This window comes from Miscanthus floridulus, chromosome 6 (genome assembly GCF_019320115.1).
Source record: "Miscanthus floridulus cultivar M001 chromosome 6, ASM1932011v1, whole genome shotgun sequence".
Taxonomy (NCBI): domain Eukaryota; kingdom Viridiplantae; phylum Streptophyta; class Magnoliopsida; order Poales; family Poaceae; genus Miscanthus; species Miscanthus floridulus.
The window spans coordinates 94,915,692-94,987,780 of NC_089585.1; the positions used below are offsets into that span (position 1 = coordinate 94,915,692).

At 44.3% G+C, this 72,089-nt stretch overlaps 1 protein-coding gene across 4 annotated transcripts; it reads left to right on the forward strand.

Annotated features, from left to right (window-relative positions):
- The first annotated feature begins 22,819 nt into the window (after positions 1-22,819).
- Positions 22,820-41,027, forward strand: LOC136456352 (homeobox-DDT domain protein RLT2-like). 4 transcript variants are annotated; one of them, XM_066456184.1, is made up of 18 exons: positions 22,820-23,780; positions 23,885-24,403; positions 27,294-27,370; positions 28,225-28,743; positions 28,830-28,922; positions 28,995-29,159; positions 29,240-29,462; positions 30,705-30,805; positions 31,384-31,470; positions 32,574-32,705; positions 32,833-32,988; positions 33,591-33,800; positions 33,886-34,578; positions 34,658-35,206; positions 37,902-38,522; positions 38,618-38,722; positions 39,351-39,596; positions 39,868-41,027. In XM_066456184.1, the coding sequence occupies exons 1-18, from the start codon at positions 23,567-23,569 to the stop codon at positions 40,702-40,704; spliced, it is 5,547 nt and encodes a 1,848-aa protein (XP_066312281.1). In that variant the 5' UTR covers positions 22,820-23,566; the 3' UTR covers positions 40,705-41,027. The 4 variants fall into 4 exon arrangements, with proteins under 4 accessions (XP_066312281.1, XP_066312282.1, XP_066312283.1 ...); XM_066456186.1 differs by lacking the exon at positions 22,820-23,780 and having other exon boundaries at positions 24,107-24,221; positions 24,319-24,403; XM_066456185.1 differs by lacking the exon at positions 22,820-23,780 and having other exon boundaries at positions 24,000-24,221.
- Positions 41,028-72,089: the final 31,062 nt, after the last annotated feature.

A 72,089-nucleotide genomic window follows, 5' to 3' on the forward strand; every position in this document is an offset into this window, starting at 1 on the left:
TGAAGTTATAATTCTGTACATCTAGATTCATATATAACTTTTATATGTACATCCAGATCCATATGAAAATTTATAATCTTTAATATATACCATGTAAAGAAGAAAAAATCCACCAACTAAATTAGCGAAATTTAAGGGCCGATTTGGTAGGGCTTTTCCTGCTTCAAATTCTTCATATATGTGAAGCGATTCTATGACTGAAATTGATCCACTATGATTTTGGATGAACTGCATATAGTGATTCTATGCGTGAAGTGAATCAGGATAAGCTACTTTTTTTCACCTCCCAGTTGTGGAGGTATAACCCCAGGTACTACCGCGGGCATATCCCTTGGTAGACTGCCGACTAGATTTCGTCAACAGTGACGCGCCAGGTAGGGGTGAAGACTTACGTCCCGGCGAGATCGACTTTCATCTTGCCTGCGATGTCAACACGGAGATTTGCTGCCGAACTAAAGTCGCCGTGCGAAGACCAACAACCTAGATCGTCGCGTGGCCATGCAACAATCGAACCCGACATCTACTCCGATTAAGGTGGGGCGAGCAAGTTTCCATTAACTTGGTGAAGACATCGGACGAGTACAAGAAGGCGCTAGATCCAGGGGAGTCCGTGCACCGCATCGGCTACATCTCGCACTGCCTGGAGCCTCTGTTTGTCGCTGCCGTTCTGTTTTCTGTGGAGTCCGTTTGTAACGTTACGATCTTGCTTAGTGCTTAGATTAAGGCCTAAAAGAAATTAACAAAACAAGTTTTCATGTGTTACAAATTTTAAAACTCACAAGAAAGGATAATTAAATTATAGGTCTCATTTTTATGAGAAGAGAAGCGAACGGGATATTGCGAGTTAGATCAATTAATGTGTAAACATGTTTATGAAATTCTAATAAGAAAAATATGACAAGTTGTTATAGATGTTTGGCATGAAAAACGGTTTCTGTAAAATGAAAATATGACATAGCTTATAAATAGAAAGTGCCCTTTTTGAAGAATTATAGTATGCAAAATACTTAAATAGTGTTTTAATATTTTGTTCCCACGAGTTAGTACGAAGTATGGACTAGGTCATGACATGTTGTCTAGTTGAAATTGACGAAGTTCCGACCTTTTAAAAATTCAATAAAAGGTGTTAATGGTTGTTTAGTTCAAGCGGGACTCTCGTCCTTTCTAAGTCTGTAACAATAATCGACGATGCCATTTCGATATTTAAATTCCAACAAAAATGATTAAGCAATTTTTATATGTTGGAGCACTATTGGTTGCCCCAAGGTGAGCGCATCATCATAGTGCAGATTAGTCGTGTTAGGTGTTGTGATACTCTCGCAAAAATTGCTCGAACTTCACTAAGAACGCGCTGCGAATTATGATCTGGTGCTCGTTCACGAACCAACGTTCAGAGCAACGAACCCAGATTGGCATGCTTCTATCTCCCCTTCTGGTTATCCTCTTCACGTATCGATCGTTTCTTTGGAATGTTGGTACTACGGGCCTAGGGATGGGAGAGTTGATTGAGCCTCAAACATGATCGTTGACAGTTTTTCGTTCGCTTTAAAACTCGTGCGTAGCTCCCTGGCGGACCGTTCGGCCGGGAGTGCGCGGTCACCGCGTTGGCGCGCGCGCGTGGCCACAGGCTAGCGGGAGCTGCCCTCGGTCTGGCCGTGGTGTGGTCGTGCCTTGGCTAGCCCTGGCTGCGGCGCCTGTTGCTGGCCGATGGTCTCGGCACTCCCCTCGGCCGCCGCTGCCACCGGGCCTAGCGTGGCCATAGCTGCTCTCCGCCGAGCGCGAGCTGATGTAAACCGTAATGCCGTCCGTGCGCGCGTATAGGGAGGTGCCTTGTCCATTGCCGTTCGGTCACTACAGCGCTCGCTCTCCACCACTCAATCCACCTACCCCGCCTTACTCTCGGCGTCGTGACACGCCTTGCTGCGTCGCGGGGCCACGCTGCCGCGTGCACATGGCTGAGCAAGTACTATCTAAAGGCTCCTCGCGAGCACTAGGCAGCGCGATCCTTGTCCTCCCTCGGGTGACTGTGCCACATGCCGCCATGCCTTATCAGTCTTGGTCGGGTCGCCTCGGCATGGGCCGCTCTTCGCGCCGTGGTGGTGGCAGTGCACCGCTTTCTCCTTTCCCCTTTCTTATTCATCGGCTCGAGGTTTTCTAGTCTAGTTCCTGGTGTCGACGTGTAGTAGAGGGAGTTAGCTAGGCGCCCCATTCGCACCAGGTCCAGTCGTCGTCTGTCGCGAATTTTGATTTCTTCTCGCCGTCGGTCATGGACGCCGTCGAACCGGTAGATTGGGAGGTGTGTCTAGTAGGAAGGGTGATAGTTAAATTGCTCATGACCCTATGCTTGTCTTGACTCCCTCAACCTGATGCTCACGCTGTTTTGGACAGGGTGCTCATCGTCGGTGTGGTGACGCGCTGGTGCCGTGCTCGGAGCGCCGCCACGTGGTGTGGGCGCATGTGACCAGGGTTTTTCTGACTTTCCCCTTCACAACCGGGTGCTCGGCTGGCTTCGGGGTAAGTCCTTGTTGCTCACTTGCAAGCTCTACCATATCATCAGCGCGTAGTTTTGTCGGAACAGGTTTGCCGCCGACGCGGTTCGCCGCCCACCGCGACAGACCGCGACAGGGCATCGCCGAGTGCCCAACCGACACCCATCGCTACGGGTTTAGTCATAGATGGTGGTCGATCCGTTAGTACCGTCGCAGTAGGTCTAGCGCGTCCGGTGTAACCACTATCGTCGCCGGTGTGCCACGCCACCACATGCGGACGCACCGAGGACCGCTCTGTTGTGAAGGCAAGACATTCTAGAGACTTTAATACAAAACGTGAGTTTGCAGTAATACTGCTCTGTCGCTCTGCCTGATTATCCTAAAAATCGAGTCCTCTTTTACAAAGTGCCATGCGCGGGGGCTTTCCCCCACCTTGGGTCATTTTGGGCCGTCGCGGCGCGCACGCGCCCCGCGCTGGGCCGGCAGGCCAGATGGGTTAAGGTCGGTCCTTTTCTTTTTCCATGTATTTGCTAATTTAGTTTCTAAGCCAAACTTGTAAATTCAATACCAATTTGTGTAGCTAACCAAAAATTGTAAAACTTATTTTGTTAGGTTCCTAAAATTATGATCTATCTTCTAGTGTATTTTATTCACATAGTTTCATAGAATTTTCAAGAGTAATCTAATTAATTCGAGATGCTTAATATTGTTAAAGCATAAACTTGTAGGAATTATTGTGATGAATGGGTAGTAGTGTGGGCTTTAAAATTTTTACAGTAGATTTCTAACATTATTAGGTGCCCACTGTAATTTTTGTAGCTCAATAGGGATTAGTTGTTAAGGTAACTAAATGAGCCCCACTAAGAAAATATATATTTAATCAATCAAATATCAAAATAATTGGGGGTTTGTAGAACGAAAACATTTTCCGGAAACGAGCCTCACTTAACAACGTGGATACATGACTTAGTACGTTAATCATAGAGCTAGCTCGTTATGCTACATGACTTTGGTAGAAGTCGAGTGATTGCCTGACACTCGCGAGAGATAGGAAAGATATTATTGTTATTATTATATTATTGTCACATGGAATATATATGAATGATAATTGAAAAGTGGGCGGAAATGTACTTTAGATCTAGACTTGGTTAGGCATTCGAGTGAGGCTCGGATTGCATTTGTTCCGCCTATGTCGATTAAGGACCGGCCGTTGTATTGGATTCTAGTCAGATCACAGACTTATTATCCTAAGCACATATTTGTTTATGGGAGTAGGGAAGGCTCGTTGCTATCTTGTCGTGAGTTTTGACTCTTTTTAGACCGACTGATTGAAGGCGAGGATGGTGGAGGTCTAAGCACCGCATCAGGTGTGGGGGCTTAGAGTCTAAGTTTGAACGGGGACCTAGACCCCTTGACACGAGAGTGATGGGTTGGTCCTGCTTGTGCCTAGGGTATAAGCGGGGCGTGTGTTTCGGGGTACCTAGCTGGGCACTTTGATTCGCGAATCGCCAGGTAATCCGGTATGACTTCTCTACAATCTAGCACTGTAGTAAGAACTGAAAGATGAAAGATGGTAAATAGTCCTGATTGCTTGCCACCTGATGGAAAGTAGCACAGGTGCTTATCCTAGAATGGTTAGTTAATGAACTAATGATGACTGCTAATAAAATTGAATATAAGGATACACGCTTAGTAATGCTTCCTACAGATGTAATAAACCCACAAGCCAGATAGCATTGCATATCCTTAGAGTCTTTTCTTTCCTCCTGATAAGTAAGTCTTGCAGTGTACAATTGAGTACTCAGAGTTTGTTCTACCCTGTTGTAGGTGACAGGAACATGTGGAGCTGATACTTGTGTATGAAAACCTCATGGTGGGCTCAGCGAGGATTTTCTTAATGTTGCGGACATAGAGTTTATTTGAAACATCCAACCAAAATATTTTACAATAGAAAACTTATAACTTCTTATGATGTATATAATGGATCATCATGTTAATGTTTAACTTATCGTTAAATGGTTTTATTTCCGCTAAAACTCTGATAACATGGTTATATTACGTTGTCTTAAACCATAAATATTATACTCTGAGGTTGCATGGAAAGTGATGTAAAAATGACTTAAGAATGTTGTAAGTTTTATTCTCTCATTTGTGATTCTGATAGAAAAAAATAGATTTCTAGGTTCTCCCTTGGGTTGTGCTCGACAGAACTGTCTGGTGTAGCTCACCTTCGGGGTGCTTAGTGTCTAGGGAAGACAAGAGCCTCTGTAAGTGTGTTATTTTAGGCGGTTCTACAACACTGTTGCTTTCCTATCGCCGAGGAGCCTATTGCCGACTCCGTGAGGCCTGGTAGATTTGGTATGGACAAGTACGGCTAGCTCAAAAATAGCTGATGCTGATACTGATTTGTTATGAGAGAAAAATAATATGATTTCACTTAAACGGTACGGCTGAAGTTAAGTTCAAGCGAACAGGGCATATGTGCCTTTGCATCAGCCAACAAGTAGCGACAAGCAGGCAATGAAGGAATCCGTACACCATGAAAGCTAATCAAATTAGTACGGGCATACTCGTGCACGTGTGTGTATGCCAAATTATTTCTTTGGCCATACTCGGTGCCTTTGGGAGATTCAACTAGATACAAGCACAAGCCAAGGCGTATGAGCTGCCAAGCAAGTCATTCGTGCCGCATCCATCTATTCAGACATCATGACCCGTCGGTGAAAGCTCTAGTTTGGTTTTGGTGAATTAATGAAACCCTAAGTGCTAACCTAGTTTATCAAAAGTGATTATGAGATAGGTAGCACTAGCCCAAGTGGTGGAGCAAATGAATATCATAACATGATGATGGTGATGCCATGGTAATGATCAAGTACTTGAACATAAAAAGAAGAAAGAGAAAAACAAAAGACTCAAGGCAAAGGTATAAATGGTAGGAGCCATTTTGTTTCTGTGATCAAGACACTTAGTGAGTATGATCACATTTCGATTCTAGCCGTACTATTAAGAGGGGTGAAACTCATATCAAAATGTGGTTATCAAAGTGCCACTAGATGCTCTAATTCATTGCATATGCATTTAGGATCTAGTGGAGTGCTAACACCCTTGAAAATGTTTTGTGAAAATATGCTAACACACATATGCACAAATATGATACACTTGGTGGTTGGCATATTTGAGCAAGGGTTAGAAACTTCACCAGCGGAGTGTCTGCCCGTAGAGTGCGGACAGTCCGACGATGCCATCGGTGCCCTATATAGAAAAGGCGGAGGTCACTATAAGTGACCGAACGCTGGTCTCGGTTGGACCGGTGCGTCTGGTCAGTGGCAGTCGAGGGCGCGCTGTTTCGGTCTCATGACCGGACGCTGGCGTGAAAACTAACCGGATGCTCAGGGCCTGTGTCTGGTCAGTCTGACGTATGATGACGTTGAGTGATCGGACGCTGGGTGTATCCCGTCGAGCTCATGATTTCTCGCTTCTGGATGCTTACTGGAAATGACGAGACGCTGAGGTCTAGCGTCTAGTCACTTCGCAGCAGCGCATCCAGTTATCACTTAACTGTTGGGATCGAGCGCTCAGTATTTAAATAGAAGGGACGCGTGGCGTGCATAGCACGACCGGAGCGTTCGGTCGCCCCGTGTTCAGTGTAGTGAGTAGCCCAACGGCTCTATTTCATGGGGGCTTCTATTTAAGCCCCATGGCCGGCTCAAGCTCACTCTCTTGGCCATTTGCATTGACATAGCAACCTTATGAGCTTAGCCAAAGCCCTCCCACTCATCTCCATCATTGATTTATCATCATTGTGAGATTGGGAGAGAATCCAAGTGCATTGCTTGAGTGATTGCATCTAGAGGCACTTGGTGTTCATGTTTTTGCTGCGGGATTCACTTGTTGCTCTTGGTGGTTGCCACCACCTAGATGGCTTGGAGCAGCGGAGGAGGATTGACACAAGTTGGTGATTGTTCGTGGCCATCTCCGGTGATTATGAGGGGATTTGTACCTTTCCCAGTGGAGCGTCGAAAGGTAACTCTAGTGGATTGCTCATGTCATTGAGTTACCTTACTTGTGGGTAGGTTCTTATAGTGTCCAATTGTGTGGACAAGGTTCGTGCAACACCTTTTAGCCTCCGAACCACCAAGTGTTGGTCGACACAACGGGGACGTAGCTTGTTGGCAAACACGTGAACCTCAGGAGAAAATTGGTTGTCTCTTGCCCTTTGGTATTCTCCTAGAGATTGATAAAGTATTCATCTTGTGATTGATTCACTCCTCTACGCGGCGGTATAATCACCTCACTTACTCATTTATACTCCGGTAAACTAGCTATATTAAGCTCTTTAGTGTAGCTAAAATTGAGAGCTTGATTTATGGATTAAGTTCATCTAGTGGAGCTCTTTAGTGTAGCAATTGTGAGAGCTCTTAGTAAGTAGTGACCTAGTGGATTGTGTGCCTAGTGATCATAACAACTAGAATTATTGGATAGGTGGCTTGCAATCTTTGTAGAGCTAGAGCAAGTTTGTATTTCGCTATTTGTTATACTAATCAAATTGCTCTAGTTGATTTATAGATTTTAAATAGGCTATTCACCCCTCCTCTAGCCATATTAGGACCTTTCAGCCGGCCCCTCTACTCCAATCGACGTCAATCAAACTAAGTCACGCTTTAATATTCTTCTAAATATTCTCTAATCTTCATACACCTCCGATGTTTCTCCATATTGTTTTCTTCACGATTATTCTCCAAACAACTTTTGTCCATATATACCATCTTAAACCTGACATACGACTATGTCTAACACAAATCCCTGAACAGTCATGTTTATGCTCGGAGGTCCTAGAGACGGCTCTGCCCTCGGTTTCTCCCTACACGTGCTCGAGCGCCTACCCTCTGTGTTACGGGTGGCTGGCAGCGGCTCCTTAGTGACACCTTGTTTTCCTATATGTACACGGGCTCCGCGCTCTGTGTTATAGTTTACGGGTTAGTCAGGGCTGGGGGCTCAGCTACAAACTAACTGGTCGGATGATTTATATTAAATATAAACATTACTTCAAAATAACACTTAGTGTTTACACCAACTATGAGGAAAATATTCATATTTAAAATATGAACAAACTCCAAAATAAACATAATGTTTATTTACTCCACTCTACTGCCTTCATCGCCGAGTTCATATACTTTATTTTTTACATCATGTACTACCTGTTCTCCATATTTTTATTACAGGAGTCATTGTTCGGTCAATGAGCTATTTTTCACGCTTGGGGACTAGATAACCCAGGAAGGACAAAAAGATCATCGTCCGGGTGGTCGCACCACCTGGCAGTCGGACTTCTCCGCCGATCAACTGGTTGGACCGCTAGGTTCACAGACTTTGTCGCCGACCAGTTGGTCAGACTATTCGGTGCTCACTTCTACTCGGCACTCATTTCACCGCCGACCAGTTGGTTGGGCTGCTTGGTGCTCGATTTTCGCCAACCAGCTGGTCGGATTGTTCGTCGCTTTATCGTCAGCTACGCTAGGGCTCGCCAGCTAAGCTAGGGACTCCTCGGTGTTTGGATTGTTCATCGCTTTATCATCAGCTACGCGGGGCCTCGCCAGCTAACCTAGGAACTCCTCAGCGTTTGAATTCTTTGTGTAAGAGTTGCCAGCTAAGCTGGGGATTTCCTTTGGTGGTCGGATTTTGCTACGTCTCATCGATGTTCTATCAAGTTGCTCCATGCTGTTCGGATCAGGGTGCTGATCTTAGACAGCACGTTCGGGGTCTTGATAAGTACATGGTAGATGACGTTGGCAAGCTTTCATTAAAATTCTTTGACCCTAATACAAGATTTATTTTTTCATCTTCTAGTAGGCTCAAGGACTACAGTGTGTACATTACACCTTGCTGTGCATGTACTAATTTTTTTGTTAATGGTTTTTAGCTAAGTTGGAGACTAGCTATGATCAGTTAACATCTAGAGTCTTCTCCCTTTTACCCTTGGCACTACGTGAATTATTCACATACCACCAGGTTCGGGGACTAAGTGGTGTGGCAGAACAGCCTAATCTAATGCCTCCCGTAAGTACTTGTCTTCCATTAGACACTAAGCACTCCAGGGAGAACACCAAATTACTCGGTTCCATCGGGCACACCCTAGGGAAGAACCTAAAAATCCACATTTTTGCCATCAGGATCACAAATAAGAGGATAAATTTTATATCATTCTTAACCATTTCTTACATCACTTTTAATACAATATCTGAGTATAATATTTATTACTATAACAGCGGAATGTACTCATATTATTAGAGTTATGAACAATTTAATTTAACAACAGAATATAAACATGTGATCAGAATTACAGCAGAAATAAATATCTAATCATGACATGACGAAGTATTGATATATAAACTACGACAGCAGATTATAAAACTTTCGTTTATAAAAATATTTAGCGAGAGTTATAAATAACAACTACGATCGCAACGTAAAGAAATCCTCGTTGAGCCTACCAGGAGGAATCCACACACAAGAGTCGGCTCTAGTATCCACCTATCACCTGCCATAGGGGGAATAAAACCCTGAGTACTCAATTGTACTCAGCAAGACTTACCCAACAGGAGAAAAAAAAGACTCCAAGGATATGCAAGGCTATCTGGCTTGTGGGTTTATTGCATTTACAGGAAGCATTACTAAGCGTGCGTCCTTATATTTGATTTTTATTAATAGCCGTATTGGTTCCTTAGCTAACCATTCTATGTAAGCACCTATGCTACTTTTCAAGCAGGTGGTAAGCAATCAGATTTCCTTTTTCTATCTTCCATCTTTCATCTTTAGTTCTTACTACGGTACTAGGCCATTGACAAACCATACCAGATTTCCCGACGATTCATGAATCAATACCCCCAGCTGGGTACCCCAAAAACACACGCCTCGCTTGTACCCCGGACACAAGCAGGACCAACCCATCACCCTCCTGTCCTAGGATCCTAGGCCCCCATCCAAACTGGGACTCCAAGCCTCCGCCCATGAGTTCCAGACTCAGTACGGTGCAAGGACCTGCTCCACCAAAAAAACCCTGATAGTCGGTCTGGAAAGAGCCGGAACCCACGACAAGAGAGCAGCAGGTCTTCCAAGTGCCCATACATAAGTATGTGCTCGGGATAATAAGTCTGTGACTTGTCTAGAGTCTTATGCAACGACAGATCCTTAATCGACACATACAGGGAAAATAGTGTAACCAAGCTATGCCCCGCGTCCATGGCGACATAACCTCTTACACCCACCAATACCCAAACCATATCCCTGCCAGTGACAGGTAATCACTCAACTTCTACCGGAGTCTAACAGCATATACACGATCCTGTCATACTAGTAAGACTCATAGGATAAAGATATATATATGCAAGTGTGTTTCATTCAACTCCTTAAAACTTAATGCACAAATATAATTTAAACTGCAGAATTGTAGGGGTTATGCACCAGGGCTTGCCTAGGTAAAATATAACCAAAAGTTAGTATTTGCATCATCAGATCATCCACCATCATCTGAATAAAAAGCCCATTGCATCATCTCCTAGAGAGAATACCATCTGCAGATTTCCAATCATCCTTCAATTGATCCGTTGATCCATCATCGTACCTATATGATATGCATTGATGCAAATGCATAGATGTAAATAATCTACGATAGCCAAAATGCTTTGAAATCCGATCATGCCTCACAAGCTAACGAGATAACTCTAATGCTGGTCTACGTATCCATGTTATCGAATAAGGCATTATTTCCCAACAACCGTTTTAGTTATACAAAACCTAAGGTGTTTCTTTATTTCATTCTATCGATTTAATCTTTATTCGGAATAAGCATCATTATCTATTTAGCAAACTAATTATTTTGGGGCTACAAAAATTATAGTGAGTACCTAATATTGCTAGAAGGCTACTGTACAAATTTTAGATTCAACAATATTACCAATTTATCATAAAAATTCCTATAAGTTTATATTTTACAATATTAAGTACCTTAAATTAATTATATAGCTTCCAAGAATATTATCACCCTATGTGAACAAACTATACTAATAGGTAGATCATGATTTTAGAAGACTAACAAAATTGGTTTCATAATTTTTAGATCCATATACTATTTTATATTGATTTTATAAATTTACCTCCAAAACTAAATTAGCTAAATGTTCTCTAGAACAAAAAGGGTCGACAGTGGCAAAGCGGCCCAGCAGTGGCGATAACCACGCGGGCGACCTAGACACACAGACATACGGCCGGCCCCAGCGTGGGGCGAACGGTCAGTGGCCCAACAATGGCCCGACGAATGCGCGGCCTAGGCGCACCGCATGGCCTAGGCCTGCCAAGCGGCGCGGCGAGCCCGGCTGGCTCATGAGCGGCCCACGCGGCCAAGGTAGCCCAGGTGGGTGATCACAGGCCGACCCAACGTAGGCAGGAGGCGCGATACATTTGCAAATTGGTCCCTGAGCTTCTAACAAATCACCTCGTCGTATAATCAGCACTATTCCTATGGGTCACGTATTCGCAGTAAGAACCCTGTATAAATTTTTGTCTTGGATTCTCACCCATCTCACCTTCCTTCCCTTTTCTAGGAGCAGAGCGCATGGAGCAGAGGAGCTAAGAAGCTCCGGCCGGTGGTGGAGTTGCTGCGGTCACGACGGCCGGCACTGGCGGCTCCACGGCACCGGCGAAGTAGCACGGGTTCGCGGGGCACGGGAGGTGAGGCGGTGGCGGTGCAGCACTGGTAGGGCATCTCCAGGTGGTAGGTGGCGCTAGAAGACGCTAGGCTATAACTAGACTTGCCTGGCCATAGCACTGACCGAAGCAGAGGAGGCGCCGTGGGGCAGGGCAGCGGGTCCAACGTGAACCGAGGCTCGGTGGGGTGGCTCGGATGCTACGGCCCAGGCGCACGGAAGGATAGCTGTGCATGGCGCACGGCGGCTGATGCGGACGAGGCGTGGGAAAAGAATAGTGGGGGCGCATCACCAGCTCTGATGACAGGCAGGCCGGCGTGGAAGACGATGGGGCGGCGATAGTGGCTGGCCATGGCAGGCGCTCGCACGAGGCAGCAGTAGCGAGAGGAGCCAGGCGAGAGAGCAGGCGAGGTCATGGAGCTTGCGTGCATAGGGAAACGCCAAGGCGACACGGGCGCCGTGGAGCTACTAAGGCATCGTTGAGGCTTGCGCGCACGGTGGCCGACCGCTGAGGGTGCTCGTCCTAACGGGTGCGGTAAAGAAAAAGAAAGAGCAAAGGAATAGGGCGAGCAGTGGGTCTGTAGAGGCCAACAAGACAAGGCAGGCAGAGGTAGCGAAGGTAGCACGACAAGATTATCAGCTCGATGAGACAACAAAGGTAGAGTGGTCAGGCGTAGCGTGGCCGTCAGTTGCGCGCCTACACGCGCACAGAACGCGAAAAGACATGGCGAGGACAGGGAGAAAGAACCATGTGCTCCAAATAAAAATTCGGACCAGATCACCGGCTTCGCAAGCAAGAGATGAGCAGTCGGTTAACTTGTACAATCAATCACTACTAGTATTGCTGAGTACGTTTGCCCTTTCTTCTAATTCTTTGTTTTAGAGTTATCGTCGTAATGTATACATACCTATATATCTCTCTCTCTAACGGTTTGCTAATTTAGATAATTTGCGACATCTAGGCACAGGAAAATTTCAACACAAGCTCGAATTTAAATTAGGTTCAAAAGCTATATATATATATCGTTCTATTTATTTATGGATTTTATTTTATTTATAAAAGTCGCTTTTCATGCTTAATCTAATAGAACAAATCATTCGCCATTTACTTGCTAGAACCGTTATCGGACATTCCTAAATATCTTTACGTACCGAGCAATTTAACTTGGCGTTGATTCGAGTCCACAACACTAAGTCACACATGATTCTCTTACTATGGCAAGTATGTTTTAAATCAAAAATCCGACAAACTCATTTTGAAAAATTTTCTTAGGCCTAAATCACGGTGCTAAGTAAGCATGTAACACCAGGGGTGTTACAACCAACCCCCCTTAAAAAGAATCTCGTCCCAAGATTCAAAGCAAGAACCACAAGAGGGAAAACATGATTACATTCCGTAGATCAGGGATTACATGAAAGCTTACACGATTTCGAATACTAAACCACACGGGGATCTAGGGATATATGGTTAAGATCAACCTAATACAACTGAGACTTAATCCAGAAGTCGAGATAGATGAGGACAATGGAGAAACAACAAGATAATGATTATCCAAAACATGGCGTAGCACCAACAGATCCAGAAACAGGACTCCCAGAACTCAAACATTGTGAACCCTAAGACCAAACTAACCAAAGGAACTTGAACTTCTTTGACGAACCGGATCCTTTCTTCTCCTTATATTACACCATCACCTCAGACTGATGAATCTAGCTTTACAATGTCGACTAGATTTCGTAGCTCTGCTCCGAATGCGAGGAGACTGGGGATGAAGAAGAAGAGCAAGGACCAAGGGTATCTTATAGAGGCAAACGAAGGTGGGGCACAACACACTAGAAGCGGAGGCAGTGTGGATGGGATACACAGACGATTCATGCTATGAAGATAAGATCAGACATGGTGTGCTTCCTACGCGAGCGACAGAGAGGGAAATAAAGGAGAGGAGAGGGGAGGTCCGCTCGATGAGGCAAGCATGCGGGCGGCCGTATCTCCCAAAAGAAGAAAAGAAGTGAGGGGAAAAAGAGGGGGGTCTGGTACGGGGATGAAGGCATGGGGGTCGAGAGCCGACCAAATGCTAGGAAAAAGCAAAAGCGCATAGTGCACAAGGACGGCGAGTGCGGCATGATGCCATGGCCACGCGAGAACGGAGAGCTAAGGACTCGATACAGACAACGTTCGTAGGGCACGTAGCGAATAACCCGGCATGCAGAGCACGGTCAACTAAACACAGGCTTGAGACATGATGTCCACTCAGACTTTTACAATCACTCCCTACTATCCGAGACTAACTTTCCTTACTACTCTTCTTTTTCTTTTCCTTCCTCGCCCACCATGTGTACCAACCTCTGTATAAACTGAGAGCACGACATACACGCTTCCTCCAAAACCACCTCCTTTTGTTTACTTAGAGAGAACACCATTACATCGACCCATTGTGGATTTCTCGTTTGAACACCTGAATATGTCCAAGGAAAATTATTTTGTAGCAAAAGCGGTATGGCAGTGTAACTTGGTAAAGGTACTTGGTCAACAACCTCGATACCAGTGCATGCCGAGCAGCGCCACCATGTGGCAGCTGTTCCACAGGGAACCCTCGGTTTCTTCGTGGCACCATAAGCTATTAACCAGGCAACTATTATCAACTTACACGCTATGAAGGCGGTGGGGTCATAGACCACAGAATAAGAGGAGTATTGCAAGGGAAAAATTCAAATAACAAGGGTTCCCTTCACAACAAGGGACAAGGAATTCAAATCCAACAGCGGATTTGTTTTAAAGAGATTTAAGTGTTCTACTGAGACATCCACAATTAGTTGATACAGAGTCCAATATTATCCAATCATGACTGGTCCACCGATATCTAGATGGTAACTTCTCTTGTAACCCACTTAATATTGCCCTTGAAAACTTTAAGCACATCTAACGAACTTAAGGTAGATGAATGAAATAAACACAGCGAAATAATTAAAATGCATATTCCAACAGTCTTATATGGGTACATCATACAGGCATACAGGCTCCCATTCATGACACACCATTCACCTCCCCTACGGTGGATGATCTCAACAACTACGGACGACAACAACGACAAGCGTACAATATCGGAGGACAGCGACGAAAAGCACTACTACTACGGGTACAACATCCCAAGGTAACTAATCTACATCTTCTCGTGGCAATGGCTAAGTGAGAGGAATCAAGGGCTCGACTTTTGTCACTTCCGAGGGTGGAGGTGCTGGCGGCACTGCAATACCGGTTCTCCTTCTGTCTGGCGAGTGGATAGGAACCCCTTCCAAGATCGGGGCATTATGCCTTTCAGCAGCCAGCGTCCTCCGCTTGGCCCTGGTGACAAGATAGGCCACCCACAGCTGATGGACATGCCAATCTTTAGCCTCCTTTAGAGCTTCCGATATGGCAGTCTCCCAACTCTCAGCAGCTGTGGCATTGGCATGCGCTTTGGCAAGTTGCACCTAGAGCATCCTGTTGAAGATCTCGGCTTCCTCCGCTCGTAGGAGGTAGATCCTCAGTTCCAAGGCTTGTCGGTCATACTGCTTATCCAGAGCAAGTAGGTACGTGGTCAAGTGCACCATGGTGGGACTATCCTCTTGCGCATCCCGCCCTTGCAATGCCTCTATGCGCGCCCTCAACGCCCGCCGATTCTTGTCAAAAGGTGGAAAGAACCTTATGGGGGGTACAGACAATGGGCTCCTCATAGATCTAGCATAGGTACCGCAAGGTTTTGTGGACCACTACCTGGTAGGTGTCGACGAAGTAAAACCTAGTTGCGGTCACACTCCAAGCTTCAGTAAGGTCGGAGAACTCTTCACTCTTCCCGATGTAGATGGTAATCTCACACCTCTCGGTGCCATGCTCCTCGTACTCACGGCCCTCATACTCGGGACGATCCTTAACTCCGAGCTTTTGCATGGTGGCATGCAGGATTCTGGGAAAACCCTCAATGTTCAGGCAGTAACTACTAACCTAGGCTTCTGCCATTCCTGGTGGTGGTGGTGGTGAGGAAGGCTAAGCAAAAAGCTTGCTAAAAGGAAAAGCTAAGCGAGCTAAAATGCATCGAGTGGTAGTACCAATGGCTAAGTCAGGCTCTGCTTATAAAGGTGGAGCGTTCAGTGGTCCTGACACGGTTCACCAGGGTTCCCACGCGGGATCACTACGAATGAATTGACCAAATCCTGCGCGTTCGAGGTGAGCGACGTGCGATGCCATTACTAACTAGTACGACTGCAGGGCAAGGGTCCGACTAGAGCGCAGAAAAGGGGTACGGGGAGATGTGGGTCACGACCGGCGTGAACCACGGGTGAACGTGGAACATGAAGCCATAGTGTAGACCTAACTTTGGAACAGGAACGAGTCAGTCGTGCATAATACGACACGCGTGACACCTATGGATGGTGTATCTACATGTAATATGAGCGCTATAATGCACAACAGGGTATGCATGGATGCACGTCCTATACGTCCTTCCACTATTGCCACATATAGGGCAACCACTCTCAGATTTTTGGCACATCGTTCTCTTCCTGTAACTAGTCGAACTATCGAACTATGCTCGAGTTAGTGTACCTATAGAAAAATTGATTAAGTCTACCTAAGTCAGCAGAGTGCCACCTATCCTGAATACATAACCATAGTAATAGGGCTACTTATATAACTTCACATACAAATGTCCTAACTTTTGAAAAAAATTGTTGTCAAATTTTAGTTTAGAAAAGGTTTTCGAAGCTTTATTTCCTCATTTGCGCTCTGATACCACCTGTGGCAGAACCGCCAAATCTAATGCCTCTCGAAAGTACTTGTCTTCCATTAGACACTAAGCACTCCGGGGAGAACACCAAATTACTCGGTTCCATCGGACACACCCCAGAGGAGAACCCAAAAATCCACATTTTTGCCATCAGGATCACAAATGAGAGAATAAAGCTTACATCATTCTTAACTATTTCTTACATCACTTTTAATACAACATTAGAGTATAATATTTATTACTATAACAGCGGAATATACTCATATTATCAGAGTTATGAATAATTTAATTTAACAACGGAATATAAACATGTGATCAGAATTACAGCAGAAATAAATATCTAATCATGACATGATGAAGTATTGATATATAAACTACGACAACAGATTATAAAACTTTTATTTATAAAAATATTTAGCGAGAGTTATAAATAACAACTACGACCGTAACATAAAGGAATCCTCGCTAAGCCCACCAGGAGAAATCCACACGCAAGAGTCAGCTCTAGCATCCACCTGTCACCTGCCACAGGGGGAATAAAACCCTGAGTACTCAATTATACTCAACAAGACTTACCCGATAGGAGGAAAGAAAAGACTCCAATGATATGCAAGGCTATCTGGCTTGTGGGTTTATTGCATTTGCAGAAAGCATTACTAAGCGTGCGTCCTTATATTTGATTTTTATTAATAGCCGTATTGGTTCCTTAGCTAACAATTCTATGTAAGCACCTGTGCTACTTTTTAAGCAGGTGGTAAGCAATCAGATTTTCTTTTTTCATCTTTCATCTTTCATCTTCAGTTCTTACTACGGTGCTAGGCTGTAGACAAGCCGTACCAAATTTCCCGACGATTCGTGAATCAATGTCTCTAGCTGGGTACCCCAAAAACACACGCCCCGCTTGTACCCCGGGCACAAGCAGGACCAATCCATCACCATCGTGTCCTGGGGTCCTAGGTCCCTGTCCAAACTAGGACTCCAAGCCCTCGCTCTTGAGTCCCGGACTCAGTGCGGTGCAAGAACCTCCTCCACAAAAAAGAAACCCTGGCAGTCGGTCCAGAAAGAGCCGGAACCCATGAAAAGAGAGCAACAAGTCTTCCAAGCACCCATACATAAATATGTGCTCGGGATAATAAGTCTGTGACTTGTCTAGAGTCTTATGCAACGGTCGGTTCTTAATCGACACAGATAGGGAAAATAGTGTAACCAAGCTATGCCCTGCGTCCACGGCGACACAACCTCTTAACCCACCAATACTCAAACCATATCCCTGCCCGGTCATCATTTTCCTTTCCACCATTTTATATATTTCAAGTGATAATCATATAGTAATATATTTTCTATCTCTTGCGAGTGATAGGCAACCACTCAACTTTTACCGGAGTCCTACAATATAGCAATCTACACGATCCTGTCATACTAGTAAGACTCATAGGATAAAGATATATATATGCAAGTGAATTTCATTCGACTCCTTAAAACTTAATGCACAAATATAATTTAAACTACAGAATTATAGGGGTTATGCACCAGGGCTTGTTTGGGTAAAATATAACCAAAAGTTAGTATTTGCATTGTCAGATCATCCAGCATCATCTGAATAGAAAGCCCATTGCATCATCTCCTGAAAAGAATACCATATGCAGATTCCCAATCATCCTTCAATTAATTTGTTGATCCATCATCGTACCTATATGATATGCATTGATGTAAATGCATAGATATAAATAATCAACGATAGCCAAAACGCTTCGAAATCCGATCACGCCTCACAAGCTAATGAGATAATTCTAACGCTGGTCTACGTATCCATGTTGTCGAATAAGGTGTTTATTTTCCAACAACTGTTTTAGTTATACAAAACCCAATGTGTTTCTTTATTTCATTCTATCGATTTAATCTTTATTCGAAATAGGACATCATTATCTATTTAACAAACTAATTGTTTTGGGGCTACAAAAATTATAGTGAGTATCTAATATTGTTAGGAGCCTACTGTACAAATTTCAGATTCAATAATATTACCAATTTATCATGGAAATTCCTATAAGTTTATATTTTACAATATTAAGTACCTTAAATTAATTATATAGCTTCCAAGAATATTATCACCTTATGTGAACAAACTATACTAATAGATAGATCATGATTTTAGGAGACTAATAAAATTAGTTTTATAATTTTTGGATCCCTATACTATTTTATATTGATTTTATAAATTTACCTCCGAAACTAAATTAGCTAAATGTTCTCTAGAACAAAAAGGGTCGACAGTGGCAAAGCGGCCCAACAGTGGCGATAACCATGTGGGCGGCCCAGGCGCACAGACATCCGGTCGGCCCTAGCGTGGGGCGAACGGTCAGCGGCCCAACAACGGCCCGACGGATGCGTGGCCCAGGCGCACCGCACGGCCTAGGCCTGCCAAGCGGCGCGGCGACCAGTTAAACAGGTTGGATGTTTGATTTAACTGCTCGACTTCCAGTTAAATAGGTAGGACGCCTTCTCCCGTTGATCGGCTACAAGTTGAACTGCTCGGACAAGCTCAAGACGGCGTTGCTCAACGTATACAAGGTGCTCGGGGACTAGCTGTGGGGGTATAACCCCAGATACCCACGGTAAGGGACATGAGCCGTACCATCAAGGACGGGCCAGCCCACGACATCAAAGACTTGCGGCGCACGACACCGTTTGGGTACACCACAAGGCACCTAGAAGATCTGATCGGATACTATAGATATTGTAATCTAAATAGAATACTTACCATATAACCGACTAGGATACTTTTCTCGTAATCCTACCCCTACAGAGTATATAAGGATGGGCAGAGGTCCTCTAGTCGGCACCTATATACAGATCCCGGGCTTAGCCTAGGGTCTCATATCTCATCTCATAATACAATCCACCACAGACACATGACGTGGGATATTACGTCAAGCTGACGGTCTGAATCTATCTAAATTGCTGTCTGTACGTTCCGTGTCACCATCTAGTTTGTATCTCATGCATCTCCACCGATTCATTTACTACCGCGAGCATACCCCTCGATAGGTTGTCGACCAAATTTCGTCGACACCAGCCCGTAATTCATTTCAAAGAATCACTTCACATAATTATCAAAGAATCACTTCTGAATAAAAAACTATTTGGTAGAGCTTCTCCAAGATTTGTCATGGAATCTGCTCGGGGAGCTCTGTTTATCTAGCTCTAAATCTCACTATTCCAATCAGACAGGAATATATATCTATAACTTTTAACAATGGCATACAATGTTTTACAAATGCTGGCAAACTAAAAACGTTTAAAACATTCAAAATAACATGGAGGTGGCCATACATGAGCACATATGAAAAAAGAGCCCGCTAACATTTTTGAGACGAGCCTTGGCTATGAGAGTCCTCAAATCAAACATACTAAGGGCACCCGCAATGGTTAGAGTCTGTTACTAGCTCTAAGTCAACTTCTCTAATAATGCTAACTTTTAGCACATAGCTTTTACACATAGATAACCTCACATGACACTCTCACGTAACATTAAAATATGCGCAAGAGTTTAGCTTTTGATCAAGAGTGAGCTTTTCTCTTCATTCTATTAAAATATGAGAAAAAAAATCTTAGAGCTAGCTTAAGAGTCACCCATTGCGCCATAAGGGCGCGTTTGGATAAACAAATAGTTTTAGTTTCTCCCGAGAATCACAGGAATCAGTGCCAAATGTAGCTAAGGCAAAGTTAATCATTTTTGTTTCTCCTCAAAATGATTCTTTTTCTGCGCTGGCACTCAAAATAGCCATATCATGGTTTTACGGTGATTCTCTTTTGTTTCTTTGCCTCTCTCTCCTATAGTCCTATGCTAGGTAATTGTATTTCTTTCAATTATAATCCTTTTTAGTGCAAAAACTAGAATGAGTTGTATTTAAGTTGTTCTTCACCAAAAAAAACTTAGAAATTTTTAAGCATACTTTTATATCTATACGATTTTTTTAAAAACATATACTATTTCTTTATGAACCAGAGTCCAGCCTACTAGTCAAATGGTCTTACAAAGTGATTTTGATTCGTCATCTAAAATATTTTTCTTTTTTTGAAAAATCTGGATCTAAAGCGTTTCTACAAGAATTTGAATCCCTACTGTCCTAAATCAAATTTTATCTATTGGCTACACTCGACTTAATATAATTAATTCGGTCATCTATGAAATCATCTGTGCTACCCACCATGCACATAGCTCACAATTTTCGTAGCAAGCTGGGCCTCGCTTTTAGCTTTCGGTTTTCTGTTTTTCTAAATGAGTGGAAATATAGAGATGTTTCACAACCGTTTTATGCGAGAGAGGATGTAGGTTTCATTGTTGTTTCAACCAAACAATTTATAGTTTTTTCACGGCACCTAGCTTACAAAATGATCTCCACAACTCGCAGTTCACAATAGTTTTTTAGAGCTTACAGCTGAACCAAATAGATGTTTATAGTATTTTTTTCGTAGCTCACAGCTGAACAAACAGACCTTTAAGACCTCTACAAGATTTTCAAAACCCACTCACAATCGAGTTTCCTTTAGTTTGATTAAAGGTATAGAAAATGTTATTAACACTGATGACTATAAATAGATATACTATGATAATATATTTCGTGATTGATTCAATTATAGTTGGTTGGTACCATTAATATTACTCTGACCGTTTTAAATTATAAGATGTTTTGGTTTTTCTAAATACATTTCTTTTAACTATGTATCTAGACATAATGTATATCTAAGTGCATAACAAAAACTATATATGTATAGCAAAAACATCTTATATTTCAAAATAGAGGCAATATTATTTTTTATATATTTAATTAAAATTGAGATAGATTCAACTTATATAAAGCTAGAATTATATTTTTTTGGATGGAGGAAGTGTATGCAATAAATGAATAACCAAAGCATAATTTAGGACATCATGGCATATCAAATTGCGTCTTATAAACTGAAAGCATTAGTTTGACAAAATTTTCGGTTTGTCTTCAACTATAGCACCGATGACCATCGAGCATGACCATAACCCGGGGTTGGGCTCATGTCGGGCATTCAAGGGCCGAACTTTGTTTGACCACTCCGGTACGGCAGTACCAGCATCATCATCAGCAGTACGAGTAGCAGTTCAGCGACCCGTCCTTCTGAGTTCTGACCTCCTCCACTCGGAGACTGGACAAGAGCGGTCTTAATCCCACTGCTTACGTTTCCAGGCGGGCTCGTTCGCGGCCAGTCACTAACCCGCATTGTTCGTCGCAAAGTTTGATAGCGGGCTTGTGGCCAGCCGCTAAGTTATAAACTTTGCGGATAAATTTTCTGCGAACATAACAGACTACGCTTCAAAACCCGCGAGACCCGCTACACTACAATAAAGGCTACGTGTACACTATCTCTCTGCGCGTACAATATCTACACATATCCTGTAAGAACTTGGAACCTGCAAGCTAAATTTTCATATCCAGTTAATCGAAGATCAAGGATGATACATCTTTGCACTGATCATTTTAATTTTCATATCCTGGCTATATATATATATTGTACATTCTCAAATATAACAACATCAAGAAATACAGGTACAGAAACAAAGACATATCCTGTAACAAAAGTTATTGTTACTAAACAAAGGCCCCGTTCGGCTTACCCTATATCCGGTCTGTTCGGCTTCTTTTTTTAGCCGGAACAGTGTTTTTCTCTCATAATATTTCAGCCAGAATAGTGTTTTTTAGCTAATTTCAGTCAAGATTCAGCAAGCCGAACGGGGCCAAAGACGTAACGTATGGATGCCACTCTGCAACTCTGCATTGACTGAAACATCCAATCACCATGGGTTCATGGCCATTTCAATAACTGAAGCTTTTTTCGGTCACTGCTTAATTTAGTCTGTCTTCATGGTCTTCTGAACTGATGAAAGATACATATACACACAACTCCCTTTCAATCTGCCGATTCTTGACTTGGTGCGTTCTATTGAACAAATGTTCAGTATAAGTTGCAAACAACTTCCGTAGCATGTCTGTGAGTTGTAGCAACAACGATTACCAGAGCTGAACAAGAGTCCTATGCAATGATCTGGAACCTTAATCATCAAACAACCATTCCATCAACTAGACAAGGCCATCATAACCTCCATGGGAGATTGGACGAGTTGAGAGCCGTCATCACATCGACGTAGAGGCGAGAATAGAGCCGAGGACCAAAGGAGGGCGACTCACGACGATGACAGAGAGGTGAGAATAGAGCCTTGCATGTTCTTGCAGATTCTTGCGAAAGGACGGAGGAGGACAACGACGGGTCGACGGCAGCCACGGAGGAGGGTGACAACGGTAGTTGTATGGTTCTTTCAGGGGATGCGACTCTTCACTCTTGCGGGCTTTTGCGAGGCTTCTCGCTCGTCCAACGGGCTTGGAGTGTTGGAAGTCTTTGGGCTACGAAAAAATTATAGCTGGTCCACAATAGCCACGAAGCCAAGTTTTGTGGGACGAGCGGGCGGGTTACATTAACAACCCGCTCCGCCTGCAATTATTCCACTGCTAAATGGGCCCAGAGATTATTATTAACAAAACAGTCTGTCCGTCTGATACACACCTTGAGTCGCAGTTCAGCCACGTGCCCACACAGGTCCCGGTCCCGGCTCCCTGCTTCCCGAACAGGCGGGCTCGCAAAGTCCACGCCGCAGAGGATCCGGCCAAGTTCTAGCGCGCTTCGTCCAATGACACCCCGCCCTCGTACAGGAGGAACAATCCTATGAATGAACACACACGCAGGCAGCAGGACCAAACGTCCAAATCCATCCACCCCAGCACCAAATCCAGGTCCACCCAGCTAGTCAAAAGCACAAAAGCCCACCACCACTCCGCAAAGATCAAACCCCAAGAAATCCGAGCACCAGGCACCAGCTACGCTGCTGCTAATTATTCCATCCCATCCATCTCTCTCCATCGCTCCATCCAAAAATTTTCTTTTAATTTCTTTTCCTCATCGCTTAGCAGCAGCAGCAGCTACCGCACAACACAGAACACACTCCACTCTCCCACGGAGAGAAACGAAACGAAACGAAACAAAACAAAACAAAAGAAATACAAAGGCCTGAGCGAAAAGGGTAGGGGGGAGAGAAAAAAAGGTTTGGTTTTTATTAGCTGCACAGAATGGCAGCAGCGATCCAAACCCAATCCCCAGCGCCGCAGCGCGTGGGTAACAATCCCCAGTTCGAGGAGCAGTCGCTCCGCCCGTTGCTGTTCGCCTGTTCCTGGCCTGCTGCGGCTTCCCCCAATCTCCTCCACATCCCTATCCTTCCCCTTCTTCGTTCGTTGCCTTCGCCTTACCCACCCATCCATCCGCCGGGGGGCGGTGTTCGTGGTGTTCAAGTTATTGTTGGTGTCATTATTCCTTTCCTCCTCCCAGTTCGGCCATATCGGTGTTGGTATTCTTCGCCACGGAGATCCAGCCGCACATCGATTGGCCTTTTTTTTTCTTCCTCGCTCCGCGACGCGGGGTATAATAGCGACTGTGAGGCATTTGGTGACAAAAAAGTTGGGAAGTTTCTGAGCCTTGCTTTGCAGAAGAAGGTGCTCGGATCTAGGTTTCCAGGCCCTCGATCGCCGCCATGGACGCCACCGGCGGGGACGGCGTCGGGAAGGCGGCGCTGGAGGCCCCCGCCGAGGCCACGACCCCGCCTCCGGCGCCAGTGGCGGCCCCGGTCCCGGTTCCGGCTTCTGCGACTGCGGCGGGCGCGGGGACCTCGGGGTCGGGGGAGAAGCCGGTGAAGCGGATGATGAAGACCCCCTACCAGCTTGAGGTTCTGGAGAAGACCTATGCGGGTTCGTGGATTTCGGTGAATTCATTCGAGTATTTTTGTGTTTTTTCCCTGATTTTTGGGTGTTTTTATCGATTGAGCATTTCTGGGGGTTTTGGTTTGCTGCAGTGGAGCAGTATCCGTCGGAAGCTATGCGGCTGGAGCTGTCGGCCAAGATAGGGCTGTCGGACAGGCAGCTGCAAATGTGGTTCTGTCACCGCCGCCTCAAGGACCGCAAGCCGCCATCGAAGCGGCAACGGCGGGAAGAAGAGTCCGCACTAGCACCAGTGATGCCTCCACCGCCAGTGTTACCGGCACCTGTGTCTGTGATGCCACTGGCAAGCAGTGACCTTATGGTGGGTGCTCCTGGGCCGTACGATGAGCCGTTGCACCCAGTTCACTCGCGAAGGGGTGCTGGGCGGTCCTCAGCAGTACCCAGGATTTCCATGCCGGATATTGGGAAGAGGTATTACGAGCCACCACCAATTATGATAACGCCGGCTATCCCGTCGATGCAGCTCACACAATCTGAGCTCCATGTGATTAATTCTGTGGAGTCACAGCTCGGGGAACCATTGAGGGAGGATGGTCCAGCGCTTGGCGTTGAATTTGATCCCCTTCCTCCTGGCGCCTTTGGTGCACCGATTGGTATGCATATTGAAATCTGAAGTCATTGTGTTTTAAGCCAAGGTTTAAGCTAGTGAATGCTCAAGGTGGCCAGTCTGTGGAAATGTTCATGCTTTTCATATGCCCTGGCTGAATGATTATTGATTTTGCAAACGCCTTTTTAAAGAATCTGACTTCTAAAGTCACTAATCTTCTTTGTTCCTTTGCTTATATGGTAAAAGAACCATGTAATTGATTTTAGTCAGTCCTTTTATATTCGAGTAAGTAGATTGATCCAATATGGTTGGAGAGGCGAATTTAATGATACATGTATATGGTACTAGTATATGTTATCAGTATGCTGGAGTAGATAATACGGCGACGGATATGGATGATTGATTGATGAAAAATTTAGATGGGGAGCAAGCGTGAAAATCCCATAGGTCTATTATTCGTAAGAGACCGTCCTTGGATTAAGAGTTAAACTAGTATTCTTTCTATAGATGAGCGTTGAGCCAAATATTATTTCTGAATGTGAGGGATCATCAAGTAAATTTCACACATCATAAGGTCTCATTGAGCACAGCCATGTTTTACTTCCTACTAATAAAACTGAGATCCATAATCTCTATTACAATATGCAACTATTCTATCCCTATTAACATGCATGGCCCATTCTAGCCCTTATTTATATGAGTTACCTTGTACTTATACTATTATATAGAATATTAGAATTCTTTTAATATTATCTGTCCTGTTTAGTAATCGTCTTTGTTGTCCATTAGCTTGGCATTTTCTTCCTGCTGCACACCTGAAGTGCCTAAAAATCTCAATTTCTACATTTCATTTTGGGAAATGCTTCACATATGTCCCATCTGTACACAACTACTACTTCTAATCCCAAATATAAGTCCGTGGACTTGGGCACAAGAGTCAAGGTAAGGCGTACCATGATCCTAGTGCCCACCAATTATTGCTAAAAGTTAAGGTAGCTGGCAAGTTTATTGCATTGTTTAGGGTGCTAAGCATGTGCAGACATAGAAGAATGAAGCAAAAGGCTGCATTGGAATTGTCATGGATAAATTAGGTGCATTTGGAAGAATGCTTAGATGGACTTGAACTTGGTATTCGAGGGAGTAGGTGTTTTAGTCCCTTTGGTTTAGAAGTAAAAAACCACCCAACTGAGTTGAACAATTTGATCTTTTGGTTGAAAAAGAGTTGTACAAATGGTTTGTGTAGACACCAGATAGCAGTTTTTTTCCTTTTCTAGTACACTTCCTTATAGTGCTTAATGATCAGTTCCCTTGTTTCTCTATTCAATTACTTGCTTTTTCTTATGCTGTGTGAATCTTCTGTATTATATTCCCTATCCGCACTTCGTTAGATGTGGCATAGGATGAAATTTGGAGTCTATTTGGGATTTCTTAAGGTCCTGGTTTCTCGCCAAATTTGGAGTTTGTGGGTTAAACTAAATTGGTTTAAGTCTCTGTTTTTAGTCTAAAATAGGAATGAGATGCCTCACCGACCCACCTAAACCCCTCAATCTACTCCAGCTCCAGCTCCAGCTCCAGCTCCACAAACTCGTGGAATTCGTAGAGCTAGGGATACCCAGCTTCACGAATTCTTGGAGCTGGAGCTCTCCCAAAGAGACCCATCAAGTGACAGCATGTATGCTGACTGCCTGGAGTTATGTTCAGCTGGTATTGGGTCTATGGTGAGGCCCAATTTAGTTTTAGGGCAGAGTGGAGCAGTGCAGCAGCTCCATACATTTGCGTCATATATATCAGGAGCGAGGGAGGGATTAGATTGGAGACAGCGGCGCTAGTGCCTCCCTCACTCCCAAGAGGAAGAATCACGCCCCAAATGTCGTCTTGCACATCCAGTTGCGACATTGTAATCTGGTCGGTGGACGGTGGCTGCCACTAACATCTACTGCAAAGTGGCAAGTGGCAACTGAAAATATGACGATTGCTGGGCCTTTTATGTCTAACTGGGCTACCTGGGCTTTAGGTGAGGCCCAATTAGTATTAGGGCATGGGAGAGCGGTGTAAACTTTGCATTAACCACCTTAGAAATAGTGCGCTGTGCCACCTCCTGTGCTGTAGTATTTTCATTGCACATCAGAAGACAAGGAGGGATCTGAAGGGAGGCAGCAAGGCGAGCGCTGCCTCAACTAGATCCGTCTCCCATAGTTCTTCGCCATCCATGTTGGTTCTTACCGAGAGCAAGGGAGGGTACTTACTGGGATGTGAAAGGGACGACATCATGGCAACGGTAGGGCTGCATTAGGGTTTGGCTCAGGCCCTTCTACTTTCTCTCCCCTGCGCTCTAGATCCCATTTCTTTTTCCGTATGGCCTGCCATCAGGTCTGGAAGCAAGCCGCTGAATGAGCTAAGGCTAGTCGACGACTACTTACCACACCCAACTTGACATGGAAGTTTAGTATGCGGCATCAATGTTCTAGGACCATGTTACTGGTAGATAAAACATTGCCATATATCTCTAGATCCAATTGGCGGTATTTGAGTTGATTATGTTTAGGGGGAATTGGCCATATATCTCTAGATCCAATAGACGTGATTTGAGTTGATTATGTTTAGGGGGAATTGGAAAATAGTGCGGATGAACATTTTGTTGCTTTTGTATGGTCCCATGTATCTATAATCCAATCATACTAGATCTCATCTATTGCCCAAAGTTTGATTTGGATGACATCACCTTGAGAAGGATTGGCACTGGAGCACACCCCCTTAACATTTTACAAACAAAATATGAGATGTGCATTTGCTAAATGGCATGTGTCTAAGTCTTGTATAAGTTTCTTTATTTGGTGAATAGAAGTTCTTATATGGGGATTCTATTAATAGCATCTGTGCACTTACCAATACAAGTTCTAATTATTGAAAATCTTTTCCTGTGTATTTTCTGGCAGTTCCAGAGCAACAAAAGCGGCCTGTGCGATCTTATGATACGAAGATATTTTCTAGGCATGATCAAAAGCTCTTAAAGGTATATCTGTAGGAAACTTTAAATGTAAGTTTGTATCTCTTATATGTATCTGTGGTGGATTTGTGCCATTGCATAAACTGGGTTTTTTATTTGGATGTGCTTACCTTTTGAAGTGAAATTGCATCAGTGCTAAAATGATGGTGGTGTGAGGTCTGTTTAATTTATCTCCTATTGATATGTGATGTGATTATGAGTAATTAAGGTTGCTGTGCTGATTCATTAGCCCTAAACTTCGATTGTGCCCTACTCAAATGAGTGTGTTTGCATCATACCTCGTGTAGTGATTGCTAAGTCAGTACGGAATAGGGCATGTATTTCTATCTTTTAAATTGTAAGAATGCCTAGGAAGATTCAAAATCGTAAATCATGTTTTACCAGTTTTATGAACACCCCTTCACTACCATCCCCCAAAGTGGTCAAGACTAAAGACTTGACCATTGAGTAGTATACACTGCAGGTGTGTTGTAGGTAATATGGCGAGGCTACTAAGAATTTGGTTACTTGGTTGCAACAAATATTGGCATGGCATGATTATCATGTAGTACTTGGTGGGCACCTTTTTTTCTGCATTAGTTCTGCACGCTATGCATGGATGGTTATGTTTCCTATGATTGTAGTTACAGAAGAGCTACTTAGCCTTTACAAGTGTTATCCGTTTAGCATATATCCCTATTTTGGTCAGTATTCATGCTACAAACTCTGTTCCCCTAATGATATTTGCATCAATCTGTATTCTTATATTTCTGGTTGAGCCTACTCTCTGTGCCATAGTTACCATATTAAGGGTTCCATGCTCCTCTTTAGTTTCCTAAGTATCACATTTTTAATCTCCTGTTCTTTCTTTTTTCCCCTAGGCTTCAGCATTTTTACCTACCATGGAATCCCCATTTGTTCCAAACTCGTTTACTGGGAAGAGAAAATCAACGGTTGGTAATTCACCCATAGTCCAACCTCATGTTGGATCACGGGCTGTCCATGAGTATCAGTTCCTTCCTGAGCAACCAAGTGATACATATGAGAGGGCAAGCCGATCTCACTACTATGATACTCCAGTGGAAGTTTCAAATTCTAGGATATCTTCTCTCACATCAGGATCACAGCTTCTCCATGGATCTGAGGCGGCTGCGCCTAGTTATGCTTTTCAAGGCCACACATCTGGTTCTAGCCTGTTGCCCCAGTCCAGCAGGTCTCAGGTGTTTCCAGCAGCACCAGCAGATTATGAGACGACCCAGTCTAATAGCAACCTTAATTCAGTTCCTGTTGAAGGCCAGTTTGACATTTCTCAGGTTGCTGCATTTGAAAACCCACTTGTATCATCTGAAAGTAGAGCTTATCATGATGAAGATACTTCTCGAGTGGAAAGAAAACGAAAAGTATGATTTCTTTGAGTTCATATACGCATCTTGCCCTTCAGCTTTATAGTCGTATACATATTAAATTTGTCTGGGATTTTCTTCAGCATAATGAAGAAGCAAAGATTGCAAAGGAAGTTGAAGCTCACGAAAGACGAATTAGAAAGGAGCTTGAGAAACAAGATATCTTGAATAGAAAGGTATTACCGGTTCTATATAATTGTAGATCTGTCTTCCTCGTTAAATTCATTTACAATGTGATGTCTGTGCAGAGAGAGGAGCAAAGGCGCAAGGAAATGGAGAGACTTGACCGTGAGAGAAGAAAAGAAGTGGAGAGATTACTGCGTGAGAGGCAGAGAGAAGAAGAGAGGTTCCAAAGAGAGCAAAGGCGTGAACATGAGCGTATGGAGAAGCTTTTGCAGAAGCAATCTAGACGAGTTAGTTTTCTGGTTCTTAGAATGTTAACTGTAGATGTAGTGTATTAAATAGCTTATTCCTTCTGCCTACACCTGTGCAGGCAGAGAAACAAAGGCAAAAGGAGGAACTCCGAAAAGAGAAAGAAGCAGCAAGGCAAAAGGCGGCCAATGAAAGGGCTACTGCACGCAGAATTGCACGGGAGTATATGGAACTGGTGGAAGATGAGCGTTTGGAACTAATGGAATTAGCTGCACAAAACAAAGGCTTGCCCTCAATGCTGTATCTTGATAGTGACACATTGCAACAGCTTGATTCCTTTCGAGGTATGTTACATGTTCGTCTAGTTTAGTTCCAAACTCCTTAATATAATATATACTCTTTCAGAAGTAATATTTCACTTCTAATGACTTCCTTGGGCAAAATTCCAGTTTCCTGTGTATCCACTAACAGAGTATAACTAAAGGCATAGAAATAGACAGAGACTAACAATTCATTGTATCTAGTCTTTTATGTTACAAGCCTATTGAATTTCTAGGTAAGAATCTGAGCATTGAAGAATGCTTTTATCCCTACTGCTTTAGGGTAACCACATGTGCATTCAAAATAGAGCACTTTTTAACAGGAGGATTTTAGGGCTTGTTTGGATCTCCAGTTATGCCTTGAACGGTTTTCAAAGTAATGATAAGAAATATTTTTTTTCTAAAAAGTAAAAAAATGTTTTTAGGATTTTGGAGTTTTGGAAAATCATTCCAGTACTTTTTTAATCCAGAGAATTCAAAGTATAATACAAAAAATGCACTTTCCCCCTAATATTTCGCTTCACATTATTCTGACTGTTCACAAATTAAATTTCCCTTTCCCACAACTCACTTGAACTTTCTTTTTGGTAAAATGCATCTAATGGTTTTCGCCGCATAGTTGTTTATTTTAGCAATAGTTTTTTTTTTCTCGTGAAAACACTGGAGTTTGCATATCATAATATTAAGAAGGAAAAGGTCAAGACACCCTTACAAATACACCTACTCACACCAACGTTTCTAAAACTACAGGCCTGCCTTGGTTACAGAACAAAACCGACATCAACCTAGGAACAAAGACTCACTTGGATGCTAGGGTAGCCAGGTAGGATATACCTCTGGCCTGGCTAAACTGCAAAACCTCATTTTCTCATTGTCTAGCAACAAAGCTCCAGGCAGATGGCAGGGCTCCATAAAAACACAACGATTTCAATGGTTCCAAAGTGTTCAAACCCTTAAGATGATAATGTAATTCAAACCTTGACGTGCTTATCCATTGGCCTGCCTCAAACCTCATTAATTCCAGCCCACCGGCCCACAGAGGACGTCCCTCCAAGCTGCTGGGAGAGGTTTTGCATGCCAATTTTCTGCAATTGAAAAATGGACTCACTCATTTGACATGTACTGTTATTTAAGGCATTATTATCAAAGGAACAGACATGTGACAATATGATAGCTTGTTTGGTTTTAGGCTTTACTTCTGGCATTGGAAGCCTAACTGCATATTTCAACTTACATGTTTTTTATTTTTTTATTCGCCTTTTCCAGGCATGCTAAGTAAATTTCCTCCTACAACGGTGAGACTGAAGTTGCCATTTTCTATAAAGCCTTTGACTGGATCCGAGGATAATGTTGGAAAGCTTTTGATGGTAATGCTGTATTCATCTTACATTCTTACTCTTTTCTTTTTATTATTTGGACATTTCTTAAGAGATGTTGAGATCCTAAACATATCTTGGTTAGTATTTTTAGCAAAGATTTTAAGGTTGCCTTGATTCATAAATGGCCACACTATATTCATGGGGACATCGTTCCTAAGAAACATTAACTGTGAAGGTCGCTGTCATCTCCCTTGTTCAAAGGCTAGTAAGGCAGGGTGTGTGTTGGTTTTTTGTAGGGGGAGATCCTCTTGACACCTCCCCTGTTTTCCTGTACATTTTGTACGGTCCCTTTCTCATTCCTAATGAAATGGCACACAGTTCCCCTGCGTCGTTCTAGAATAAAGAAGTTCCTAAGAAACATTAAATTACAACTGAACTGTTCTGTTTCTTTTATTTATAAAGATGCTTTGCTCATGTCTGTTTATCTTCCCTTACGCTTCTCTCTAGTACACATGTATAAATGTTTTAATACATTGGCATCAATTCTATGTTTGTCTATGTAGTATAGTATCTATGGTGTTCGCATAACTTCATCTCAAGAGACATTTTTGCTAACTGAATTGCAGGTGTGGAAATTCTTCATTACTTTTACTGATGTTCTGGGTCTTTGTCCAGTTACACTTGATGAGTTTGTTCAGTCTCTTCATGATTATGTAAGTTCCTTTTTCCTCTGGACTTCTGTATGTTTTTTATTTCTTTTTCTTTTGCTGGTAGAGTAATGGTAAAGGGAGGAAAATTGAATAAATAGATGTGTATGGTTATGTTCTTCACACTTTCTGAGTGGTAAGATCAGGCACAAAGAAAGACACGTGGATGATTGATCAAAGGTTATCTCTGGCTTGGGGCAACAAATGAATAAATATTAAATTGGACGGGAGTGGATGTGCAGCTCTCCTGCGTGTTCGAGAAAATTGAACAGGAGTGACCTGTGACCACAATCCTTATGTTTGTCTTAGTTCCTACTAGTGGTCCTATAACATTTCTTATGTCAGATTTGATATTCCTTGTTTTTGCGTTCTACGGGCGCATTTATCTATACTGCCATTAAAGTTTTAATTCATAATATATCAATTTAAAAATTTAACTTCGTATATATTATTGAATATTATAAATCCAACTTGGATCTCAGTGGTCATGCAAAGCTGAAACAATTCCAAGCTCAGTCATGAATTTGGTTGACTCAGAATATGCAAGGGAAAGCTTTTTCTTAGTATTTTTTTGTTTGATCTCATTAGGGTTCTTTGCTCCATTTAACTAGGTGCTACATAACTAAAACCATGGTACACTGAAGGTATTCTTGCCAGTGTGTTTATTATCTTATCTACAACCTTTTTGATACTGGGAGATGTCAGGTGATTTGGGTATTAGCTGGTGTCCATACAGAGTTGTTTATTATATCCATAACTTCACATGTCCATGCGATACAGTACCGTTATATATGTACAACAACAACAACAAAGCCTTTAAGTCCCAAACAAGTTGGGGTAGGCTAGAGTTGAAACCCAGCAGAAGCAATCAAGGTTCAGGCACGTGAATAGCTGTCTTCCAAGCACTCCTATCTAAGGCTAAGTCTTTGGGTATATTCCATTCCTTTCAAGTCTCCTTTTATTGCCTCTACCTGCTTTTATAAAACTTTTGTAGCCTTCGAAAAATTAGTCACTAGGCTTGGAAGCTAGCATCTTCTGAAGCAATATACTGATAATCTAAAATCTTTTTTCTTATATTTGTCTTAGCCTAAATTGTTATCTTTTTATAGGATTCAAGGTTGTTGGGGGAACTGCATGTTGCTCTGCTGAAATCCATTATAAAGGATATTGAGGATGTTGCTAGAAATCCATCAATTGCACTGGTGGTAAATCCAGGTGGCCATCCACAAATTGTTGAAGGGGTGGGTATATACTTGTACATGCATATTTGATGTTAATTTCAAATATTACATTCCTTTTCTTTTCATCCTGTCCAGTTTCATGTTTTTTCTTAATATATTCTTGAACAATCATGCTTCCTTCTGGTAGGCATATGCCTGGGGATTCAATATACGTAGCTGGCAACGCCATCTTAATCTTCTTACATGGCCTGAGATATTAAGACAGTTTGCTTTATCTGCTGGTTTCGGACCCCAATTAAAGAAAAGGATGGTAGAAGATTCTTACTATCGTAATGATAATGAGGTCTGTGCTCCTATACATCCCACCTGCCTCTAAGATGATTTCAGTTAAAAGTATCTCCTAATGTTATGTATTTCTCACTTGAATCAATTAAGATATTTGAATTCTGTTATAATTTTCTCCTTAACTGATAAAGTACCTTGTAAACAAATGGTCAAGTGATACTTATGATATTCGGAATAACCTCCTGGATGATGCCAGCAACTTACCAGTAATACTTTAGGCTGTGTCTTATTTTGTTTGAGGTCCTTCCAAATTTTAACCTACATCATGTTGCATCAATTTATGCTACTGAATGATCATGAGTCTGGTAAATTGCTATGAAGAAATGATGAGTATTAATCACAAATATAGATTGATTATAAAGATAACCAGTATGCTTGTTTCTAGTGATTAGGCTGAAGGTCAAAAGTCAACTGAAAAAGTACTGGAAATCATGACAATTCTCATGAAAAATTAAACATATATCTGAACCATGTGTATAAAATATTAGTTCTCAGAAGCGATCTCCGTAGTGAGTTTACACCAAATTCTCAGTTTTCTGCATGACAAGAAAAAAACATATAAAAGTATTTTCACAAGGTCGACTACAAAATTTGTTGCAGGGTCATGATGGTGAGAATGTTATATCGACACTTCGAAATGGTTCAGCAGCTGTGAATGCTGCTGCTAAGATGAAGGAAAGAGGTTACACCAATCGACGTAGATCCCGCCACCGTCTCACTCCTGGAACTGTAAAATTTGCCGCTTTCCATGTGCTTTCTCTTGAAGGGAGTAAAGGTCTCACAATATTGGAAGTAGCAGAAAAAATTCAGGTACATACACATATATGTATCTTTAATTCCTTCCCCCCTTAAGTGGCTATCTTTGATTTTGTAAGCTGACTGTTTTCCTGTTCAGAAATCTGGATTGAGAGACCTCACAACAAGCAAGACACCTGAGGCATCCATAGCTGCCGCCTTGTCTAGGGATGCAAAACTTTTTGAGAGAACTGCTCCTTCAACATATTGCGTGAAGTCGCCTTATAGAAAAGATCCAGCTGATTCTGAGGCCGTGTTGTCAGCAGCACGTGAAAAAATTAGGGCTTTTCAGAATGTACTTTCTGACTCTGAAGCTGAAAAGGAGGCAGATGAAGCTGAGAGGGATGATGATTCTGAATGTGATGATGCTGATGATGACCCTGATGGTGATGATGTGAATACTGAGGTGGAAGATGACAAGGATCCTCCTCTTGCTGTCAAGGCACAAGATGAAGTACCGAGTACAACTACAGTTATTGGCATAAGGTCCGAGTTAGATAGTGTGGGTAATGCATTGAACTCATCAAGTAGTTTTACTAAATCAGCAAAAGGCAAGTTCAATGCAGCAGATACATCTAATGATTCACCTCTTGGAGGCTCATCAGCTAATCATGAAGTAGCCCCTGGTGATTCTGAAAATACACAAATTGATGAAAGCAATCAAGTTGAGCCTTGGGTACGTGCACTAGCAGAAGGTGACTACTGCGATCTTAGTGTTGAAGAACGCCTTAACGCATTGGTTGCCCTTGTTGGTGTTGCCACTGAAGGGAACTCTATTCGTGGTGTACTTGAGGTATATATTATGATCCTGCTAAACTACTCTTCTATCTTGTCATTCCTCATTGGGAGACATCTGATCAAGAGTCTTGCAGGAACGTTTGGAGTTAGCAAATGCCTTAAAGAAGCAAATGTGGGCAGAAGCGCAACTTGACAAGAGGCGTTCCAAGGAAGAATTTGCTAGCAGAGTACAATATAACTCTGACATGGGTTTGAAGGCTGATATATATCAAGAAAACAATGCTACAGAGATTACTTCAACTCCAGCCTGTGATGCTTATAAAGAGAATGATGGACATGTTGGGACAATCAACAGTTGTGAGATGCTTGATCAGCATAATCAGGGTAATTCTGGCAGTATGGCTTATGAGAGAAATGGCATAGGCCAGGAAATCCTTGCAACCCCAGATACTTCGTATGTTCAGCAGTATGCTTATGCTGATAAAACACGATCTCAGTTGAAATCGTACATTGGTCACCGAGCAGAACAGCTCTATGTTTACAGATCCCTGCCCCTAGGTCAGGATCGGAGGCGAAACAGGTATTGGCAGTTTACAACTTCAGCATCACCAAATGACCCTGGCTCAGGAAGAATCTTTTTTGAATCCAAAGATGGATGTTGGAGAGTTATCGACTCAGAGGAGGTAAGTGTTAATTTATACTTATTAGAGTCTATATTTCTACTTTATTCATTTTACTATGGTACTAAAAAGGCTCAAGTCAGATGCCAAATCGTGCTATTTGCTGGATAATATGTTTGCTAGCATCAGGCTACCAGTCATGTACGTTATAATTTTTTCAAATGTCATGTGCTAATCCACCTGTGAAGATGTTAGTGATTAGTTCTGGAATTGCCAGTACTAATTTTTCTGTATAAATCTGGCCACTTACTGCTGACTTGCTTGGTCCAATTTATGACTGGCAAATGGTTACAAATAGCAGTGTGCTTCACACTAAAAAAATATTGGGATTTTACCATCAGAGTCGCCGGGGCGTTTTGGTGGGCCCGCCTTTCTGTTCTCATTGTTTTCAGGACCTTCTTGGTTCTAGTCTGTATTTTTTTGGTTTCTGTGTTGTGTTTTGTTGCTTGTTACCTATGCAAGTATGGTGGTGTGCTGTGTGTTTGTGTTGTTTTGTTTTTGCGAGATCAATCCTTTATTCCTTCTTAATATAATGATAATGATGCAAATATGTTTAAAGTTTGGATTAATTTCAACTATTTTAGATTTTAGAAAAAGGTTTGAATCTAGAAATGTACTGCCTGTCAGCATTGTCTATGGCTCCATGCTCACTCTGGTTCCAAATCCTGGGCGGTAACCGTGCAGTCACAGGTCACTCAATCCCCATTAATACCTGGATTTATAGAAGTTATAGACTTATAGTAACACCAAGTTTTGGCGACTCTGCATGTTGTTTCAGATTCATAATATCCAAAGTTGGGGAATAAGCATTACAGTAGAACAGAGTCCACCTAGGAAACAGGTGGTTACCGCCCAGTTACCAGCATAACAGGGGGTTCCAAATCTTTCTGATATCAAGGAAATGAAACTTCATCAGAAAGCTTATATTCCATAGCTCTTTCTTGAAGTATACATCTTATAATGGTTTTCGTCCGAGGATGAAACTTCCTTTTTATCTGTACTTTATATGCAGTTATTGACATTTCAGTGTCTAAGATGTCCATTGTTATTAGCATTATTTTCATTTCTTGCCAGCTAAAGGGTGGGACAATTGCTTTTTTGCCATCCTAACCAGTGGCACGTTCAAAAGGCACTGTTCCTAAAAACTTCGCCAAATTGCCATCTGGGGACCACTAGAATTTGCAAATTTGCTTGAAACTCGCTCTGGTTGTGCCATGTGGACGTGGTCATGGGGCCCACAGCAAACCTGGCTGGTACATACGAAATAACCTTTTTGCCCCCTTCTTCCTCCTTTCATGCAAGCAAGCAGCAACCCCAGGGCCACATCCTGCTGCTCCTCTTCCGAATCCCAGCCACCATCTTCCTCTTACTCTTTCCTCTCCGTTTTCTTCCTTCCCCAAATTCCAGGGCCAGCACGAGCGCACAACCGCTTGTCCACCTCATCTCTCTCTGCTCCAATGTTTACAAATCGTATAGTCGAACCTAGTTGCGATGGGACCAACTAAGCGACTAATCGCAATTAGTCGTCGACCAGACTGATTAGCTGAGCCTAGGCTGTTCTAGTCGTCCTATATATTTCAGGACATATACATACTATATATACCTATATATACTGTATACTATACACAATATGACAATAAAGCAAGCATCAGGATTACATTAGGGGGTAGTTGGTGACACTTTGTGAGAGTTGATTTCTGCACTGTTCCACATCTGCACATATACACAACAGCAGTACATCACCTTAGGACGGAGTACCATCAAGCAGGCAGAGGGGCAGCGGTACAGCAAGCAAGGGGGGAGAGGAGGAGCTAGCGCTGTGGAGTGAGGGATGGGGGAGGAGGGAAAGGGCACACTCACCACACCACAGGAATGGCACGCGATGACGAATGGCGTGCGGGGAGGACGAAGGCTGCGAAGAATAGTGTGCGGGGGGAGGAATTGCACGTGGGAGGATTTGCGGTGGCGTGGGAAAAGGAAATCAATGCTGCCTCTGTTCTCTGGGTTTTTGGTGGAGTCTGGGCACACTTATGCTAACCTAACTGGCAATTTGGCAGCCCAATAGCGCACCTCTAAGCACAGTTGAGCTGAGCTGGCCCGTGAATAGGACAGGCAGTCACAGATCCCCCTCCTAGTCGGACAACAATCGTGATTAGGCGACGGTTAGTCGGACGACTAGGTTTCTACTGTAAAAAAAAAGGGGCGTACCTAGTGCAGAGAGCTCCCGCTCTGTGCGGGGTCTGGGGAAGGGTGTTAGTGGCAAGCCTTACCCTCGCCTGTGCAATGCGAGGAGACCGCGACTCGAATCCCGGGACCTTCTGGTCACAGGCGGTAAGACTCTACCGCTTGCACCAGGCCCGCCCTTCGACTAGGTTTCTACTGTTTTTTTGGAAAATCACTGAGTTCCTGTCGCCCCTGGATGGCAGTTTGGTGAAGTTTTTGGGAAAGTTGCCACTGGTTAGGATGGCAAAAAAGGCAATTGTCCCCTATATGTTGCTTTAAGAGCCTGATGCTCATATTGCACTAGAGCAATGATGCTAAGCAGATATTGTATAGTTTGTTGTATGCTCATTAAGTAGAAACCTGCTTGACTTTAATTTGAATGTTCATTAGTTATTACTTTACTAGCTGGATTTTAGACAAGCATTATGCATAAACCACCTCTAATTTTTGGACATTCTGTCTATTTAAAATGCAGGCCTTTGATTCTTTAGTGGCCGCCCTCGATACACGTGGCAGCCGGGAGGCACAGCTGCATTCAATGCTGCAAGTGATCGAGCCCACCTTTAAGGAAGCTATTAAGAGGAGAAGTGCAAGTATAGAACTATCTGCTGGAAGGTATCCAAAGAATGGAGCTACTGACATGATAAGGGCAAATTATCATAGTGAGGTTGGAAGCTCAAGCAGTACTCCTTTTGGTGCTACATCTGATAGTGTGACAGCATATTCTGATTCTTTTAAAGTAGAGCTTGGGCGTAATGATTTTGAGAAGACAGCTATCTCAAAAAGGGCAGATAAATTTTTAAAATGGATGTGGAGGGAATGCTACAATCAGGAATTGACATGTGCCATGAAATACGGGAAGAAAAGATGCTCTGAATTGTTGCATTCTTGTAATTGCTGCTATCAGATTTACTTAGCCGAAGAAAGGCATTGTCTTTCTTGCCATAAGACTTTCAAATCCATTTACAATTTTTCTGATCATACAACACAATGCGAAGAGAAACGGAGAACTGACCCTTACTGGAAGATGCAAATCGCTGATTATTCTGTTCCAATAGGAATGGTATTACTCAAGCTGCAGTTAGTTACGATTGAGGTAAAGTCACATGTTTCGGTGGTTCCTTAGTTCTTTTTTTTTAATTAATCTTGCCACTGAGCTGCTTAAGAAACTTATTAGTCCATGTTTTACAGGCATCTATACCATCAGAAGCACTTCAACCATTTTGGACTGATGTGTATCGGAAATCTTGGAGTGTGAAGCTGTACACTACCAAATCTATTGCCGAAACATTCCAGGTCAAGTATTTTTTTCCCCACCATTCTGGCTTCCCATCGTTTCCTTTTCTGGACTGAAACTCTGGTTACATGGATTCGAGTTTCATTTGCCTGTCAGATGTATATATAACTTTAAATGTTAATGGGTTTCCAGCACTTTAGCTAGAACACTTGCAGCAACATGGTTGATGGCTTGATGCCTTATTCAAAACTGTGCTAAATTTTTTTGGAAGTATGTAACTACCTTATTAAGTTATTGTGATGGAATAACTTATCCAGTCTCCATCTTTGGCTGTCATCATTTAGAATGTAATTTGGGAAACTGCTTCTGATGAGGACTTGGCATGGTCAAGCATGGTGCCTTGATTAATGTGTTCTTTAGAAATTAGAAGTTCATTCACAAATTATGGTTTGCCAGTCCCAACCTTGCATCTGACCTAAACTGAACTACCAAATGAAAGGATGGTGCGACTGATAATACTAGCATAACTAAATAGCTTCATTTTAACTTCAATTCAGAGTGTATACTGCTTTTGTGGTTATCAGTTTCCTTTGTAAAATTTTTTGAGTCACATGTATGTTGACTTTCGTATATCTGCTGGATACTTGACATCTGACTATCTGAGACTGTTTTTTCATTCCCTTGCAGCTTTTGACTGTTCTGGAAGGTGCAATAAGACCAGGTTGCCTCTCTTCTGATTTTGAAACAACAAGTGAATGTCTAAACTCACAGGGTATTGCACCCCAGAATCCTGTGTTACCGGCTGGATCTGCTTCTGTCCTTCCATGGGTTCCTGACACTACTTCTGCTGTTATGCTCCGAATGTTAGACCTTGACTCAGCTATTTCTTACGTGCAAAATCAAAAGATGGAGAGAGACGATGGAGGTTTCATGGTAAGTTAAATTTTGATAATACTATTTCTTTTTTGGTTGGAAGTGAGGTATGACTGTTGTTGGAGTTGGACTGACACATGCAATCAGATTTATAGTTTCATGTTTTGGTCAAAACTTACCTCACTGCTCTGCTAATATACCTTCAAATCGTGAAATGTTTTTATGTGCTTGATTATTTATCTGGACAGACTTTTCATCTATATATATGATGCTATCATCAGTTCCCTTGAAAATTATATAATTACGTATTTATGTTATTCCTTACCTGCAGAAATTTCCATCAAGGTATACAGTTGCTAAGAGCAAACAAGAAGGTATACTTGAACCAACTGGTTCGAATCTGTATGATGGAAGGTGGCTTCCTGGTAGTGGTCGTAGGGGACGTGGACGTGGAAGTAGAGGAGGTAGCAGGGGAGGCAGAGGTCGAAGTCGAGGTGGAAGGATCCCAAGAGGTGTTAGCAGCTCATCAAGGATCGAATTCAAGGATGACATTGTTGCTTCTGATAAAGCGCCAAGGAAGAATGCACGCCGAGGGCGTGCACGTGGTCGTGGTAGTAGCCGTGGTAGTAGACGAGGACGTCGAACTGTGAGGCCTCGGCAGCCATCTGCGGGCAGAGCCAGATCAATTCCAAAGGAAAATTTGTTGGGAAGCTTTAGCATGCTTAGCAGCTCAAAGCCTGCCCCCGTTGAGGAGTCTCCACAAAGCTCTGGTGCAGATGAGTGGGGCCTGGAGACCAGAGTGACATACAACAAATGTGACGAGAACAGTTCTGGATCACAGTCAGAAGATAACGAGGAAAACGGCCAGCCCATGGATGAGGATTATGAAGAGCAAGTTCCAGATTACTCAATGGGTTATTCTAGTGGATCCAGGCACCATGGAACGATGTTCATGATGGATCATGAGACTGACGAGGAGGATGAAGATGCTGAAGGTGATGAGAATGTGGAAGAAGATGATGCAGATCAAGCAGTTGACGATGCCGATGTTGAGATGGATGAAGATGATGAGATTGGTGATGATGGAGAGGATGGCGATGTCGGAGGGGAGATGAATGCGGATGAGGATCCAGATGCTACTTCATATTCATCTGACTACAGCGAATAAGAAAGCATAAATAAGGGACCTTATCCCAGATCCTCCCTCGGCATGAAGCAGCGATAGATGCGGAACCGAGGAACTGATGTTCGATGGGTGGGATGTGCATTACTGTTTTTTCGGCATCGTTTCGGCATCGCAGGTTTTATTTTAATAGATTTTCTGACGCATGCCTACTCATTCGACGAGTGGTTGCACCGTGCTAGATACTCCCTCCATCCCTAATCCCTCCATCCCTAAATGTTTATTAAAAAAACTAGATTTAAATATCTATGCAATGATACTAACTATGTATCATAAATATTATTTTTTAATATATATTTAATTAAAGTTGTTTCTCGGAAAGCAAAAAAGATATATATTTAGGGACGGAGGGAGTATGTCATTGGGGAATTCCCTGAGTTATACATTGTCTCTAAGGCGAAATATTATCATATCGCAATTGGGTTCCCATGCATGTACTATCTTCTTCATAGAATTGCTTACTAACCATCTCTTAAAATTACATATAAAAGTATATATATGTGATCTTTTATCATTGGTAGTGTGACTTTGATCTCTTATGACTAGTAAGGAGACTCTCCGTTCTAATTTATAGGCTGTTTTTGCTTTTCTAGATATACAATTTTTATTATATATATCTAGATATATCGTATATCTAGATACATAACAAAAATATTATTAAGTATCTAGAAAATATAAATAAAATGACCTATAATTTGGGATGGGACAGTGGTGGAAGTAATAATTTGAGATAGAAGGCGGGAGTTAGTACTTAGTAGTGTAGATTCTCTCTCGTCCAACATATTACCAAAAACCCTATATCTACTCTGGCACATGTGAGCGGAATGCGCAAAGTGCACGACGGTGACTCCGTGAGGCCGTGCTAGGTGGAACCCCAGGGTTCTAGCCTATTCTCATTCCTAAATCACTGATCCGTAGCGCTCCGATCTGGTACAAAATTGAGCTTTTGATAAGGATCCAACGAGGGGAGTTGCAGGGACTGTGGTATCGAATTTTTTTTCATTCGAGTATCTAATAGAAAAGAATTCTCCAGCATTTGATTCCTTACTAACAAAGTATTTATTGGTACACTTGAAAGGTACCCTAGAAAATCAAAGCAAGAGTTTGTTAATTGGTTTAGACGAATCCTTTGTGGTTGAGTCCAAAAATAGAAAAATATTGTGAGAAATTGACAAGGTAAGATTTCCATTTTTTCTTCAAAAGAAGAGTGCCTTTTGATGCAAGAATTGTCTTCCTTGATATCAAACTGTAACAACTCTGGTGTTATGAGCTCGCTAAGCTACTGAGATTATGACCTAAGAAATAGATCTATAAATATAGTGAGTTAGTTTACTTAAATGCGATAATGAAAATCCTAACAAAAAAATAGGAAAAGTAGTTTTAATTGTTTGGCACGAAAAGCAATTTCTATAAACAAGAATAAAGCATAACTTGTATTTAGTACTTAAATAAAAATTGAAGTACAAGTTTAGTAGGATGGAAATGCAACATTAACTTTTGGAAGATAGATGTTGTTAACTAGTATTTTGGGAGCTCTAAAATCTAACTTGACGTTGAGATAAGCTCTTTTCGTTAAGTCGACAACCTAATGACTTATGTTTGGAATGCTATCTTCGGTAAATTATTTTGTGAAACATACTTAGATAGTGCTTCTGCATGAAATAATTGTTGGTTAAAGTTATTAGGGTTTAGATCGTTTAAAAGTTAAGACAACAGTATTAATACTGTCAGTTATAACATAACCCTAGAATTTCCTAAGTCCGGAATGGTGACGTCAATGTCATGTTGGCAATTAAATTATGAAAAATCTAATTAAACACTAGTGGCATGTTTTTGTTCAGTGGATTGCATCTTAATGGGTACTTTGTGATTGTATAGGGGTTGGTTTGGTTAGTGCTTCGTTTTGATCACTAGTTAAATGCCGTTAAATAACTAGAACGTGCTGTTGGCCAGTTAGTTCTTGACCTTGGGCACTGGTTGGCAGTCTCAAGTTGGCACGTCTCTATCTTCCTCTCTAGTTCATCTAAGTTTGCGTTTGATGCTCCTTGGGATAGCCTTTAGGACCATCTTGAGCCTTGGCAAATTGGTTTGGTCTCAGCCGAGTTGGTTTGATTTTGGTCGGAGCTTTAAAATTCATGCACGCCATGGATAGCTGCCGCTCGGTCGGTGTTCGTGGTCACCATGTGCACGCGCGTAGTGGGCGCCAGGCTCAGCTGTTGTCGGCCGCGGTTTCTCCCTACGGGCCAGCGCGTGTGCGGTTGCCGTGTGCCCACTAACGCCGCGACGCGTCCCTTGCCTCTCTGTGCCCTCGCGCTGTCCTGGCTGTGCCATGACACTGCGCCGTGTGTAGGGCTGGGCCAATGCCTTGGTGGCCGCCGTCGGATCGACGTGGCGCTCGCTCCGCCCCTCGTTCTACCTACCACGCCCATCTGTGCCTTGGAGCCCTACCGCCGGTCGCAACGGTGGCCGACCACAGAAGCAATGGCGACGTTTCCCTGCCGCGCCCTGCTTTGACTCGTTAGCTGCCGTGGGTGAGCCCCGCTCGCGTTCGGTCACTGCGGTTCAAATGCGTCGCGCCGATCTTATAGGTCCCGTCTCCTGTGAGCATGTGTGCGTTGAAAGCTCTAGTTTGGTTTTGGTGAATTGATGAAACCCTAAGTGCTAACCTAGTTTATCAAAGTGATTATGAGATAGGTGGCACTACTCCAAGTGATGAAGAAATTGTGAAGATCATGATGATGGTGATGCCATGGTGATGATCAAGCGCTTGGACTTGAAAAGAAGAAAGAGAAAAACAAAAGGCTCAAGACAAAGGTATAAATGATAGGAGCCATTTTATTTTGGTGATCGAGACACTTAGTGAGTGTGATCACATTTAGGATCGATAGCCATACTATTAAGTGGGGTGAAACTTGTATCGAAATGCGGTTATCAAAGTGCCACTAGATGCTCTAACTCATTGCATATGCATTTAGGATCTAGTGGAGTGCTAACACCCTTGAAAATATTTGTGAAAATATGCTAACACATGTACACAAGGTGATACACTTGGTGGTTGACACATATGAGCAAGGGTTAGGAACTTCACCGACGCCCTATATAGAAAAGACGGAGGTCACTGTGAGTGATCGGATGCTGGTCTCGAAAGGACCGGCGTGTCCGGTCTGTAGGAGCAGCAAAAACGCTGGTGTCAGTCTCTGACCAGACGTTGGGTCACTTAGTGATCGGACGCTGGAGGGTTGCATTCGGTCCTGCTGACGTGGCAGCGCACAGAGGAGATGCTGAGTGATCAGACGCTGGGTGAGTCCGGTCATGATTTCTCGCTTCTAGATGCTTACTGGAAACGACCAGACACTGTGGTCCAACGTCCAGTCACTATGAGCAGCGTGTCGGGTCACTACTTAAATGTACAGATGACCGTTGAGATCAGGCGATCAACGTTTGAAGCCAATGACACATGGTAAGCATCGGGCGATCGGACGCTGGGTCCTGCGTCCGGTCGATATGACCAGAGCGTCCGGTCACCTCGAGTTGTGCCCAGTGAAGGGGTACAACGGCTCTATTCGTGGGGGCTTTCTATTTAAGCCCCATGGCCGGCTCTAGCTCACTCTCTTGGCCATTTGCATTGACATAGCAACCTTGTGAGCTTAGCCAAAGCCCTCCTACTCATCTCTATCATTGATTCATCATCTTTGTGAGATTGGGAGAGAATCCAAGTGCATTGCTTGAGTGTTTGCATCTAGAGACACTTGGTGTTCGTGTTTCGCTGCGGGATTCGCTTGTTACTCTTGGTGGTTGCCACCACCTAGACGGCTTGGAGCAGCGAGGATCGTTGAGCGGAGGTTGGTCATTGTCTCCGGCTCTGATCATGGTGATTGTGAGGGGTTCTTGACCTTTCCCTGGCGGAGAGCCAAAAGGTACTCTAGTGAATTGCTCGTGGTTTGTGTGATCCTCATCTTGTGTTGGTTGTGCGGCACCCTATTGAGGGTTTGGCATGTGATGCCAATTAGCACGTGAACCTTCAAGTGAGTGAATCGCCACAACGAGGACTAGCTTGCCGGCAAGCAAGTGAACCTTGGTAAAAAATCATTGTGTCATCATTGATTCCGAGGTGATTGGCCTTCATTGGTATTTATCCTTATGATTGATTTGTTCACTCCTCGACACGACAGTATAACTATCTTGCTCTCTCTCTTTACATCACCGCAAACTAGTTGTCAAGCTCTTTAGTGTAGCTAGTTGTGAGAGCTTGTTAGTTTAGTTAGTGTGGCTCTTTAGTTAGCTTTTGAGAGCACCCTAACTTAATGTAGTGACATAGCCATTGTGTGGATAGAAACTATTGAAACTAGAATTGTGGTAGGTGGCTTGCATTTTTAGTAGGCTAGCGCAACACTTGCTTCGCCTCATAATTGTCTAACCAGTTTGTTAAGTATTGTTGTAGAAATTTTTGATAGGCTATTCACCCCCTCTAGCCATTAGGACTTTTCAAGTGGTATCAGAGCCGAGGTCACCATGATTTGAGGCTTAACAACCTTTGGTGTAAAAATGACTCAAATCAACAACACCAAGAAGCCACCCCAATTTGATGGCATAAATTATCCATATTGGAAATCAAAGATGACCACACATATCAAGTCAATCAATAGAAGAGTGTGGAAGGTGGTAGAAACCAAAATTGAAATTGATGATCCGGAGAATCCCACCACGGCTGAAGAAGTGCTTCTCCAAAACAATGACATTGCTCTAAGTGTCATTCATGATAAAATTGATGAGAGAACATTTGAGCAAATCAAGAACATTGAGATGGCTCATGAGGCTTGAAAGAAGTTGGAAGAATCATTTGAGGGCACTCAAGCTGTGAAGGGTGCAAAGGCACACATTCTCAAAGAGAAGTTTGCAAGCTTCAAGATGAAGGAGGGTGAGAGTGTGCCGGAGATGTTTCATAGGCTTCAAGTGCTTGTAAATGATCTCAAAGCACTTGGAGAATATGTGAAGGACAAGGACTTCTCCCACAAGTTCTTGAGATGTTTGCCTTCAAGATTTGGCACATTGGTCACTATTCTAGTGAGGAGTGGTTTGGACACCATGACACCAAACCAAGTGTTGGGAGATATAATGACCGATGATACATATAGAGATGATGATGAGAAGGAAGAAAAGAAGGAGAAGAAAGATGAGAAGATGGATGAGAAGAAGAAGAGTGTGGCATTCAAGGCCACATCATCCAAGGGCAAGACAAAGCAAGAAACATCAAGTGAAGATGATAGTTCATTTGATGAGATGGATGATGAGAAGATGGCTCTCTTTGTCAAGAGATTTGGGAAGTTTATGATGAAGAAAGGATATCATGCTAGAAGGAAGAAATCTTTATCCAAGAACAAGAAAGAGTCAAGAAGGTGCTTCAATTGTGGAAGCAAAGATCATCTTGTTGCTCAATGCCCATACAATAGCGACAAAGATGATGACAAGAAGAACAAGAAGGACAAGAAGGAAAGGAAAGAGAAGAAGGACAAGATGACCTTCAAGAAGAAGAAGGGTGGTTCATATGTGGTCACTTGGGATAGTGATGCTTCCTCAAGTGATGATGATGATAGTGATGATGACAAAACCACCAAGAAGAAGGCACTTGCAAGCATTGCTATCAATGAGAAGCCTTCTCTCTTCAACACTCCATCATGCTTCATGGCTAAGGCTACTAAGGTACAAATTTGTGATGATGGAAGTGATGAAGAACATGATAATGAAAATGATAGTGATGATGATGAACCTACTAAGGATGAACTATTTGACATGCTAGAAGATGCTAAAGAACACTTTGGCATTAAGAGAAGGGAATGAAAAAGCTTGCATAAGGAACTAAAAGCTCTAAAGCAAGCCTTTGATGAGCTCAATGCATCTCATAAGAGGCTAGAGGAAGCCCATGAGAAGCTTGGGAAAGCTCACAAAAAGCTTGAAAAAGCTCATTCCTCTTTGCTTGATGAGCAAATTAAAAAGAAGCATGTTGAGACTTATAATGTAGGCTTAACTTATGATATAATTGATGAATCATCATCTATGCCTATCATTGTTGCTCCCGCTAACCCTTCTTGTAGTACTTCTACTTCCACCTCATCTAGTAGTGATGGTCTGACTTGTGATGCCTCACTAATGGTTGAGAATGAGAACCTCATGAAGGAGGTCAATAAGCTCACTCACACCTTGGCTAAGGCCTATGGTGGTGAGGACCGCTTGCTTATGTGCTTGGATAGCCAAAGAGCTTCTCTCTACAAAGAGGGATTGAGCTATACCCCCAAGAAAGGCAAGGCGGCTTTTGCTCCTCACAAGACTAGTTTTGTGAAGAACAATGGTCGGTTTTGCACTAGTTGCATGCAAGTTGGTCATAAAGAGCATGAATGCAAAAACAAGAGCAAAAATGATAATGTATCCTCCATGAAGCTTGATTCATTTTATATGCTTACCAAGGGTGCAAATGGTATAAAGGCTAAGTTCATTGGTAAACCATGGATGGGCTCAAAGAAGAAAGCTATTTGGGTACCAAAGAGCTTAGTAACTAACCTTCAAGGACCCATCCTAAGAAAAGCATGATGATCACTAGTAAAGCATTTAACATGACAAGTTGGAAACACCCATCCTAAGAAAATCATGATGATCACTAGTAAAGCATTTGAGTCATTGCATATGGACTTGTTTGGGCCAATACAAGACACTAGCATTGGTAGAAACAAATATGGCTTTGTGACAGTGGATGATTATACTAGATACACATAGGTATTCTTTCTAATGGACAAAAGTGATGTATTTGCAACATACAAATCATTTGTCAAGGGCATTCACAATTAGTTTGAAACAACCATCAAGAGAGTTAGAAGTGACAATGGTAGTGAGTTTAAGAACACTAGAATTGATGAGTTGTGTGATGAATTTAGAATTAGACATCAATTCTTGGCCAAGTACACTCCACAATCAAATGGCCTTGTTGAGAGGAAGAATAGAACACTCATTGATATGGCAAGGTCTAAGCTTAGTGAATACAATGTGAGTCAATCTTTTTGGGCCGAAGCTATCAACACGGCTTGCTATTGTAGCAACAGCCTATATTGTCACCCATTGAAAGAGAAGACACCATATGAGCTCTTGAATGGTAGAAAGCCCAACATTGCATATTTTTGGGTCTTTGGTTGCAAATGTTATATTTTGAAGAAAGACATTAGATTGGGTAAGTTTGACAAGAAATGTGATGAAGGATTTTTACTTGGCTACTCCACTACAAGTAAAGCATATAGAGTTTGGAATTTGGATAGTGGTACTCTTGAGGAAGTTCATGATGTTGAATTTGATGAAACCAAGGGTTCACAAGAAGAGAATGAGAACTTGAAAGATGTTAGAGGCATTCAACTTTCAAATGCCATGAAGAACATGGATGTTGGTGAATTGAGGCCTAGGCAAGTGAATGATGATGAAGATGATCCAGTGCAAGTGCTCTCTAACTCAAATGTGCAAGATGATACAAATCAAGCTAGTACAAGTGGCTCTCATGATAATGAACAAGATCAAGTGGCTAGTACATCATCTCAACCCAATGATCAAGCTAGTGCAAGCAATCAAGTTCCAATACTCCAACCAACAAATATTGCAAGAGATCATCCTTTGGACACTATAATTGGAGATATTTCTAGAGGTGTGCAAACTAGATCAAGATTGGCATCATTTTATGAGCATTTCTTATTTGTGTCATCTATTGAACCAAAGAAGATAGATAAAGCATTGAAGGATGTTGATTGTGTGAATGCTATGCATGAAGAATTGAATAACTTCACAAGAAATCAAGTATGGGAATTAGTAGAGAGACCAAAGGGATACAATGTGATTGGAACCAAATGGGTCTTTAGAAACAAGCAAGATCAAGATGGGATAGTAGTAAGGAACAAAGCAAGATTGGTAGCACAAGGATATACACAAGTTGAAGGTCTTGACTTTGGAGAAACATATGCCCCGGTTGCTAGATTGGAAGCAATTAGAATCTTGCTAGCCTATGCTTGTGCCCACAACATCAAGCTCTATCAAATGGATGTCAAGAGTGCATTTCTCAATGGTTACATCAATGAAGAAGTATATGTTAAGCAACCTCTCGATTTTGAAGATGACAAGAAGCCTGACCATGTGTACAAGTTGAAGAAGGCATTGTATGGCTTGAAGCAAGCACCTAGAGCATGGTATGAGAGATTGAGGAACTTCCTACTCTCTAAAGGGTTCATGATGGGCAAGGTTGACACCACTCTTTTCATCAAGAAGATTGGAAAGGATTTATTTGTGTTGCAAATCTATGTTGATGACATCATATTTGGATCAACCAATCAAGACTTTTGTGATGAGTTTGAAAAAATGATGGCTAATGAGTTTGAGATGTCCATGATTGGAGAGTTGAGTTACTTCCTTGGTCTTCAAATCAAGCAATTAAAGAATGGTATATTTGTGAGTCAAGGCAAGTATATCAAGGACATGATCAAGAAGTTTAGAATAAGTGATAGCAAAGCTATTAGTACACCAATGAGAATAAATGGAAACTTGGATAGTGATGCAAGTGGAAATATGGTGGATCAAAAATTATATCAGTCTATGATTGAAAGCCTACTCTATGTGACCGCATCAAGGCCGGATGTCATGTTTAGTGTATGTATGTGTGCAAGATTTCAAACCTCACCAAGAGAAAGTCATTTAAAGGCTATAAGGAGAATATTGAGGTACTTGAAACATACACAAAATGTTGGTTTGTGGTATCCCAAAGGAGCAAAGTTTGAGCTAGTTGGTTACTCCGACTCGGATTATGCGGGGTGCAAGGTTGAAAGGAAGAGCACCTCAGGCATATGTCAATTGTTGGGAAGATCACTTGTTTCATGGTCATCAAAGAAGTAAAATAGTGTTGCATTATCAATCGCTGAAGACGAATACATATCCACCGGTAGTTGTTGTGCACAAATACTTTGGATGAAGGCCACTTTGAGTGACTTTGGAATCAAGTTCAAGAAAGTGCCATTGCTATGTGACAATGAGAGTGCAATCAAGTTAACCAATAATCTGGTTCAACATGCAAGAACAAAGCACATTGATGTCCGCCACCATTTCATAAGAGATCGCCAACAAAAAGGGGACATTTGCATTGAGATTGTAGGCACCAAAGACCAATTTGCCGATATATTCACCAAGCCATTGGATGAGAAAAGGTTTTACAAGCTAAGGAATGAGTTGAACATATTGGATTTCTCAAATATGTGTTGATGCACCCCCCACTTATATGACATGCTTCTCCTTCGAGCAATCCAAGGTAAAAGTTGATTGGCATGGCATACATCGTTGCTAAGGACATGTTTAGTGCATCTAGTCATCTCTCACTTAATAGGCTCATTCTTGAAAATCAAATGAATTTGATGATTGTATGGTACCACTATTGCTTCTATGCTTATTTTGATCTAGTGGTAGCATATAACATGTTTGTGGGCTTGTAAACCTAGTGTTTAATCTAGAAAATGAGCTCTAAGTGTTTAACTCAACATGGTACAAGATAACCCTTATTTGGAGGTGTGAAGAAGCTTGTCCTTGGATCAAACCGAGTTAAATATCTTTGGCAAATGATCTAGATTGGACTAAATTTGGGAAAATGATCCTCACCCCATTAATTGACATCGATAATCTCAACCTATCTACATTTTGAACCTTTGTGGTCATTGATAACAAAGGAGGAGAAAAACAAAGATATTAGTGATATTAGTACATGGGGAGAAAAACAAAGACATTAGTGTACTAAGATAGTGAAAAGATAACAAAGGGAGAAAACTTGACATAGGGGGAGAGATATGACAAAGAAAAGGCATCAATTAAAATTTGAGCACACAAGTAGGGGGATCAAGCTCATGAACTTGTATGGTGCATTTGAATGTGCATTTCATATGTTTGCTTGCATGGCACAAGTTTTAAATTTTAATATCCATGCTTGTGTGGTGTATGCTAGTTGTTTGAATGATGAAATGAAAATCTAGCATGCGTAAGTTTATCTAGTGATTTCATTTCCAAGTGTTTCTAAGTGGTATCGAGCTAACCATGTTGCTAAGGATGGTATATTGGTACACTCTGATTGGTATCACACTTCAAAGGTCCATCTTTTATACCTTAGCATCATTTCGTAGACATTGTCTCCTATATTTCCTATCTAAGCATATGTGCAAGCTTCAATTCAAACTCTTAGCACATATGTAGGGGGAGCAATTGCTACCATTTGGAGTTCATGAAACTTGTCCATATCCTTTTACACATAGTAAATATGCTTGGAGCAATTGCTACCATTTGGAGTTCATGAAACTTGTCCAACATGGATTTAATTGAATTTTAATTCATATCTTTGTGAAAGGGTTGTCATCAATTACCAAAAAGGGGGAGATTGAAAGCTCTAGTTTGGTTTTGGTGAATTGATGAAACCCTAAGTGCTAACCTAGTTTATCAAAGTGATTATGAGATAGGTGGCACTACTCCAAGTGATGAAGAAATTGTGAAGATCATGAAGATGGTGATGCCATGGTGATGATCAAGCGCTTGGACTTGAAAAGAATAAAGAGAAAAACAAAAGGCTCAAGGCAAAGGTATAAATGGTAGGAGCCATTTTGTTTTGGTGATCGAAACACTAAGTGAGTGTGATCACATTTAGGATCGATAGCCGTACTATTAAGTGAGGTGAAACTCATATCGAAATGCGGTTATCAAAGTGCCACTAGGTGCTCTACTCATTGCATATGCATTTAGGATCTAGTGGAGTGCTAACACTCTTGAAAATGTTTGTGAAAAATATGCTAACACATGTGGACAAGGTGATACACTTGGTGGTTGACACATTTGAGCAAGGGTTAGGAACTTCACCGATGCCCTATACAGAAAAGATGGAGGTCACTATGAGTGACCGGACGCTGGTCTCGGAAGGACCGGCACGTCCGGTCTGTAGAAGCAGCAAAGACGCTGGTGTCAGTCTCTGACCGGACACTGGGCCACTTAGTGATCGAACATTAGAGGGTTGCGTTTGGTCCTACTGACGTGGCAGCGCACAGAGGAGACACCGAGTGACCAGACGTTGGGTGAGTCCAGTCGAGGATGACCGGACATGTCTGATCATGATTTCTTGCTTCTAGATGCTTACTAGAAATGACCAGACATTGAGGTCCATCGTCCGGTCACTCTGAGTAGCGCGTCCAGTCACTACTTAAATGTATAGATGACTGTTGAGATCGGGCGATCAACGTTAGGCCTCAATTCGTACTCACGAGCTTGGCCCCGAGTTGACTGACAACTGCCAATGTGACCTCAGAAACACCGACTCACTACACGATGGAATAGATTGGATATATATGAATATTTTAAATAAACATCTAGAGATACGAAACCCTAAGAAGCAAGCATTAGGTACGAAATTAGAATTGATGGCTTACTACCTGATGAACCAACGATCCGAAAAGAAGAGGAACGACAATCAGGGAACCATCGGAAGGCGCTATGAAGCTAGGGTTCTAGCGAGGCAATGCAGCATGGATCGGCGGTGCGCTGTGGTGAGAGGTGCGGTGAGCAGTGGCTAGGGCACCAGCGGTGCTTCTTGTTGGTGTAGAGGTGGCTCTGGTAAAGGGCTCGGGCACGGCGGTGCATGTAGGGCACGGCGGCGCAGGGCTGTGCAGCATGGTGGCATGGACTTGGTGGCGAGCGGGGCGTGCGGCGGCACGCCGGCTCGGGAAGGTAGTGGAGTCACGGTGGAGTAGAGGCGCAGGAAGGAAGCACGGCGGTGTGACCAAGTCAGCGGGTTAGGTCAGAAACACGCACGGTGAATTGGGTTATATGGTGGCCCCCCGACATGACGGATAAGGAAAGAATAGAGAGTTGGAATCCCACACGTTATCTACTGACCGGACGCTCCGGTGGCAACGACCGGTCGCTGCCACCCAGAGTCCGGTCGATTCCAGAGAGGTTCAAAACCTCTAGAGCCGTGACCGGATGTGTCCGATAAACCCTGACCGGACGCAGCCAGAGTCCGGTCCTCACAGCCTTGATCGCCTTCGCTTGATCGGACGTTGAACGACCATCTAACCAGACACTAAATAGTAGAGTCCGGTCACTCCATCACAACAGGTTCACCTCCTGTGAACTGACCGGACGTTAGACATCAGAGTCCGGTGCAGCGTCCGGTCACTCTTTTTCCAGCAAATCTTCAAAGTCCTTCGTGCTGCCTGTTCCCAATCAAGTCCCAACTTCAATAAGATCCAAATATACACCAATTGGGACTAATGTGAGTGACCTCTCTCAAACCCTCAAATTTTTCAAAAATATTTTGCCTTAGGCTATAATTCTTTTTAAGAAAATAGACAATAAGAGGGCAATTGAAGATAAACGACAAAGCAATATTCATGCATATGCAATGCAATACTTGAAAGTAAATCTAGTTGCTTGTCAAGTTTGATCTAAGGTTAAGCTTCTTCACACGCTTTACAGCAGTTATCTTAACCATGTTAGACAAGCCCTAAGTGCACTACCATAAAGTAAGCATGTTGTATATTACAATGCAATGCAAGGGACAACACAAGCTCATTTTCTAGAGAAGTTGCTAAAATCAAGAACATTGAGCTCATTTCGTAATCGACAAAAAGTGGTCTCATCTAGCGGTTTAGTAAAGATATCCGCCAATTGATCCTCGGTCCTTACACCTTTCAATGAAATATCATTCTTTGCAACATGATCTCAAAGAAAATGATGATGGATATCTATGTGCTTGGTGCGAGAGTGTTGAACCAGATTATTTGCAAGTTTTACCGCACTTTCATTGTCGCACAAAAGAGATACTTTTTCTAGAACTACATCATAGTCTAGCAAAGTTTGTTTCATATAAAGTATTTGTGCACAACAAGCACCCACGGCAATGTATTCCGCTTCGGCGGTGGACAAAGCCACACTATTTTGTTTCTTGGAGGACCAAGACACAAGTGATCTACCAAGCAAATGGCACCCTCCGGATGTGCTTTTTCTATCAACTTTGCAACCGGTATAATCCGAATTGGAATAGCCAACTAATTCAAATATAGCTCCTTTGGGATACCAAAGGCCAATGCTTGATGTGTGCTTAAGATACCTAAGGATTCTTTTAACGACAATCAAATGAGTTTCCTTAGGATTAGCTTGAAATCTAGCACATATACACACACTAAACATGATGTCGGGCCTAGATGCGGTTAAATACAACAAGCTACCAATCATAGAGCGGTAGAGAGTTTGATCAACCGTGTTACCTCCCTTATCTAGGTCGAGATGTCTATTAGTTGGCATTGGTGTCTTGATTGGCTTACATTCATCCATCTTGAATCTCTTGAGAAAATCATTTGTATATTTCTCTTGAGAGATGAAAATCCCTTCTCTCATTTGCTTGACTTGAAAACCAAGAAAGAATGTAAGCTCTCCAATCATTGACATCTCGAACTCCTTCGATATCAATTCACCAAACTCTTTGTAAGAATCTTCATTTGATGATCCAAAGATGATATCACCAACATACACTTGAAAAATGAAGATATGTCCATCAAGCTTCTTGGTGAATAGTGTGGTGTCGACCTTCCCAATGGTGAAGCCCTTCTTAATGAGGAAGTCCCGAAGGCGCTTATACCAAGCTCTTAGGGCTTGCTTAAGCCCATATAATGCCTTGGACAACCTATAAATATGATTAGGATATCTAGGGTCTTCAAACCCAGGAGGTTGATCAACATAGACTAGTTCATTAATAAAGTCATTTGAAAATGCACTTTTCACATCCATTTGATATAGTTTCATTTCATGATGTGATGCATATGTAAGGAGGATACAAATGGCTTCTAGTATTGCAACCAGTGCAAAGGTCTCTCCAAAATCCAAACCTTCAACTTGAGAGAACCCCATTGCAACTAGTCTTGCCTTGTTCTTCACAACAACGCCTTGATCATCTTGCTTGTTGTAGAACACCCACTTTGTTTCAATGACTCTTGCGCCTTGTGGTCGCTCTTCAAGAGTCCAAACTTCATTGCGGGTGAAGTTGTTCAACTCTTCATGCATGGCATTTATCCAATCCAGATCTTGAAGAGCTTCTTCTACCTTTGTAGGCTCAAAGCAAGAGACAAAAGAGTGATGTTCAATAAATGAAGCAAACTTTTGATATCGAGTCATTACTCCCTTTGATGGACTCCCTATGATGAGATCTTATGGGTGAGCTTGTAGTAGAGGTGAATTTCTTCTATCAACCACTTGAGGGGGAGGTTGTGGAGCATCAACATCATGTGCTTGTGTCACCATTTGATCATAGGAGACATGAGTGTCTTCATTTTCTACTCTCCCATCTTTTTCACCATCTTGTGGCACACTTGATAAAGAAGGTGGATTGATCACTTGTACATCATCTTCATCATCATTAGGCTTGATGTCTCCAACCGGAATATTCTTCGTGGCCTCCCTCAATGGTTCATCACCTACATCATCAAGATTCTCATGTGCTCCTTGGGAGCCGTTAGATTCATCAAATTCCACATCATATGTTTCTTCAACCAAGCTGGTGGCATGATTAAATACTCTATATGCTTTGGACTTTGATGAGTAACCAGCAAGAAAACCAATATCACAACGTCTTTGAAACTTCCCTAGGTGTTGCCGCTTCTTGTAGATGTAGCATTTGCAACCAAACACCCTAAAGAAGGAGACGTCTGACTTCTTCCCATTGAGCAACTCATAAGGTGTCTTGCCAAGAAACTTTTGAAGGAATAGGCAGTTGGATGCATAGCATGCGGTGTTGATAGCTTTCTCCCATAGAGCTTCGATAGTGTTGTACTCATCAAACATTATTCTTGCTAGTGTGATCAATGTCCGGTTCTTTCTCTCAACTACACCATTTTGTTGAGGAGTATATGTTGCGGAGACCTCATGCTTGATCCCAACTTCATCACAATAGGCTTCAATGTTTGTGTTATCAAATTCTTTCCCATTATCGCTTCTAGTCTTCTTGAGCTTCACTTCAAACTCATTTTGTGCTCTCTTGGCAAACTTCTTGAAGCATGATGCAACTTCAGATTTGTCATGAAGGAAGAATACCCATGTGTACCTTGAATAGTCATCAACAATCACAAGATAATAAAGATTTCCTCCCAAACTCTTGTATGTTGTAGGTCCAAATAAGTCCATGTGAAGGAGCTCTAGCACTCTTATGGTTGACATGAAAGCTTTTGTTGGATAAGTATTTACAACTTGCTTGCCGGCTTGACATGCACTACAAAGCTTGTCCTTCTCAAACTTCACATCCTTCAACCCTCTCACCAAATCATTCTTCATTAGCTTCTTGAGTGAGCTCATTCCAACATGAGTAAGTCTTCTATGCCATAGCTACCCAAGTGTTGTTTTGGTGAATAGGCAAGTCTTCAAATTAGCATTTTCGGAGGTGAAGTCCACTAGATATAGGTTGTTATATCTAAATCCTTTGAATATCACTTGATCATCATCCTTATTAGATACAACAACTTCCTTCTCAGTAAACAAGCATTGAAAGTCAAGATCACATAATTGTCCAACGGATAGCAAGTTGAAGCTCAATGAAGCAACATATAACACATTTGAGATAGAATGATCATTTGATATTGCCACTTTGCCCAATCCTTTAACCTTGCCCTTTAAATTATCTCCAAATGTGATTCTTTCTTGTCCATCTACTTCTTCATCTAGTGAGGTGAACATACGAGGATCACCGGTCATATGTTGTGTGCAACCACTATCAATAACCCAATGACTTTCACAGGTCTTGTAGTTCACTTACCCACAAGAGATCAAGCTTTAGGAACCCAAACTTGTTGAGGGCCCTTCACCTTCTCAACAAGTGACTTTGCTACCCAAATTTTCTTAGGCATATTCTTGTTGGGAGGTCCTAAGAACATGACTTTCATCTTTCCACTAGAATCCTTTCTAAGCATGTAATGAGCATTGAACGCAAAAGGTCTAGAATGCTTGGGCAAGGGTTGTGGTGGTGGAGTTTGGCACTCATGGGCAAAGTGGCCTTCTTGTCCACACTCAAAACATCTCTTTGGCTTTGGCTTTGACTTGTGTTGTTGTTGAGCTTGAGCCTTCTTCTCTTGGTTTGCCAAGTACCCAATGCCACTTCTATCCATCTTTATGATGGTGTTCATTAGTAGCTCACTTTGAAGATGCTTGCCTCTTGTGAACTTGCTCAATCCAATCTTGAGATGCTCTTTCTTGAACTTGAGCTTCTTGTTCTCTTCCTTGAGTGCATCATTGTTTTTCTCTTCCTTGAGCTTCTTGTTTTCTTCTTTGAGCTTCTCATTCTCAAGAATCAAATCACCATCCTGATCAAGAGTTTCTAGCACAATAGTGTTGTGGCTTTTAATCTCTTCAAGATCTTTCTTGAGCTTTTCATTATCATTCTTGAGCTTGACATACTCATCATAACTATCGGTCTCAACCACTTGCTTGCCCTTGCTACTAGAACTTTGCTCAATGCTTTCAATGATCAAATCATCACATGATGTAGCTATATCAATCTTAACAACATCGTTAGTAGCATCATGTGGCTCATTGGATAAATATTCTTGAGCAATGACAAGATTATCATGATTAATCTTGAGAGTTGTATATTCATCTTTTAGCATATTATGGCTAGTGATGAGCTCATTATGTATCCTCTCAAGTTTATCATGTTTTTCTTTAAACTCTTTCTTAGAAGATTTGAGCTCCTTGAGTTTGGATGATATAGCATCATTTGCTTCTCTAAGCTCAACACTAGCCTTTTTGGCTATATCACATTTAGCTAAAAGAGAATCATTCTTAGCTTCTAGCTTGTCATTCTTAGCTCTAGTCTTTCTAATGATCCTAGTATATTTGTTTAGCAATTTGACAAGTTCATCATATGAAGGTGATTCAAATTCATCATCATCACTATCACTATCACAATCATCATTGTTAGCATGATCATCACTACTACTATCATCATCATTTGATACCTTTCGTTCACCCTTGGCCATAAGGCATAGGTGTGTAGAGGATGATAGCGGTGGTGTTGGTGAAGATGATGAAGAGTCAATCACAATGGCGGCCACCTTCTCATTATCACTATCATCATCGGATGAGCAACTTGATGAATTAATGTCCGTGAGCCAATCACTGACGATGTAGGCCTTCCCATTCTTCTTCTTGTGGAAGTACTTCCTCTTGCCATCTTTCTTCTTGTATGGCTTGTTTTTCTTCTTCTCATCTTTTTCTTCATTACTTGAGTCATCTTTCTTGCCCTTGTACTTGTTCTTGTACTTATCTTTCTTGGGCTTTGTGCATTGGTGTGCTAGATGACCAAGTTCTCCATAATTGTAGCAATCCATCTCCGAGATTGGCTTCCTTCTAGAGCTAGTGAAGAACTTCTTTTTCTTCCCATCAAACTTGATGCCACTCTTGTTGAGCTTCTTTAGCATCTTGGCGGTTCTTCTCACCATGAGAGCAAGACTAGCATCATCGACTTCATCATCACTTGAGCTCTCATACTCAAGCCTTGCTTTGCCCTTTTCTTGGCTAGCTTTGAATGCTAAGTCTTTTTCTTTCTTCTTTGTAGAGGATGAGCCATCTTGAGATGTGATGTGCATGTATATCTCATGAGCATTGATCTTTCCCAAGATTTGTGTCGGTGTAGTGGTGGAAAGATCACCTTGATGAAGCACAGTCACAATATGCCCATATTTGTCAATGGGGAGGATACTCAAAATCTTTCTTACAACATCAGATGGTTGCATTTGAGTAAGTCCAAGCCCATTGACTTTCTCTACAAGAACATTCAAGCATGAGTATATTTTATTAGCACTCTCTTTAGGAAGCATCTCAAATGAATTTAGCTTTTTCATGACAAGATGATAGCGTTCCTCATGCTCGCTCTTTGTTCCCTCATGGAGCGCACAAATATCCGACCATAGTGCATGGGCGTCTTTGTGGTTCCTCACCCGATTAAACACATCTTTGCAAAGACCTCTAAAGATGGTGTTTCAAGCCTTTGCATTCCATTTCTTGTAATTCACCTCATCGCCTTGTAGGTGTGTAGCATCCCGAGGTTTTGGAAAGCCTTGTGAGGTGGCTCTAAGTATTCCAACATCTAGAGCTTCTAAATACGCCTCCATGCGGATTTTCCAATAAGGAAAATCATCCCTCTCAAAGAGAGGAGGAGGTCCATCCCCATAAGACATCTTTCACGAGGCGGTTAAGCCTAAATACGTGAGCATGAGGCTCTGATACCAATTGAAATGATCAAGATGCCCAAGAGGGGGGGGGGTGAATTAGGCTAATTCTAAAATTCTTTGCAATAATTAAACCCTATGGTTAGCCCAATTAACCCCTTATGCCTAGAAAGTGTTTCTATTGATCTACCGCACAAAAGTTTAGCAACCTATGTTTCAATCCTACTCTAGCATGGCAATTCTATGAATGTAAATGACAAGAATTGAATTGCTCAAAGTAAAGAGAGAAGGAGGAACGCGGCGATGTTTTGCCGAGGTATCAAAGAGTCACCACTCCCCACTAGTCCTCGTTGGAGCACCCACGCAAGGGTGTAGCTCCCCCTTGATCCATGCAAGGATCAAGTGCTCTCTACGGGTTGATTCTTTGACACTCTGTTGTGGTGAATCACCCACAACCACTCATAACTTGAGTTGGGTCATCCACAAGCTCCGTCAGATGATCACCAAGCTCCCAATCACCACCAAGCTGTCTAGGTGATAGCGATCACCAAGAGTAACAAGCACAAACTCTCACTTGACCATGACAAGCCTAATGAGAAGAGTGGATGCACACTTTGCTACTCTAGCTTTTAGGAGCCTAACAAAATTGGTTTCATAAGTTTTGGACAACTACACAAAGTTATATTGATTTTACAAGTTTATTTCCAAAACTAATTTAACAATTGCTTAGAAACTAAAGGGGCCAGCGGCCACCTATTCGGCCCAGTGGCCCAAGGCAGGGGTCCGCGCACATGTGGCCTAGGTGTGGCGGTAGTCCATGCAGCGTGGCTCAGCCCATAGGCACGCGCGCAACCTACTGGCCTGGCGTGGCCCAGCGGCACAAGGCCAGCCCAGACAGGGCGTGCGGCCCGCGCGGCCCATCGTGGCGTGAACGGCCTAGGCAGGACATGGAGCAGGACGCGGCCGTGGAGGCATAGGGTGAGCGGCCCATAGGTCGGCCCACACAGCGTGGCCCAGGCATGTCGCACATTTTTGCAGAAAGGACCCCATGCTTTTCTCTATTCAACCCGAGATCTAGAGCACTATTTATATGAGTCATGTATTTTACACCTAGAACCCTGAACAAAATTTCTACTTCAATTCTTATGTTTCTCCCTCCCACGGTGAAACAGAGGAGCAGAGGAGCACCGGCTCCGACTGATTCCCGCCGGTGGAACGGCGACCATGCGGCACAGGGGTAGCATCAGATCCGACCAAGCACGCGGTCGTCAACGACATGGCATGAGGCGGCCCATGGCATGGTGGCCATGCATGCACACGGGTGGCCATGGGGCGACGGCGGCGGAGGTGAAGCGGCTCAGTGGCGGGGGCGCTTCGTCGACTCTTGGCAGTAGGTGGGCCAGGGCGGACGATGGCAGGGTGGCGCGTGGGGCGTCGGTGGGCGTGGCCTTGGTAGGTGCTGTGGGGCAGCGGGCAATGGAGGTGGAGCGGCACGGCAACATGGGCCCAGGCATGCTCGCACGCACGGTGGCAGGCGAAGGAAACGATCACGCAGTGGAACCGCAAGGAGCGTAGAAGGGTGGCACTGGTAGGGTGGGTGCTCACGTGAGGCAACAGGGAGCAAGGAGCAGGGAGCACCGGGGCTACCCCCGAAGCACATCTAGGCGCGGGCACAGACGGCAGTGTGTGGGCATGCAGGGGCAAGGGGCATAAACACCAAGGCACCGAGCGCCGTGGTAGGCGAGGAAGAAAGTGCCTGCTACCGCTTGGATGGCTCGACTGGCGCTCCCATTAAAAATTTCAGACATGACACAAGCGAGGGAGAGAAGAATAGTGGCATAGGCAAACAGACACGTCGAGGTGTGGAGCGCGTGTGGGCATCGATGTTGGCAGCATGCAGCGGCGTAGGTGGGCCAGGCGCTACGGTAGCGTGAAAAGCGGCAGTGGTCCATCTGGAGCTAGACGTGGCCAAAGCGAGAGTGCTCTGCTAATTAAGTCGAGGCTGAGTACACGTGAGAAAATGATGAGGCACCACCATCCCTCAAACTAGTGCATAGATGGGACGACTTGAACCTGGCGGGACACGATGGCAGCCAGCTCAACAAATCATCCATTAAAGCGCTCCCGAACAAGGACACGAGGGAGCATGCGCACATGGCGCCTACTATGCTTGCCTAGTGCAGCAGCGGCACCAAGCCAAGCAGACGAGAGAGAGCGAGAGAGAGATGTATGTGACAAAGCCAACAGAGGGAGGGAGAGCAAGCAGCTGGCAAGGCCAGCAAGCTTGGTCCTATCTCATAATGCGCGTGTTGTATCGGCGAGGTAGGTGAGATGAGTGGCTAGCGACACTTTCGTTATTATTTTTAAACTAACAAACATCACATTGACACTTGAACAAGCATATCAACATATTCAAGATGTTCATATCCTGCTGATGATATGATTTTTCCTATTTATATTTTATATTATTTTAGCTTCCAAAATTCATTTTCTAAACAACTTTATGCATTAACAAGCATAACTAATACTCTAAGGTTTTATTATTTAGCAGATTTTACTTTCAACAAATTTTTGTTTATATAAAAGAAAAATTGTTTTTCATGCTCAATCAAATAAACAAGCCATTCACTATTTATCCGCTATCGGGCATTTCAAGCGTGTCGGTGCAGAAAGTGACCAACACGTAAATATTTGTAGTTTTGCTGTACGTTGTGATCGGAGGTGGCCTAGCACTCAATGACACAGGGATTATGCTGGTTTAGGCAATGTGCCCTACGTCCAGTTTGGGTCGGTCAGTGACTTTATTCCTGAGCCCAGGTGCTCAAAGTTTGCTGCGGGGTTACAAACGGAAGGGAGAAAGATGGGGGGTATAAGAGGTTCGGTCAGACTCTGGTCTAAAGGGCCGAGAGTGACGAGAGCTCCGCTATGTGCTAAGTGTTTGAGCATGTGCTCGAGGTTTGAACCTAGTGGTTCTGTTGTGGTGTGTGAGTGAATTGATCGATCTATCTGTTGTGATAGAGCGCATCCCTTTTTATAGATGAAGGGGATGGCCTTACAAGCGAGAGAGAGAGAGAGAGTATGTTATGCTACTAAGTCTTGTTGCCCACGCTGGTGGGTACAAGATGATGGTAGGCGCCCACAATATTGTTAATGTCAGATGCATGTGGGAGGTTGCGTCGTCTCCTTCCGGTTCGGCAGATGTCGGTGCCTGCCATACTGTTGATGCCCAGAGGCATGTAGGGGGTTTTACCATATTCGCCTAGTATGGTAAATGTTGGTGCCCGCAACACTATTGATGCCTAGAGGCATGGGGGAGAGTCTTACCGTGTTTGTCTAGTATGGGAGTTGATGGCGCCCACAACACTGTAGAGAAAATGTCAGCGCCCACAACACTTCTTGGGTTCTAACATGCCAAGAAGGTTGCAGGGTACTGTCCTGCAGGTGTACAGGGTACGGTCCTCGATATTGCGGTTGACTTGAGTGCCCTGCCTTACTTTCTCCATCCATTTCCTGGTCCTCACCGAGCGGGCATCCCCAGTCGGTTGGTCCCAGTCGGCTCTAAAAGCGCCAGTCGGAGATGACCTGTAAGTAGGGGTTCGGCGCATCCCTGGTTGGAGACATGGGTCAGAGTCGGAAGTGGTGTTTGGCTAGGCCTTCCGGTCGAAGAGGCCATCTGGAGGCGGGCCGGAGTTGGAAGCGAGCGTTGTTCCTCTTTAGCGAGGCCTTCCGGTCGGAGAGGTGGGCCAGAGTCAGAAGCGGGCATCGTTCCTCCTCGGCCAAGCCTTCCAGTCAAAGACTGGATCGCCCTTCTATCCTATCATTTAGGTATTAGGGCTGGCCTAGGAGTTGTGCGTTGTTCGCATCGTTGTCTATTGGGCCGAGCCTTTGTTGGGAAGCTGGTCTATGAGGGACTCTGGGTTTATGAACCCGACAGGAGCCCCCGAGCCCCTAGGCGATTCGGGTAGAATTGTCTAGGGGGTTTGTCTTGACGGTGGGTGCGTGCGAGCGCACCCGTGGGTGTAGCCTCCAAGCCCTCAGGCGATTCGGGTAGAATCGTCTTGGGGGGGTTCATGTTTGCTAGTTGGGGAATTTTTGCTTTTGTCAGTGGGTGCACGCGAGCGCACCCGCAGGTGTGGCCCCCGAGCCCCCAGGTGATTTGAGTAGAATCGCCTGAGGGGTTTTGTCAGTGGGCATTTTTAGGGTTCAGGCGAGATGGATTCGTGGATCCTGGCGTCGGGCGGGCATTTTTTGGGTTCGGTGAGCTCACTAACGGGTATGTTCGAGTGAAGTATGGGTCTATCGTTCATGACAGGGTTGGTATAGCCCTCATGTGGCACTCCACTGCTCCTTAACCTGCAACCCGGTAGATGCCTAGGTCGTTCCAGAGACTGACCTAGGTGGCCTGCTGGCCTCCCCTCAATGGAAATTCTGTGGGTTTGGCGGGAGGTTAGGATCGAACGAGAAGGTTGAGATGACCCTATCTGCTTCGGGGTAGACTAGGCGAGGGCCTCTCGAGGCTCATCTGTGTTTTCTCCCCTGGCTCTATTTGACGCGAGGCGGCCTTCGAACCTCGGTCGGTCATTGCTCATGTTGAATGAGGCAACTACCACTTTGTGATGTAACACGGAGCGTTGTGATGCATTTAACTACATATACACTGCTTTTAGATGTATGAAATGAATGAATGTGTGCATGGATGAATGAATGTTTATATAAAGAAAGAGTGGGGGTTTGGTAATGTTACATTGACGACTCGAGTGATGGGGTTTGAGGAGCTCCTATTAGATATGTCTGACCGGGACCCACGCTCATTGTTCATGATGTAGTCGGCATGGCCCACATGGGGCATCCCTCTGCTCCTTACCTATCTCTCGGCGTTTTGCCTGAGCCGTTCGATTAACTCAGGAAGCCCGATGGTTTCTCCTGGGTGAAGATCCCATAGTTGGGCCTTTCCATGTCTCGTCTAGGAAGGTAGAGGGCCGCCTACGTGTGGTGGCACTTTTGTTTCTCATGCCCAGTGTGCGGTAGTGGTGGGCCAAACCCAGGCCACATCCCATCTGACTAGGTGACATTCAGTCGGGCAGGGTGCGTCCCATCAGTCAGGGCACATCCCGTCGTTCCCTATCTGCATTGAATGGGGGAGGGGAGAGGGTTTTTTGCCCCAATACTTTGCCCTTCTTCAACTGTTGCATCTCCTCCTTAAATAGGGGAAGGGAGAGGTAAAGGAGAACTCACAGACCCATTCGTGATTTTGGAGCGCACTGTCGAGCTGGAGGTCATCTAGCGTAGATGAGGTGGTGCTAACTGACTTCATCAAGAAGGGGCTGCTTCTACCCAAGGAGGTGGTGCTAGCCGCTTTCGCCGAGAAGGGGCTACTTACATCGAAGGAGGTGGTGCACTGGAGGGTACCACACGTCGTCGGCTTCATCACTGTCTGCGAGGCTTTCATTGGGATGGAGCCACACGTGGACTCCTTCCGGCGAATCTTCTTTGGGTGAGCCTTCTTGGAGAGGAATACAATCGGGACTACGCTAGTGGGAGGTTTCACCCTTGCAGCTGCTCAGGTTGGCCAGTTCATAAAGTTTGATGAGACATCCTCTAGCCACGGTGGCCATACTTCGGCGGGCAGCATTGCTGTCCAAGAGCTGCCTCAACTACATGAGAAGGTTAGGAGCTCCATGCTCTTCTACTGAGCATCTATGGGTGCAATGCCCTTAAGGTACCCATTGCGCTCACTGAAGTCGAGGGAGAAGAACTGGGCGGGGCCCTTGCAGTGGTGGTTATGTCCAGCGGTATGTGCCGTGGCCTCACCTTTGGCATCAGCCGATGCCGCCGAGCGGCCACAATAGCATTTGGAGTAGAAGTAGTCAGTAAATGTAATCGTTAAGTTCATGGGGTAGCCCCCATGTGAATAGTTTTTTTGTATCAATGAATACATTAATTCTACTTTTGTGATAGAATCACTATCCGTTCCTTGTTTTTTATCCTAGCATAGCTTTGTTTTTATCCTTTCTTTTTCACACCTGCCCATTCGTTCCATAGGCTGCAACTTTAAGAACCTGGGCGTGGCCCACAAGGCTCGGCTGCTCGCAACCATAGGTCGTGGCGGGGTGCGCTCGGTCGGGAGTAAAAACAAAGTTACATAGGGTAATCAAAGGAATGGAATGCCCTTTTGCTCGGGCAGAAAGTTTTTACCATGTGATAGTAAAAAAGAGAGGTAGTATTTAGTATTGTACCCTCATGGAGCCCCCAAGCGACTCGGGCTAAAAGTGTTTTGGCTGGGGTGCTTTATAGGAGTAAGTGTTGAATAAAAGCGGTAAGACTGAATTTAGGGGAAAAATGACATAGCTGTTCAATGTTCCAAGTGTTGGTGAGAATGTTGCTGTTATCATCCTTTAGTCGGTAGGCGCCCGATTGAATCACTTCGGTAACTATATAGGGACCTTACCATAGTGGAGAGAGTTTGTGTTTCTCCTTTGTTGATTGGGTCCTCTGGAGTACGAGATCATCGACTTTGAGGATCCTCCCCCTGGTCTTCCTTTCATGGTACCTGTGGAGAGTTTGCTGGTAGCGAGCGGAGTAGATGACGGTCGTTTTGCAGGCCTCCTCGAGCAGGTCGATTGCGTCTTGCTGAGCCTCCGCAGCACGGTCCTGGCCGAAAGCCTTCACTCTTAGGGCGCCGTGGTTGAGGTCGGAGGGCAGCACTGCTTCAGCTCCATAGGCCAGGAAGAAGGGTGTGAACCCTGTGGATCGGTTCGGGGTTGTTCTCAGGCTCTAGAAGATCACTGGGACCTCCACAACCCATCGCCCGATGTACTTGTTGAGTCGGTCGAAGATGTGTGGCTTAAGTCCTTGGAGGACCATGCCATTGGCATGCTCAACCTGACCGTTAGTACATGGATGTCCGACTGAGGCCTAGTCGATCCTGATGCCGTATCCATCACTAAAATCCAAGAACTTCTTCCCAGTGAAGTTAGTCCCATGGTCAGTGATGATATAGTTAGGAACGCCAAACCGGTAGATGATGTCGAGGAAGAATTTGATCGTCTCTTCCGAGCAGATGTTGGTGATGGGTTTGACCTCTATCTACTTGGTGAACTTGTCGACCACTACGAGCAAGTGAGTGAAGCCGCCCGGGCCCTTTTTGAGGGGTCCTACCATGTCGAGGCCCCAGACAACGAATGGCTAGGTGATGGGGATGGTTTGAAGCTCCTATGCCGGCAAATGAGTTTGTCGAGCATAGAATTGGTATCCCTCACACCTGCAGATGACCTCCTCTACATCTCATAGTGCGGTGGGCCAGTAAAAACCTTGGTGAAAGGCTTTTTGAACTAATGACCTCAGGGCCGCATGATGTCCGTAGATCCCGGCATGGACCTCAAGGAGGAGCTGCTTCCCCTGGTTGGTAGGGATGCACTTCATGAGCACCCTCGATGGACTCCATTTGTAGAGTTCATCACCGAGCACAACAAAGGTCTTGGTGTGTCGAGCGATCCATCGGGCTTTAGTCATTTTGGGTGGGAGAACCTCCTTGAGGACATAGGCGAGTAGCGGCGCTCGCTAGTCGGTTTGATCGAGTGCCAACACGGCGATGTCAGCGGGTGATGTCATCACGGAGGCACTAGGGTTGGAGCCCCTGAGCACCGGTTTGGCCTCAGGGTCAAAGCCCATGGGCATCGGCTTGGTGTCGGGGTGTGTTTGGATCGGACCTTCCAAGACGTGGGCGGACGGCTCATGGAGATCGTTGATGAAGATCCCGCTCAAAGACGGATCCCGCTTGGCGGCCAATTTTGCGAGAAAATCAGCGGCATCGTTGTCCTTTTGGGGGGCATGATGCAGCTTGATCCCCTAGAATTTGTCCTTGAGCTTACGCACCTCCTAGTAGTATGCTGTCATGAGGGGGGTTTTGTAGGAGGACATCTTCATGACTTGGTCAATGACCAACTCCAAGTTGCCACGGACGTATAGTCACATAGCGCTGAGCTTGATGGCGATGCGCAGCCCGTTGATGAGGGCCTCATATTCCGTGGCATTGTTTGAGGCTAAGAAATGGAGGCAGATGGTGTAGCAGAGCCTACTCCCATCTAGGGAGATCAGAACCACTCCATCCCCCAAGCCAGGCGCCATTACAAACCCTTGAAGTACATTGTCCAGTACTCATGGGTGATGTCTAGGGTCGGTAGCTGGATCTCCGTCCATTCGGTGACAAAAATCCATGAGAGCCTAAGATTTAATAGCAGTACAGGGGATATACCTGATGTCATGGCCCATGAGTTCGAGTGCCCACTTGGAGATCTGTCCCCCAGCATCACGGTTGCGGACGATGTCCCCAAGTGGGTATGAAGTGACAACCGCGACTTCATGGTTGGTGAAGTAGTGCAGGAGCTTCCAGGTCACCATCAGCATGGTGTATAGGAGTTTCTGCACCTAGGCAGTACTAGACCTTGGGGTTGGTGAGTACCTCCCCGATGAAGTATACGGGCCTCTAGACCTTAAGGTGGTGTCCTAGCTCCTCCCTTTCGACGACCAGGGCGACGCTCACCACATGGTTGCTTGCTGCGACATAGAGGAGGAGGGGTTCTCCCCATTCGGCAGCGACGAGGATTGGAGCCGACGTCAATGACACTTTGAGGCTCTCCAGAGCCTGCTGAGCTTCCTTAGTCCAAACAAAGGCATCCGTCTTTTTCAGGAGCTTATAGAGTGGCATCCCCCATTCGCCGAGCCAGGAGATGAATCGGCTTAGGGCGGCCAGACAGCCAGTGAGCCTTTGTATGCCCTTGATGTTGCATATAGGGCCCATGTTGGAGATGGCCATGATTTTTTCGGGGTTGGCCTCGATGCCGTGCTCGGACATAATGTATCCAAGCAGCTTCCCCTTTGGAACCTCAAAAACACATTTCTTGGGATTCAATCTGATGTTGAACCTTCGGAGGTTCACGAATGTCATGGCCAAGTTTGCGATCAGGTCGCAAGCTTGAGCTGTTTTGACCACTATGTCATCAACATAGACGGCGATTGTTAGTTTCGGCCGCTCGGCTTGATCAGGCTGATCGAGCGGGTCAATTTGGTCGGCGAAGCATTGCTGCATGCACGTTTGGTAGGTGGCGCTAGCGTTCTTTAGACCGAAAGGCATGGTTATGTAACAGTATGAACCATACGGGGTGATGAATGAGGTTGCGAGTTGATCAGACTCTTTGCAGTCTGGTGATAGCCTGAGTAGGCATCCAAAAAGGAGAGGATCTCGCATCCTGAGGTGGAGTTGACTATCTGGTCTATGCGTGGTAAAGAAAAGTGATCTTTTGGACACGCTTTGTTGAGGCCAGTATAATCAATGCACATTCTCCATTTCTTAGTCTTCTTTTTAACAAGAATAGGATTGGCAAGCTAGTCAGAGTGGAATACCTCTCTAATGAATCCGGCTGCCAGGAGTTTGATGGCTTCTTCGCCTATGGCCCTACGCCGTCGTTGAATCGACATAGGCGTTGCTTAGCGGGCTTCAAGCCTAGGATGAGGCATAGTGCATGCTTGGCGACGCCCTGCGGTATGCCCGGCATGTCAAATGGCTTCCATGCGAAGACATCATGATTGGCGTGCAAGAAGTCGACGAGCTTGCATTCCTATTTGGTCAGGAGCTAGGTCCTGATCCACACCGTCTTGGTTGGGTCAATGGGGTTGATCCCCACCGCCTTGGTTTCCTTGAGTGGGTGGAAGGCCATCGAGGAGGTTGGTTTGTTGCAGTCCGAGACTGTTGGGGTCGATGACTCCCTGAGCTATGGGAGCTCGGTCGAGATGATGACCATGGTGGCGAGCTCAAAATGCTCGCAGTCGCACGTGAAGGCATGTGAGAAGGTGTTGCCCACGGTGATGATGCCATTCGGTCCTGGCATCTTCAGCTTGAGGTAGGTGTAGTTGGGGATTGCCATGAACTTGGCATAGTATGGCCGCCCCAAGATAGCATGGAAGGACCCTAGGAAGTCCACCACTTCGAAGGTGAGAACCTCTGAGTGGAAGTTGGCTTGGTTGTCAAACGTGACAGACATGTCAATCTACCCGAGCGGGTACACCTGCGCTCCCGGGATCACGCGGTGGAAGGGAGAGCCCACTGGGTGGAGTTCCGACTAGGGGATGCTCATGGCATCGAAGGTGTCGACGTAGAGGATGTTGAGGCCGCTGCCTCCGTCCATAGCACATTGGTGAGGTGCTTCTTGTGGATGATGGGGTCGATGACCAGCAGATAGTGTTCTAGTCTAGCGATGTGGGAGGGATGGTCCCTCTGATCGAAGGTGATTAGAGATTTTGACCAGCTAAGGAAGGAGGGGATGGCCGTCTCGGCGGCGCATGCCTCTCTGTAGCGTACCTTGTCCTGGTGCTTGGAGCAGATGGTGTTGGATCCCCTGAAGATCATGATGCATTCCTTAGGGTCAGGGAAGCTATCCCCATCCTTGCCCATCATGCCTCCTTTCTTGGCTGTCGCCTCTTTACTGTCTCCTTCTTTTGGCCCACCGGCCTATCGTAGGAAACATTTGAGGAGCTCGCAGTCCTTGTAGAGGTGTTTGATGGGGTAGGCGTGGTTAGTGCATAGGCTATCCATGAGCTTGTTGAAGTGGTTAGGCAGGCCCTGCTAGGGCTGCTTGCCCGCATGATCAGCTACGGTGACCAACATGGTGTTGGCCGGTCAGCACTGATCCTTTTTGTTCTTCTTGCCCCTCTGAGTGGAGGGGCCCCCGTCTTGGTCCTCACGCTTGGCCTTGCCTTTGTCCTGGCCTCCATTGAAGACCGCTCCAACCACCTCCTCGCTAGAGGCATGGTTAGTGGCGACGTCGAGCATGTCACAGGTTGTATGGGGCTTTAGGCAGCCAAGCCTATGGACCAGGGACTCACAGGTTGTCCCGGAGAGGAATGCGTTGATGATGTCCGCGTCGACGACATCAGGGAGGGAGTTGCATCATTGGGAGAACTTGTAGATGTAATCCCATAGGGACTCACTGGGCTCCTCCTGGCAGCTCTTGAGGTCCTAGGAGTTACCAGGGCGAACATACACCCCCTGGAAACTTCTGACAAAGACCCTCTTGAGGTCCGCCCAGTCATGGATGCTGTCATGTGGGAGGAATTCAAGCCATGCCTGAACATGTTCCCCCATGCAAATGGGGAGATATTGAATGATGAAAAGGTCATCATCCACCCCTCTAGCTTGGTAGGCGAGCTAGAAATCTTCGAGCCAAATACCAGGGTTCATCTCCCTGGTGTACTTGGTGATGTTGGTGGGCAGTCGAAAGCACTGTGGGAATGGTGCTCTCCGGATACGCCAGCCAAAGGCCTGTCATCCCGGGCCATCTAGGCTAGGACTCCGGTCGTCTGGTCGGCGACCATGCCTAGGGCGTGTTTCACCGCTCCCCTTGATGGTTCGGCCGGGGCCCCTATCGCCTGCCCTCACCGCCGCCCGATGGACATCATCATCATGCTAGGCCTAATGCTAGTTGCTGATGACGTTGTGAGCGACTTGGTGTGGACCGAGCTGTTCGTGTACCAGCGGTTAGTGTGGAGCAGGCGCCAGGTCGGACCACGATGCAGCCACAGCCTCCTATGCCGCGCTCGGTGGCTGTAGCAGTGAACGGATGGAGTGATCCATCAGGTGCGTCCCCACTCCCCTAGTGGGGAGAGAGGCCTTGAGTCGGAGTCATGATGTGGAGCTTTCCACCTATTGAATGGCGATGACTTCCACCAGCGCCCGGAGGTTCCGGTGGTCCGCCCGCTCCTAGGGGTCGATGGGCTCGGGAACACCACGCAGAAGCATTGCCGTAGTGGTGATGTTCTGGCTAGCCCAAGTGAACTGTGAGGGGTCATTCCCATCGTCTATGATGTCACGCTGGACCTAGCGGGTGTGACGCCAGGCGCTGCTCGCCGGGTTACGCGCATGATGCGCAACGTGCTGTACCGAGCGCGCCATTGTCATAGCTCCTTGGCGTGCTCTTGTGCGAGCGCGAGGGCCCTTGCATGAGGGTCCGGAGGGTGTGATTTTGCAAGGACTCCGCTACCACTGGCGGCTATCCTAGAGCGTCCACCATAGTGCACTCTCAGGACGGACGGTGGCTAGGTGCCACATCGCCGATGCTGGAGCCATCGCTCTCAACCTCGTCATCGAGGAGTTCATGGAAAGTGGTGGGAGAATAGCTCGCCATTCCCACGAATTCGGATGTGAGAGGAGGTGGCACCAGTGTCCTTCAGAGCCCCTGAGCGTACGCATTCACGAGGGATGCGAGGCCATAGGAGAACCGGTCGTGCGTTGTGAAAGGATCAAGATGCCCAAGAGGGGGGGGTGAATTGAGCTAATTCTAAATTTCTTTGCAATAATTAAGTCCTATGGTTAGCCCAATTAACCCCTTGTGCCTAGAAAGTGTTTCTATTGATCTACCGCACAAAAGTTTAGCAACCTATATTCCAATCCTACTCTAGCATGGCAATTCTATGAATGTAAATGATAAGAATTGAATTGCTCAAAGTAAATAGAGGAGGAACGCGGTGATGTTTTGCTGAGGTATTGGAGAGTCGCCACTCCCCACTAGTCCTCGTTGGAGCACCCGCGCAAGGGTGTAGCTCTGCCTTGATCTGTGCAAGGATCAAGTGCTCTCTACGGGTTGATTCTTTGACACTCTATCGCGGTGAATCATCCACAACCGCTCACAACTTGAGTTGGGTCATCCACAAGCTTCGTCGGATGATCACCGAACTCCCAATCACCACCAAGTCGTCTAGGTGATGGCGATCACCAAGAGTAACAAGCACAAACTCTCACTTGACCACGACAAGCCTAATGAGAAGGGTGGATGCACACTTTGCTACTCTTGATCTCACTAATGAGGTCTCTCTTTAGGATTCTCAAATCTCAATCACCTCACTAGGACCTTGCTCTTCTTGGCACTCTCAAAGGTGTTTCTTAGCTATTGGAATGGGCAAAAGTACCCCCACACATGAGTGGAGGAAGTATTTATGAACCCAGTTGAAAAACAAACTGTTATGTGCCTCTACGGGGTGACCGGACGCTTCGGTCAGTTCTCCCCGAACACCAGTGATTAAGTTGTGACCGGACGCTGGACAATGTCCGGTCAACATTGACCGGAC

What these genes read in the sequence shown, in the direction of transcription:
- LOC136456352 (XM_066456184.1), top strand. Translation starts at nt 23,567, where the DNA reads ATGGACGCCACCGGCGGGGACGGCGTCGGGAAGGCGGCGCTGGAGGCC. An exon ending in TGCAGTTAGTTACGATTGAG is followed by an intron (nt 38,523 to 38,617) that starts GTAAAGTCACAT and finishes CATGTTTTACAG; the next exon opens with GCATCTATACCATCAGAAGC. An exon ending in GAGACGATGGAGGTTTCATG is followed by an intron (nt 39,597 to 39,867) that starts GTAAGTTAAATT and finishes CCTTACCTGCAG; the next exon opens with AAATTTCCATCAAGGTATAC.